This window comes from Phodopus roborovskii, unplaced genomic scaffold (genome assembly GCF_943737965.1).
Source record: "Phodopus roborovskii unplaced genomic scaffold, PHOROB, whole genome shotgun sequence".
NCBI lineage: Eukaryota > Metazoa > Chordata > Mammalia > Rodentia > Cricetidae > Phodopus > Phodopus roborovskii.
In genome coordinates, this window is record NW_026126525.1 from 15729384 (window position 1) to 15801472 (window position 72089).

Here is a 72089-nt window from a genome sequence, read left to right on the forward strand (position 1 = left end):
GATCAATATGGGTAAACCTACAGAAGACCAGTTAGTTTGTCATCCTGCTCCAACTTTGGGAATGTTCACCCACATTTTAGTCATTAGTCATTGTTTATCCATACTCACATAATTTTGTTCTCTTTTCCTCAGAATATTAACTATTCTTTGTAGTAGATGCTGTGATGCATTAATCATAGGCCCAGTGAAGGATCAGGGCCTTCTTGTCTAGCTACTGGGAATTGTCATCAGGCAGCCTCTTGGGAGTTTCTTCCCCTGATCCCCTAAGGTTGTTCTCCCTTCCCAATCCATTGAGCACCCTGAGTGAGACTCACTGATGCTCAGGATGCTCATAGTCCAGCTCTCCAAGTCCTTCACTGAACTCTGATTACACAGCATCTTCACTTCTCCAGGGTTCTGTCCTTACCTTCTTTCCCTTTCTTCACTGGAATTCAGCTCTATGGATTCTTAATAAATTCCTAACATGACAATCCACATTTCAAAATCTCCAATTCAGCTGTTCTAGAGCCTCAGCCTGAGACACTTGCCAAGGCTTTGGCCATGAAAATATTATCTATGAATGATATAAAAAATCCAACTTAAGGTTTCATGAGTTATCCACTACTCACGAGTCAGCTAGTTTTGACTTATTATAGAGAACAGGTTATTTCTAAAATTATCATCTCTGTTGTGCTAGTCTCAACCACTCAGCATTGAATCGTAGATACTATGTTTGTGCTCTAAGTCCATAACTTAGTATCCAAATGTAAACTTCTTATTGACTTGTTGTTATTAAGAATTTTAGGAATTAATATCAATATTTTCTGCCACAATAGGTACCAAATAAAAATCAAAATTCTATCCTATGACAGGAATCATATGGTTAAAGAAAATCCCAAGGCCTTTTGTGGCCTTTTAAGTACAATCCATGATTGAAGAATTTTACTGAATTTTGATTTTGCAAAGTGGCTTTTAAAACTTCCTCCTATCATGCTGTTGTAATACATTTCTTTTTTTCCCTCTTTTTTTAAATTTAATTTTATATAACAAAGTCCAATTAAATGAAAACAAACATTTATACACAATATTTGGGAATTTGGGTGCCGTTCTTTCCAAACTACTTCCTGCTGGTAAGGGGGATTCGAAGAAGATTCAGATAACCTGGCTGTAGTCTGTAGGGCTGTTTTGACTATCTGTTTTGAATGGATCACCTTGTACTATGTTTCAGGCGGTCTGGCGTGATCAAACCACATTAGTCTGGAAGGAATCCATATCTTATCATTTTCTGTGGAAACAAAAATAGAAATCCTTTTCCCCAGTAACTTGTCCTTCAACTTAAATTTTGGAGTCAAAGCATTTTTTTAAAATTTATTATTTTACATGTCGATCCCAGTTACCTCTCCCTCCCTCCCTCCCCCCAGCCCTCCCTCCATCCTTCCCTCCCTTTTACTCTCTCTGCCCTCTCACATGCACTCTAAACACTCTCCCCTCCCATCCCCCCACCCCAATTCCATATGTAGGAGAATGCCAGGCAGTTGGGGTCATGTAGATCTGACAGGTCCTGTGAAGTAGGGACTAGGGCTTCTCTCCTGTCTCTAGATTAAGGCAGTTATCCCTCCAAGGGGGATATGTTTGCAAAGTCCTTTTGTGCACCAGGGATACATCCTTGCTCCATTGTCTGAGGTCCCTTAGACTACTCAGTCCTTCTGGCTGAGACCCATATTCAGGGGGGCCTGAGTCAGTCCCATGCTGGCTTCCCAGCTATCAGTCTAGTGGCTGTTAGCTCCTCCTTGTTCAGGTAAGCTGTCTCTATGTGTTTCCATCTCCATCTGCATCTGGGTTCTAGTTCGACTCAGTGTTTACATATGGGTGTTTGATCCTGTTTTCAACAGGCATTAGTTGAGGGCTCCATGGATAAGTTAGTTGTTGATCTCACTCTCCAGGAAGGGCATTTATGATAGCCTTTCCACGGAAGCTGAGATTGTTAGTTGGGAGCAGTCTTGTAGTTCTCTAGACCTTTCTTTGTGTTCAATTTTATCTTCAAACCAATATTGGCTCCCTCTTTTATGTTTCTCTCTCTCTCTCTCTCTCTCTCTCTCTCTCTCTCTCTCTCTCTCTCTCTCTCTCTCTTTCCTATCTTCTATCCATAACCAGGCTCAATCTTCCTGGTCGCACATGTTTTCTTTTCCTCCCCCTCATTTTCTCCTACTTCTCTCTCCATTCGCTGTCCCCCCCCCACTTCACCTGAGCTCTGGGGGGACTTGTCCCTGCCCAGTTCTGTGAGGGACTTTATATGACTCTCTTAGAATATACCTTGTATCCTAGTTCCTCTGGTGGTGTGAGTTTTAGGCTGGTGATCCTTTGATCTAGGTCTAAAATCCATATATGAGTAAGTATATACTGTGTTCCTCTTTTTGTGACTGGGTTACCTCATTCAGGATAGTTTCTTCAAGTACCATCCACTTGCCTGCGAATTTCAAGATACCATTATTTTTTTTCTGCAGAGTAGTATTCCATTGTGTAGATGTGCCACATCTTCATTAACCATTCTTCAATTGAGGGGCATCTAGGTTGCTTCCAGGTTCTTGCTATTACAAATAGTGCTGCTATGAAAATTTTGATCAGATGTCTTTGTTGCATGGATGTGAATCCTTTGGGTATATGCCTTAGAGGGGGATTGCCGGGTCCTGTGGTAAACTAATTCCCATTTTCCTGAGGAACCGCCATACTGATCTCCAAAATGTCTGTATGAGTTTGCATTCCCACCAGCAGTGCAGGAGTGTTCCCCTTTCTCCACATCCTCTCCAACATAAGTCATCACTGGTGTTTCTAATTTTAGCCATTCTGGCAGGGGTAAGATGGTATCTCAAAGTTGTTTTGATTTGCATTTCCCTGATGGCTAAGGATGTGGAGCATTTTCTTAAGTGTCTTTCAGCCTTTTTGATTTCCTCTATTGAGAATTCTTTCTTCAGTTCTGTACCCCATTTTTTAATAGGGTTATTTGGTGTTTTGTTGACTAGTTTCTTGAGTTCTTTGTGTATTTTGGAGATCAGCCCTTTGTCAGATATAGGATTGGTGAAAATCTTTTCCCAGTCTATGGGCTGCCGTTTGGTCTTGTCGACTGTGTCCTTTGCCTTACAGAAGCTTCTAAGTTTGAAGAGGTCCCATTTATTAATTGTTTCTTTCAGTGTCTGTGCCCCCGGAGTTATGTTCAAGAAGCAATCTCCTATACCAATTTGTTCAAGGGTACCTCCTACTTTCTCTTCTAAGAGGTTCAATGTGGCTGTATTGATGTTGAAGTCTTTGATCCATTTGGACTTGAGTTTTGTGCATGGCGACAGACATGGGTCTATCTGCAGTCTTCTACACACCCTCATCCAATTGTGCCAGCACCATTTGTTGAAGATGCTGTCCTTGCCCCATTGTATAATTTTAGCTGTTTTGTCGAAAATCAGGTGTTCATAGGTGCGTGGATTAATATCAGGATTTTTAATTCGATTCCATTGGTCTACCTGTCTATTTTTATGACAATACCAGGCTGTTTTCAGAACTATACCTCTGTAGTAGAGCTTAAAGTCAGGAATGGTGATGCCTCCTGAAGTTCTTTTATTGTATAGGGTTGTTTTGACTATCTTGGGTCTTTTGTTTTTCCATATAAAGTTGATTATCTTTTCAAGGTTGGTGAAGAATTTTGGTGGGATTTACTGGGGATTGCATTGAATCTGTAGATTGCTTTTGATAAGGTTGCTATTTTTACTATGTTTAACCTACCTATCCAAGAGCATGGGAGCTCTTTCATTTTCTGGTATCTTCTTTAATGTCTTTCTTTAGAGTCACAAAGTTCTTATTATATACGTCTTTTACTTGTTTGGTAAGCATTACACCAAGATACTTTATGTTGCTTGTGGCTATTGTAAAGGGTGATGTTTCTCTGATTTCTTTCTCTGTCTCTTTGTCGTCTGAAAAAAGTAGGGCTATTGTTTTTTGTTTTTTTTTTTTTTTGAGTTTATCTTGTATCCTGCTAGTTTGCTGAAGGTGTTTATCAGCTGTAGGAGTTCCCTGGTAGAGTTTATTGGGTCGCTTATGTAAACTATCATATCATCTGCAAATAGAGACAGTTTAACTTCTTCCTTTCCAATTTGGATCCCCTTGATCTCTTTTTGTTGTCTTATAGTATCAGCTAGAACTTCTAGTACGATATTGAAGAGATATGGAGAGAGAGGACAGCCTGGTCTTGTTCCTTGTTTTAGAGGAATTGGCTTAAGTTTCTCTCCATTCACTTTGATGTTAGCAGTTGGTTTGCTGTATATTACTCTTAGTATGTTTAGGTATGTTCCTGTTATCCCTGACCTCTCCAAGACCTTTATCATGAAAGGGTGTTGAATTTTGTCGAAGGCTTTTTCAGCATCTAGGCAGATAATCATATGGTTTTCCTTTTTCTGTATGTTTATATGGTGGATCACGTTGATAGATTTTCGTATGTTAAACCATCCCTGCATTCCAGGTATGAAGCCTACTTGGTCATGGTGGATGATTTCTCCAATGTATTCTTGAATTCGGTTTGCCAGTATTTTATTGAGTATTTTAGCATCGATGTTCATCAGGGATATTGGTCTATAGTTTTCTTTCTTAGTTGTGTCTTTGTGAGGTTTGGGTACCAAAGTTATTGTGGCCTCATAAAAAGAGTTTGGTAATGAACCTTCTGTTTCTATCTTGTGGAACAGTTTGAGGAGTAGTGGTATTAGTTCTTCCTTGAATGTCTGGTAGAATTCTGCACTGAATCCATCTGGCCCTGGACTTTTTTTGGTTGGAAGGCTTTCGATGACTGCTTCTATTTCATTGCGGGTTATAAGTCTATTTAAGTTGTTTGTCTGTTCTTGATTTAGTTTTGGTAAGTGATAGTTATCCAGAAACTTGTCCATTTCCTTTGAATTTTCAATTTTTGTGGAATACAGATTTTCAAAGTATGACCTGAAAATTGTCTGGATTTCCTCTGTGTCTGTTGTTATGTTCCCCATTTCATTTCTGATTTTGTTAATTTGCATGTTCTTTCTCTGCTTTTTCGTTAATTTGGATAAAGGTTTGTCTATCTTGTTGATTTTCTCAAAAAACCAACTCTTTGTTGCATTGATTTTTTTGTATTGTTTTCCTGGTTTCTATTTTGTTGATTTCAGCCCTCAAGTTGATTATTTCCTGGTGTCTACTCCTGCGGGGTGAATTTGCTTCTCTCTGTTCTAAGGTTTTCAGTTGGGCTGTTAATTCTCTTATGTGATTATCCTCTGTTTTCTTCATATGGGCACTTAGTGCAATGAACTTCCCTCGTAGCACTGCTTTCAAGGTGTCCCATAAGTTCGGGTAGGTTGTATCCTCATTCTGGTTGAATATTAGAAAGTCTTTAATTTCTTTCTTTATTTCTTCTTTGACCCAGGAGTGGTGCAATTGCACATTGTTCAGTTTCCATGAGTTTGCAGGTTTTCTGCTATTTGTGCTGTTGTTGAATTCCAATTTTAAAGCATGGTGGTCCAATAAGATACAGGGGACTATTTGTATTCTCTTGTATCTGTTGAGGTTTGTTGTGTCACCTAGTATGTGGTCGATTTTAGAGAAGGTTCCATGTGGAGCAGAGAAGAAGCTATATTCTTTTGTCTTTGGATGGAATGTTCTATAGATGTCTGTTAACCCCAGGTGAGACATAACTTCTGTTAATTCTTTTGTTTCTTTGTTGAGTTTCTGATTTGTAGTCTTGTGTAGTGTTGAGAGTGGTGTATTGAAGTCTCCCACTATAAGTGTGTGATGTTTTATATGAGCTTTGAGTTTTAGTACTGTTTCTTTTACGAATGTGGGTGACTTTGTATTAGGGGCATAGATGTTCAGAATTGAGACTTTGTGTTGATGGATTTCTCCTGAGATGAATATGAAATGACCGTCTTCATCTCTTTTGACTAATTTTGGTTTGAAGTCTAACTTGTTAGATATTAGGATAGCTATGCCTGCTTGCTTCTTATTTCCATTTGATTGGAAAATCTTTTCCCAACCCTTTACCCTGAGATAATGTCTATTTTTGGAGCTAAGATGTGTTTCTTGTATGCAGCAGAAGGATGGATTCTGTCTTCATATCCATTCTGTTAGCCTGTGTCTTTTTATAGGTGAGTTAAGACCATTAATGTTGAGGGTGAGTAAGGACCATTGATTGTTGATGCTTGTTTGATTTAGGTTTGTTGTTGGCAGTGGTATTGTGAATATATTTGTTCTGCTTCACCCTTGGTTTCTGGTGTAGTTGGTCTGTTGCCTACATTTTTGTGGGCGTAGTTACCTTCCTTGGGTTGGAGTTTTCCTTCCAATACTTTCTGTAGGGCTGGATTTGTAGATACATATTGGGAAAATCTGGTTTTGTCATTAAATAACTTGTTCTCTCCATCTATATTGATTGAGAGTTTTGCTGGATATAGTAGCCTAGGCTGGCATCCGTGTTCTCTTAATACTTTTAGAACATCTATGCAGGACCTTCTGGCCTTGAGGGTTTCCTTGGAGAAGTCAGGTGTAATTTTGATAGGTCTGCCTTTGTATGTTACCTGTCCTTTTTCCTTTGCTGCTCTTAATATTCTTTCTTGATTCTGTATGCTAGGTGTTTTGATTATTATATGTCGAGGGGTCTTTTTTCTTTGGTCCAGCCTATTTGGGATTCGGTATGCTTCTTGTACTTTCATGGGCATATCCTTCTTCAGATTTGCAAAGTTTTCCTTGATGATTTTGTTGAATATGTTTTTTGGCACCTTTGAGCTGGGATTCCTCCTATCATGCTGTTGTAATACATTTCTAAAAAAAAAAAAAAAAAAAGCCAACATTTACAAATGATACAGAGAAAGTGATTTTTCCTTGGTGAAAAGAAACACCTGGCCATGTTGTAAAGTGTCCTGCACACATTTTAGCTGTGGAATATCAAATTAGGAACAATACATGCCTTCCCAAAACCTCACCATTTACTGGGGTTGTTTGTTTCAAATGTTTAACTTGTGCTTGTCTTGAAGACAGCCTGTATGTACTGGGACTTAGGAGTGTAGGCTCTGGAGTCATTCTACTTGGTGATATTTCTTTTTTGTTTGTTTATTTTTTAAGACAGGGATTCTCTGTAGATTTGGAGCCTGTCCTGAAACTAGCTCCATAGATTAGGCTGGACCCTAACTCACAGAGACCCACCTGCCTCTGCTTTCTAAGTGCTGGGGTTAAAGGCATGTACCAACACCCAGCCCCGATAATAATTCTTAACTCTTCCAGCTGCAAGCACTTGAATTGTGAGTAAGTTTTAAACATCCCCCCCCACATTGTTTTCCTTATTGTAAAATCGATTGAATCAGTTAATAGTTGAGATGGATAATGTCTTGGGGATCAGATTAAGCAGCAGGTGTTATATTAGCCTATAAGTTTCAAGTACTTTGTGCATTAATAGGGCCTTGGTGTGGACACAGAGTACCTACAGTCCACTGAGTTAGTGACAGACGCTATTGTAAGAATATGTAAGCTTTAATTTTTCATTAAAAAACTTGGCATAAATATAAAATATTAATTTTGTGGTGTTATTATGAAGATTCCACTCCATTTTAGAAGCCCTTATCCCTTCAGTTCTAACCTTTCCTTAGGGAATGGTGTGCTGGTGAGCTAAATCTCTGACCGAAATAAAATAATAAATAAATAAATAAATAAATAAATAAATAGACAAATAATCCAGATACTCAAACTCCCCAAACAGTAAACAAAACAAAACAAACAATAAAAGGTGTCTGATTCGAAGCAACTCTGAATTTTCTTAATGTTACTATTTCTACCAATTCAAATTTCAGGCTATTTTTTGACAATGGGCTATTCACTGTTGAATCTGAAGAGGTAGTAACAGCAGGCCTGTCACTTCATCACCTTCATGAGCTAGAGAACTCCTTGGGTAACCAATAACATTACTTTGTTGTTGCCACAGTACTTTATAGGGTTCACCATGAACAATGTGAGTGCCAAGTATCAGGCTCTTGGCTAGCTGGTATGAATGTGTTTTCTCATTGGATCCCCATATGCAACTGCAAAATGTGGTTATCATCATTAAATTGATAAGCAAACCCATTGTAAGAGGTTGGTTTGCTAAGCGTGTAGAATTCAGCAGTAGAATTCAAGTTTGAACTGTTTGAAAACTAAATACTTGTTTCAACATTTTAGACTTTGTATTTACTTGGGACCAAAACACTGGGTAATTTTCTCAAGCACTTTTGATCCTGTTGATTAATACTTATTTTTATTTGTACTTTGAGAGTTTTGTACACATATTCACTCATTCCCCAACTCTTCTCAGACATACCCCGTTTACACACCAAACTTTATGTCCTTTTATTTATAAATCGTTTAGACCAGTTCAGACTGACCACATATTCTTGGATGTGTATTCTTCCAGTGGAGAGTGGCTGCCTTACCAGGAGCTGTATGCTTAGAATGACTGAAATTTCCTGGGGGTTTGGTGAAAATTACCCACACAATCCCCACAAATACTTTTTTAATCAATACTTTCTAACTTATGAATTTCCTGCGACTAATCTTAGGTTGTTAGAGAATTTTTCTTAGTGATAACCGTTAAGTAGGTAATTTATTTTTGCTTCTTCAAGAGCCTTAAACAACTTATATGTGACATAAGGAAATGAATCCAGGATTATTCCAGTCATCAGTGTACTTTGTTGAGATTACTAAACACAAAGGTCATTCAGTAATAGTGCTTATTGTTCAGATTATATTTTAGTTAAGAAGCATGACATTTCTCTACGCCTTTTCCAAGGAGCTTTTCTACCTGCAATAATGATTACTGGAAACAACGAAAGCCAAGAACTAATAAGCCAGAACACAGACAACTTCCTTCTCTTAGAATGCTTTGAGAAAGGAACAAAAGCTGGGGGAAGCTCCAGGGTTCATGAACATCTGTTACATCAGTAGGCAGACTTATTTATAACTTGTATCAATTTATATTCTTATTCAATAAGAAGTTCTTAAGCTTTATGACATTATTTCTGAATATTGCTCATTTTTGTTGTCACATCTATGACTACATTGGAGACATTAAGAATTTCAAACGTGCATGTTGTTATTGTCAAGAGTATTTTGACTTTCCTTTGCATTATTCTCCCACATGTAGATGTGGATACAGACCATCGCCTGCCTTGTCTTATAGAACTTCACACTTTGAACCTTTTTCTGGATGACGGTGCTAATTAAGACATAAATAACACATCATTTATCTAACATGGGGACTGTGTCAAGCCCTATACAAATGGTTTATTTGTATAAATCAGTCCCATTGCATTACTTCTCACCACAGCCCTAAGTCATATTTAGACGTGATTTTGATGCTCTCACTTTCAAGTGAGGGACTCAAGGCTCTTTAGAGTTAAACAGTCTGACTGAGAGATGTGGATGAGGTCCAGTGTCAGAATCTGAACTGAAATCTCACTCCAGAATACTCTTTTGGACAACCACATTAAAACGTGTGTGCTGGGAATGATTGTGAGGATTCAGGCATTATTCTGGCCTGCCCTTCTTCCCTGGCAGAATGCTCTCAGGCAGTACCATGGTCAGCCCAGGTGCAAAGGACCTCTTTAAAATAAAGACCCTGACCACTTAAACTCTTTCTAGCTGTTCTCCTGGGGCTGACAGTACTTTTCCTCTCTCCCTCTTCTCTTCTGTCCTCTCTTTGTCTCTGTGTCTCTTTACCTCTTTTGTCCTCCTCCCTCCTTCCCTTTCTAATAAAACTTCTCACTAAGCTCTGTCTGCCTGGCTTGTTTGCCCCCTGCCTTGGTCACCCTGCTTGCCATGGAATCCCTGAAGGTCCACCACGAGTTTTATTCCTAACAACGATGACCCTCAGGCACAGACCTGCTGGGTGTAAGAGCACATTCCTATGAATATGTGTTTCTTCTGTTATTATACAGTACACAGATATAAGAATCAAACAGTAAAAGAGCACAGTAATTTATTAGTAAAACATCTCTCTGATTACAGAGAATATCCCAGAAAAATGTCACCCCATGATTTCATTCACAAGACAGAAACTGAAAAAGTCTTGTAGATAAACCATTAAAAGGTGTTACCAAATAGAATCTAACCAAAGGTATAAATGAACAATTTTTTAACCAGTTAAGAAAAATCAATGAAAAAAGTGTGACCATTTAAGATTTTCCAAGTGGGTTACTGGGTCTACTAAGAAGTTGCATGAATAAACACTGTGTAATGATTTATGAGCTGTCTGAAGATGGGTTGGGTTGTGACTAAATCCGAGCTTTGAATAAGTGTTAGGTTGGGCAGAAAGGCCTCTTTTAAAAACCAAGGCGACTGAAGTAACTGGTGTGAAATAATTAGGGGGGCAGTGATGTTGATGTTTGGTTACAAGCATGTCAGGAGGAGGCCAACCGCTGAGGTACTCTCACCAGCAATTGCTCATCTTCAGTTCCATGGAATACAAACTTCACTGAGTGGTGATGTTAATTAATTCCCCAGCAAAGCATGCCATTAGGTTTCCATGTTGAAATAGCAAGTTGATTTGCTTAGGGACTTCATACAAATTCTAAGGTCAGAATATCACTGAAAGTTAAATTAAAATATATATATATATATATATATATATATATATATTCTAACTAAATAAATTTAAAGGTACTTTTAACATCTGCCCATAGAAATGCTTATGTAACAGTATAGAATTGAAATATAGGAGTGCATTGACTCATTATACATTTCATGGATACTTTGGGAAAAATGACCTTTAGATCGAAAGACTAGATGAATTTTCAGATAGTTCCTCTTGGCACAGGCAGATGGATACAGGTTGAATCCAGAGAGGAAGAACTGTTAAGATCTGGTCTGGAACTAATTCTGTTCATTTAGGAGGATATGCTTAAGAAATCTCTGGCAGCTCCTCTGTGATACTGAGAAACTCTCAGTGGAGAATTTCAAAAAGCTAAATGCCTTATTCTTTCTTCTAAAGGTCAAACTAATGCTAAATAATTCAAGTGGACATTTTCCATAATGATAATTCATGTCTGATGGGTGGGATGGTTGGGGTTTCTGAGAGTAAGACACCCATGTATAACTGGACCAGGAGAGGTAAAGCTGGCAAAATGGCTCCTATTTCAGAAGTACAAAAACTGTGAGTTCCAAACCTCCATCTGTGTAAGTGCTTCACACTGATGTTTGTAACATGGAAATCCTGTCTGGATAAAAATATTGTTAGGAGACGGCTTGGATGAAATGCAGTGTGGTGGTTCATTCGGACACTAGCTCCTCCCAGTAATGTGTGATATGATACATTTTTACATAGCTAGTTGTATCTACCTAATTTATTCTCTGTAGAGGGCAACTTAGTAGTATGAGTTAACCTTATTATGGTTTAGATCTAAGTGTCATTTCATGCTCCTAATAGCTACAAAACTTTGGGCAAATTCTAGTTACCATGCCTACTTTCATCCCCATAAGATGGGGCAAACTGTAAATTTAAAGGATATCTGCAGAAAATGAGGAACATTGTTCACCATTATAATGACCTTAATGAAACCAATGTAGAAGGAACTTGCCACTCCTTGATCTTACAGGGTGAAGGCTACGTGAGGTAGAAATAGCTGAGAAAGGTCGCTAAAGTGGTTTATTTCTATATGAGCCTCCACTTGGGGGGGGGGAGACAATCACCATGTTTAATAAAGAAGAGTTACTTAGATAAAATCACAAATACTGTTGAATATGTCCCTATACTCCTCTTGTCCCAATTATTGTACTCCTTTGCTAAATTTATTTATTGAGTACTAGGAATATTCCAGATAATTTTCACTCAGAGAATAATTTACGAGCAAGTGAGTGTGATACTTTTTAATGTGATGATTAATGAAAGAGAACTATGTGTATACTCATTAGGGGTAAGGTGACATGACAAGCCCCATTCATTTATTACTATGTGCCTTTTTGTTTTAAGGTCTTAAGCAGTGTAAGTTTGCCTGTATATTTCCTGTATATTCCAAGAAAGCCTGTACACTTCCATCCTTCTGCCTCAGCCTCCTGAGTGCTGGGATTACAAGTATGTGTATCCATATTCATGTCTGATAAAACTTTATAATGTAGTTGGGACATAGAGGCAGAATAGGGTCTCATCAGGCAGAGAAAAAAGGGAAGAACTCCCTAAACAATGTGCATCCATGTGCAAATACATTAGGTGTGAGATAATTTGACAATTTGGGGATCATTACTAATTCAGGATAATTGGGGATTTAGGATACTTTTGGCAAATTGATAGGAGAGGTGGAGACAGTAGTTAGGGGTTACTTAATCAAAGACATTTTTAGACAAATAAATAGGATTGAGTTCCACCCTGCTGGCAACTGGCATGTATTAATTAAGCAATGCAATGTATGCATCACCTGTTAGTAACGTCTAGTAAGTTTTTCCATTCCTCATCCTGGTACATTTCATGATCTTGTTTGCAGTATTTACCCTTGGTGAATTGCTTTGATCAGCTAAATATAAGTGAGAAATGTATTTTACTTCTGGCCAGAAGCTTTAAGATAATACACTGTTTTCTTTCTGTGGTGGCTGCTGGCAGTGTTCCAGATAATAGCTCAGCATAAGCTTCAGTTCTTCAGTCTGGATTTCCCTAGGTCCCCTGCCCCCCCCAAAAAAGTTTAGTATAGCTTAAAGAAGATCTGCTGTGCCGGGGAAGGAAGACACAAATATAGCTTAAATTGGTGAGATTTCAGGTAGTTTGTCCTGCATGTTGCTTCTTAGTGATTAGTGATTATAGTTTGCATGATATTCTGGAAGAAGTGTCGCAGACAGACTCAAGCAAGCAAATGAAAAGCCAGTGCAATGTTGTAATTTGTCAAGAGCATAACTGTATTCTATTTTTCTATTTTGCTACTTATATGTCTTTGGTCAAAGCGTTATCTGGTATCTTGGAGGAAATTGTTTTCACAAGATTGTGATATATATTTGATTCAGCCAACTCTGGTCATATACATCTGGTGACAAAAACTGAATGGGGACAGAGAAAGAGAACACAAATACATTTAAATCATGAATCTCTATAAGTTTTCTTATTGTTTTCAGATTTCCTCATTCTTAACCCTTCATATATTCCAGTCAAATGTTATTTTTTTCCTTTATTCTTACAGAGGTTTCATCCCAGGATCTTTCCAGTGAGGGCAGTTACTACCATTGGATCATCCTCGCTCTGAAATATTTTACCTTTATTTCTGGCGAGAGCCTGCTCCCTTGAAACTTTATTTTTCCCATCTTTAATTATTACTAGTAACTATGATAGTGCCATTTGATTTGTGGAATTACTGTGAGAACTTAAAGTACACAATCCAGGAAATACTTTATATGCTATCTGAAGTACAGGGAGTCCTCTTTAAGAAGACCCATTCATAATTATTTTTAATCATGCTTACTTGCAATGCATTCTTCTCAGGTTCTCACTTCTTAGTAGCTTAAATGTTAGGGGATCAATATCTAGCTGTTTATAGTTGTTCTCTTTAGTTACTGAACAACCCCTCCCGCCCCACCAAGTCCTCTAATATTTTCTTCTCATTATCTGATTTCAATAATCAAATCTCTCATACAGAAATACTTAATTTGAAGAAAATAACATATGGAACCAGAGACTCCACAAGTATGCATTTTTATATCCTGGTGAGTCTGATCTTTGGATATTTTGTCTAAATGTGTATGCACCTAATGGAAAAGAAGTAGAATTTTATCGTACATAAGTGCCCACCATGAATGATGTGCGCAGCCACTTAGAATTGTAATGAGATGAATTTTGAGGAGCTAAGTCTGTTTTACAGGCTGAAATGGACACAGTAAGTTCCTATGATGTACAGCTGTCAGCTCAAACTCCCTGGGCGGTAGCTCAATGGGGTGCTGCCTGCCAAGCGCTCTACCACACGAGGGCGCTTTCTCCACTAGCTATGTAGTTGATATTTTGTTAACTTCCATTAATGTTCTTTCATTTCCCCCCCATAAGCAAACTTCTTATTTTCTTGAGTAATTTCTAACTTGTATATAACTTGTATATATATATATGTATATATATATAATGTGTGTGTACATATATATGTATATATATGTACACACACACACACACACACACATATATATATATATATATGTATATATATATATATGAACCTAAATACAAAATAACTGAAATTCATCCCAGTCAATTATATGCATTGAAGAAATTGGAAAAAGTTTTGATTTGTGGTCATGGAACTTGTGGATCATGGAAAATGTGAATGTATATTTTCTGTAGGGTATAAAGCATAGGGAATGTGTAAAATCAAAAAAAATAGCCTAATTATTTAGGAGAGTACTGTCTCTATTTAAATCTAATTTTGAAAGCTTACCTATCAGAGACATGCCATTTGTTTTGATTGTATTTAATGAAATATAGTATAACTCAGAGCATATGCTCTAATCTCTCAAGGACTGGGCAAACAGTGGATGTATATAGATCTTCAGAGGATTTCCACTGCAAAGGGCATGGACTAATAATGTTGTTGAAGACAACACAGAGCAGGTTCATGGAAGACAGATTCCAGGGATTAATATCTAGTACAAGGAAATTAGATATGACAAGAGAAATCAATAAAGGCACTCATAAATGAGAACAGGGCACACTGTCTACTAGTGAGAGAAAGCCAAAAGAAACAAAGCCAGAATGGAAAGTTACAAGCCAAGCCAATCCAACCCGAGCCACACTTCCTCAAGCTCCCTTGGGGGCAGCGACATTGCCAGGTGCAGCTGAGCTGAACAAGCTGGGCCATAGGCCAGACACCTGTGTACCTAGGGGCAAAACTGAACTGCATTTTTGCCAGTTATTTAGATGGCTTGCGAAAGCCAAAGGTCAGTATTTTCCCCCATCTAACTTTTCTACTTATCACCTGCTCAGTGATGCAGGAGTGTTCCTCAGAGGAACACACTATAATTTTCAGTAGATCTTTTATTACAATGCTGCAGATTTTGATAGCAAAGCTTTCAGTAGGAATAAGTGCTGTCCATCATTGAAAACTGAACCTTCAAACATTATGTAAACAAATAAATGCTAAGCATTTAGGATCTTGGGAGGTTATAGGTGATGTGTAGATAGAATGCTTTGTGAAAGGTAACTTTGACTATTAAGTTGACATCCAGAGACAAGACACAGAAGCACAGGAATATGAAGACAATGGGCACATATCAGAGGGACAGAATTATTATGAGTCTCTGGACCCCAAAATCAGCTTTGGAGAATTTGGTATTATTTGTGGTATTACTTAAGACTTCAAAAATGACAACACTGATTGGGAAGTTTTCAATAGTAATTTTGGTTGTTGGAGGTGAAGAACAATTTCCCGAGGTAGGGGAAACCTCACTGTGTAAGAAAGAACATGTTTAAATGATCATGTCTAGATTAGAAACCTGAAAGGTGTGTAATGTTTCTAGAAAATCTGAAGGTTATAATGAAGGCAATTAATTACATTAGGAACTGGTCCCCTCATGTAAAGCTACAGGAGAGAAATCTTCTAACCTGGGCAGAACTGGGTTTCAAAGTATGGTGATACTAACACTCACTGTGTTGACTGTTTCCCCTGTTCTGCCACCCTATGCCCAGTACCCAGTTGTGAAGGCTGACTCTGAGACATTTCTGGAATCCCACTGTGTGCTTTAGTTTCGTTCTCTGGGAACAATCACTGGTAATAATAATAGAGCCCCATAGTGGCTGTAGGGGTTGACATGAGACAGCTCATTATTTAGGTATACATTAGGTGTATATTCCTTTTTATTTATGGAATTTAGTAACACATTTGGAGGGTGTAGAGGATTTTCTGACATTATGTTTTTTGTTGCATTTGTCAATGAGAAACAACTTTTCCTTTATTTAAAACCTGAAGACCACACAGTCTTGTCTCCTCTTGCCTCTTTGGTCTTGGGAACTGCTCATTTCTTTGAGAAAGACACAATTCACTTTGTTGTACTTCCCTTTAAAAACATTCTGTGATCAGTTGCTCACAGGGTGACATCTTTCTGAATAATTTCGCAGCCTAATTATTTCTATTTCTAACTTGTTTCTGCTCAACTTGTTGAAAAGAGTTGTACAGTCCAGAGCTGGAATAGTATAAAGAAGTAGTCTGGGTGAAGTAAATGTAGTTGCATATGTTAATATATATAATTGAAAGAATTAGGACAAAGTGATATTTCCCCCCAAAATATTCAATTACCTTAGTTTACTTGTAGAAAATTCTTATTTTTTGGAGAAAAACTCCATTGATAATTAAAGTGACACAAGGGTAACTAAAGTCAGACTTCCAGAGGTAACACTGAAAGACTTTTAGAATGTATGATTGCTAAAAAGGCTTAAGAGAGAGAGAGAGAGAGAGAGAGAGAGAGAGAGAGAGAGAGAGAGAGAGACAGACAGACAGACAGACAGACAGTGAGACAGAGAGACACATACAGAGAGACAGAAAGAAGGGGCAGAGAGAGGGAGAGAGAGCAATATAATACCAGAGAAAGACCACTAGTTTTTGTTAATATATAGTCACCTCTCTTGTGCCTCAGACAGGCTCTAGCTAACAGGGAGACAACAGTTAAGTTGGAAAGCTATAGAGGATTGGGGATTTGGACTGCTGGAATGGGAACAAGGGCAGAGAATTCTCTGTGTAGTCTGTCTGGCATAGATACTTAAATTGATGTCTTAGTGATAGAGCCAGGCAGGAGCCTCATTTGTCTACACAGAGAAAGGGCTATTGGACCTCATTCGGCCTTTCCCCTCAAAGAGGGTCCCTGTTCAAGAAAACATTGGTTTGGCAGCCAAAATTTTTAGGTGCACCCTGTTGTAAGAATTGAATGAAAATATGGGTCTCCCAAGCAACTACAATAAAGTGACTGAATCTATGGGTGATGTAAGAAAAATTACATATTAGTACAAGGAAAAAAAATGCAGTGGTCTTACCCCAAGTATGTACATTTTAGCACAAGTGTAGTGTCCTGTTGCTATCCAGTGCAAACAGTTGAAAATATTTTCTCAAAGGGCAGAGAACTTAAATCCTTGAAGAGCCTGAATTGGGATTTGTTTAGCTGAATTCCCTGGGCTGTGGCTACACAGAATTTTCTACTTATGGAACACAGAAGAGAAAATAAACCAATTATGGAAAGAGAACACTAGGTATTTATAGCAATGTTACAAAGCCTTCCTGTGCTATTTCATATTTTGGGTAGTCAAGGAATTGAGATTTACTTGGGAAGCTATCATCAGAATAAAAAGAAGTGTATTGAGGATTAAATCAAGCCAACGAGAAATCAGTAAGAAAAGTCAAAGAAACACCAATACACTCCTCATGAAAGACTAGTGACCTTGACAACACCTGGGAGCACAGAGAAGAAAGAGACAAGGGGCTGAGATGTAAATTTACAGTGAAAAAACACTGCTAGCCAAGATTTCTCTTAGATTAAATGTGTCTATGAAAGCCAAACTAGATACATTAAAAGGAGAACAAGAATGTCAAAGACTTTGTAACTTGCATTTTAAGTTTTGTTTTTTTGAGAACCTAGAATGTTCAAAGGGTATTAATACACCAAAATCAAAATTTAGAGAGAATAATAAGCACTTTGTTCTCAAGAGTTTCCCAAAAGATGATTTTTACTAAAAAAAAAAAAAAAAGCAGAAGATTTTGTAGTGTAGAAGCTACTTGACTTTTTGTTTGGTTTCTCTGTTTTCTCTTTTTGTCTTCTGTTTCTTGAGTCAGAGTCTTTCTACGAAGCCCTCCTTCTCTAGACTGCAGCATGTAGTTCATGCTGGCCTCAAACTCACATAGCATTTCTTGCGTCAACTCTTCTAGTGTTGGGATTACACGCCATCTGTATTTTTCTTGTGTAAGTGAATTAAATTAGTTTTCTTTTTTATAATTACATATTTTTGCAGAGAAGAAATGAGGTTTGAGGGTTGGGAGAAAGTCATATAATCAAGAGAAGGGCAATCCACTCAGCTTTCCCCTTGTACTATACTGGTGCATTGACTGGAATTAAAGTATAAAAAAAGACCACGTTTGGGGGCATTTGGGCATACAATATAAAGGTGATAAAAGATAAGAAGTTGGACAGCATCATAAATGCCATGGCTGAAAATGCAATCAGAAATCCCTGCTGTTTTTAATGTCAAAGTTTCCACTGTTACCTAAGTCAGGGCATCTTGGAAAGGCCACCTCTATAGGAATAGACAAATATGAGGTTATGCAGCATGAGCTGAATGGGTAGAGAAGAGAATTAGGACAGAGGCAGCTTTCTAGGGGATTCCTTTCAAGGAGTGAACTGGCTTGACCAGCAGGGATGTTGAAGGAAGGAATGAGAAAAGGCTCATGGGACTATAGGACAGATAGGACTGAATTTTTCACCTAGTCTATTACATTCCACTATTCTCAGAGTTGTGGCTTGGGAATTTGATGGCAGTTAGGTCAGAAAGATTCTCAATCTTAGTATCCAAAGATAGGAAGCAGTGTGCTGGTTTGCATTTCTAGAGGCATACTGCCAGTTTCCATATATAAGGGGCAAAGTTAATCAACAGGAGGTCTGAATGGAGCTGATGCAGAGATATAGGCATGAGATATACTTTCATTTGACCATGATGGCCACAAGCTTTCCAGAAGAACCCTATATGTGTCCAATTTTCAAATAAATGTCTTTCCTCTGACAGACTGAGAGGAGCCAGAAAATGCACATCTACACTAAAGTACATTAAAATGCCTGTTAAGTCTTGTGGCTGTCTCTGTTGAGGCACTGTACTCTCAGAATTTGTTCTGTTCACTTCTTGTTTTAGCCTTTTCCCCTGTATAACTCTGCACTTACATGATTTGATTGAGAACAATTACTTTTCTATTGTTGACACTTTAGTTCCCACTCTATAAAATATCTCCTGTTGCAGAATAGAACTAAAGACTGCTCGTTAATGACTACATTTGCAGTAGAGCTCAGAGAACAGCAATGTGATGTCTTATTCTATTAAGCATGTTCTTTAGTCCACGCTTTGCCATTTTGGGTGTTTCATTTTTCAGAAAACAAGGGCTACTTTAAGATTAATGGTGTGATATAATGTATGATACATACACAGTAAGGCAATGAAGACATGATAATAAGACGAGTTACGCCAAAATATAACAGTCTGTAGCTTTGGCTGCTATATATAGGCTCCAGAGAAATTAAATAAAATTAAGCAAGAAGTTTAATGCTTGCATGAGACTTAAGTTATTAGTAAAAGCAAAAAGCTCTATTTTCAAGCCACTACAGTTGTTATTTGTCTACTGTTAAACCTGATGTGGTTCACAGTCACATCACAATAGGAACAAACTCATGAAAAGGATTTCTATTTTTGTTTCCACAGAAAATGAAAAGATGTGGATTCCTTCCAGTCTAATGTGGTTTGATCATGCCAGACCACCTGAAACAGAGTACAAGCTGATCCTACATTCAAAACAGCTGGACAAAACAGCCCTACAGACTACAGCTAGGATATCTGAATCTTCTTCGAATCCCCCAAGACAGCGCCCCTTATCAGCAGGAAGTAGTTTGGAAAAAACGATGTCCAAATTCCCAAATATTGTGTATAAATGTTTATTTTCATTTAATTGGACTTTGTTATATAAAATTAAATAAAAAATTATATATATAATAAAAAAAGAAAAAAGAACACTAATTAAAATTTTGTTTTGCTAGGAGGGATATAGGTGTATAAATCAGTGTTTTGGAGGAAGATGTTTCAGAGATTTGTATCAATTTTAAAAAAAATTAATGACAAAAACTATAAGTGACTAATTTGACTGATTTCATTTTCTTACCCTCCAACCCCCCTCCTCCAGGCACATTATGTTGTGTGGTGTAAAGTCTAAAGCTTTGCTTTCTCTATCATGTTTTCAAGCAGTGGAGGCTCATTATATTTTTCATTCCTGGCTATGGCAGCTAAGAGTGTAACCCTTTACTTGAAACTTTGAGGTCATATGTACTAAAGGAAACACATGAGATTGGTGCGCCGTATACAAATGTGTATGTTCTAGTGTAAGGAAGAAATAATATTCAGAAGACATTAATAGTTTTGGGATAATTTGTTTCCATAACATGGTGAGATAGTGACTGTTGATTTATTGTCTAAATGAGGTCAATCATCATAAAAACATATACAGAATTTTCTAGAACCAAGACAAATGATGACATTATTTTCAACAAACAAATCCTTATTATACAATTTTAGAATATCATAATACTTTTAGTGGACTGCATTTTATTACAAATACATTATCTCAGTTTTCACCCCACAGTTTTAACAACAGATTATTCAATCTGTCACCAAACACTGTAACCAGTGTAAGTTCTCTGTCACCAACAACTAATGTAATTAGTCATTCATAATATATACAACATTCTTATCTTAAACCTAAGACTTTGAGAGTTTCTGTAGATGCATGGCAAATAGGACTTAATAATTGCGTTTGAAAATCTATTTCTGCTGAGTAATACTAATTTGGTCTACATAAGTATTCTAAACCTGGAAATTGTTTTTCATATGTCAATGAGCTATGACAAAAATGAATATTATGCCCCCTTTAATTATATTTGTTATATTTTTCATTTTAAAGCAATATGATTCATTGGAGAAGAAATATTCTTTTTAAAATTCTTGAATCAATAACAATCACATTTATCACCTGATTATTTATTGCTTTATCTTGCATGTAACACAAACACATTCTTAAAGTATCATTTCTATTTACAAGATGTGGGAATAAAATTACAATAATAAACAATAAATATCTGTGACTATCCTGTTACTAAGTGTTGATCCTGAGATAGTGAATGATATAGTCTAACACATGAAATTACTTTGTTTGCATTACAGAGGAGATGCAAAATATAGAATTCCTTCACTACCATAGATTGGAAGACCTTGAAAATTGTCTTTTGGAGGTCCATGTTCAGAAACAATCATCATCATAAAATTTGTGGTCACTTAAATTCTAAGGATAAAACACACAAGTGAGCAATGAAGTGCTTGTGTTAATAACATATCCACATCCTGAAAGCCTCACGAGTTTTAGGTCTGGAAGGGGTTTCTGGGTATATATATTTTCAGAAACATTGCTGCCCATTATTGCTAAACTGAGGGTGTGCTAAATTTGTTCATATGATTTCTGCCTTACTCAGATGTCTTTGTATAGTCCTTGGGGCATTTGGAGGCCTCCTAAAAGCTCTCACCTTGTGCTATCTAGAAGTCATCAGGTGATGAAGGTGGAATATAATGATATGAAAATAGGTGATGAGTGAATTAATCCGGGGACATACCTCTTATCTCACTGGAGCATCGTTCAACTTCTCTGATATCATTCCTGAATAGGCCATCACATTAGATACTCATTAAGTCATAATGATATTATTGCTAAAATAATTATTGAATAGAAAATTCTTCTCCATATGAGAAAATTCATTCATTATCCCTGCAACTAAAATTCAGAAAGCCCATTCAATAGTTTCAAAATCATGTCGAGACTCTATATTATATATATTATAGTAAGTATATAGTTTTATTTGGGGGTATATGTATATTTTTGTAGAATAATATATTTTCGTTTACAGTTGTAACAAAGATGATGTACTAGTGAATATCATCTTACTGGGTCACCACAACAAGGACAGGTTCAGCAGTTTGAAAGGTAAGTGAAATGTTTTTGAATGGCATGCAACACTAGCCATTTAACAAGTTATAAAAATGGGTAGCTCAATATTTCAAACAAGTACAAACCCTCAAATAAGCAGGTAAAATTTAGCACTTGTTATTTAATTTTATATAGTCTTGTTTAGTCTTCAAGTTACCAATATTATATGTTGTATTCTGTCTAGGCATATCTCAAGATGTCATACAGCCTTGAGGGTCTCAGGAAGGGAGACTGAATCTGAGACCAGGCTGGGATATATAGTGAAATATTGTTTTAAGCAAACCAGCAAAAATATTTCTAATTTTACATAACATATTTAAATATTAATGGTACATAAAATATTAAATTAGCTAAGACTTTGTCCAGTAGTCATAATGATTACAGCAAATTTGTTTAATTGTTAAGGGAATTAAGAAATGCATTTCAAATGTGGTAGTAAAAATCAGGAGGAGTCTTATTGAAATGTTAAAATACTTAATGATTACCTCTTCACTGGATAGATCAAAGGTATTTGGGATATTTCCCCACTAAAACAACAACAAAAAGAGAGTTAGTTGTTTAATTTTTTTTAGAAAACTCTTTTAAAATGTTCCCTTTAACAATCTGAGATTATTTATATTCAAAATAATTGTGGACAGAATTCTCTAGTTGTACTGAATTTCATAACTTACCTAAATGTATATTCACTTTCATTTAGCATATTCCTTAACATATCACATGAAATAACTTTTTATAGAATCATTTCATACTTCTGGCTTGAAGATTTTTACCTATCATGTATGTACATACATATGATTGTATAAACACATTTCTATTTTATTGAGTACTATTTTAGCCTATAGTAAAAAATGTTTTTCCAGAAGAATTTGCAAATTCCTCAAATATTATCTATGAATATGTGAAATTAATTTATAAGCCCTGTATTATTATATATTAAGTTTAAATTTAAACATATATAAATTTGTAATTGCAAAACTCTACTATGTATTGACAGTACCATTTATTATATCATTTTTATACTATCTTTTTTAATTAATTTATTTATTTGTTTTTTATTTTACATGTTGATCCCAGTTCCCTCTCCCTCCTTCCCTCCCTCCCTTCTTCCCTCTAACCCTCTATACCCCCTCACATGCACCCTGACCACCTGCCCCTCCCATCCCCCCACCCCAATTCCACATGTAGAGCCAGGTGGGGTCATGTAAATCTGTCAAGTCATTTGAAGTAGGGACTAGGACTTCTCTCCTGTCTCTAGGTTAAGGCAGTGTCCCTCCATGGGGGATGTGTCCCCAAGGTCATTTTGTGCACCAGGAATACATCCTGGCTCCACGGTCTGAGGTCCCTTAGACTGCTCAGTCCTTCTGGCTGAGACCCATATTCAGGGTGGCTTGAATCAGTCCCATGCTAGATTCCCAGCTATCAGTCTGGGGGCCCGTTAGCTTCTCCTTGTTCAGGTCAGCTGTCTCTATGTGTTTCTGAAACCTGATCTTGTCCTCTCCATCTGCATCTGAATTCAATTTAGACTCAGTGTTTAGGTATGGGTGTTTGGTTCTGTTTCCAACAGGTACTAGATGAGGGCTCCATGATAGTGGATAAGATAGTTGCTGATCTCACTATCCAGGAAGGGCATTTATGGTAGCCTTTTCACAGTTGCTCACATTGTTAGTTGGCAGCAGTCTTGTAGGTCTCTGGACATGTATCTAGAGTGAGTTTTCTCTTCAAACCTATAATGGCTCCCTCTTTTATGTTCTCTCTCTCTTTCTCTCTCTCTCTCTGCCCCCCTCTTGTCCCTTCCCCCTTCTGTGAGGGCCTTTATATGAATCTCTGAGACTATAACTTGTATCCTAATTCCTCTGGTGCTGTGAACTATAGGCTGGTGATCATTTGATCTAGGTCTAAAATCCATATATGAGCAAGGGAATATCATGTTCCCCTTTTTGTGACTGGGTTACCTCATTCAGGATGGTTTCTTCAAGTGCACTTGCCTGCGAATATCAAGATTTCATTATTTTTTTTCTGCAGAGTAGTATTCCATTGTGTAGATGTGCCACATCTTCTTTATCCATTCTTCAGTTGAGGGGCATCTAGGTTGCTTCCGGTTCTTGCTATTACAAATAATGCTGCTATGAACATAGTTGAACACATGTCCTTGTTGCATGGATGTGGATCATTTGGGTATATGCCTAAGAGGGGCATTGCCGGATCCTGTGGTAAACTAATTCCCATTTTTCTGAGGAACCTCCATACTGATCTCGAAAATAACTGTACGAGTTTGCACTTCCACCAGCAGTGGAGGAGTGTTCCCCTGTCTCCACATCCTCTCCAGCATAAGTTGTCATTGGTGTTTCTAATTTTAGCCATTCTGGCAGGAGTAAGATGGTATCTCAAAGTTGTTTTGATTTGCATTTCCTTGATAGCTAAGGATGTTGAGCAGGTTCTTGAGTGTCTTTCGGCCTTTTTGATTTCTCTATTGAGAATACTTTCTTCAGTTCTGTTCCACATTTTTTTAATAGGGTTATTTGGTGTTTCGTTGACTAGTTTCTTGACTTCTTTGTGAATTTTGGAGATCAGCCCTTTGTCGGATATGGGATTGGTGAAAATCTTTTCCCAGTCTGTGGGCTGCCATTTGTTCTTGTCAACTGTATCCTTTGCCTTACAGAAGTTTATAAGTTTGAGTAGATCCCATTTATTAATTGTTGGTCTCATTGTCTGTGCTCCTGGAGTTAAGTTCAGGAAGTGGTCTCCTATACCAATTTGTTCAAGGGTACTTCCTACTTTCTATTCTAAGAGGTTCAGTGTGGCTGGATTGATGTTGACGTCTTTGATCCATTTGGACTTGAGTTTTGTGCATGGTGACAGACATGGCTCCTTCTGCAGTCTTCTACACATCATCAAACAATTGTGCCAGAACCATTTATTGAAGATCTTTTATTCCTCCCATGGTATTTTTTAGCTGTTTTGTTAAAAATCAGGTGTTCATAGGTGTGTGGGTTTATATCATGATTTTCAATTTGATACCCTTGGTCTAGCTGTCTATTTTTGGGCCACTACCAGACTGATTTCAGAAATACAGCTCTGTAGTAGAGCTTAAAGTCAGGGATGGTGATGCCTCCTGAAGTTCTTTTATTGTACAGGGTTGTTTTGGCTATCCTGGGTCTTTTGTTTTTCCATATAACATTGATTATTAACCTTTCAAGATCAGTGAAGAATTGTGGTGGGATTTTAATGGGGATTGCATTGAATCTGTAGATTGCTTTTGGCAAGATTGCAATTTTTATTATATTTATCCTACCAATCTAAGGGCATGGGAGATCTTTCCATTTTATGTTATCTTCTTTAATTTATTTCTTCAGAGCCACAAAGTTCTTATTATATAGGTCTTTCACTGTTTGGTAGGCGTTACCCAAAGATACTTTATGTTGTTTGGGACTATTATAAAGGGTGATGTTTCTCTGATTTCTTTCTCAGCCTCTTTGTTGTCTGAATAAAGTAGGGCTACTGATTTTTTTGAGTTTGTCTTGTATCCTGCTAGTTTGCTGAAGGTGTTTATCAGTTGTAGGAGTTCCATGGTAGAGTGTATTGAGTCGCTAATGTAAACTATTATTTTGTCTGCAAATAGAGAAATTTGACTTTCCTTTCCAATTTGGATCCCCTTGATCTTGTGTCTTATAGCTTTAGCTAGAACTTCAAATACAATATTAAAGAGAGATGGAGAGAGTGGACAGCCTTGTCTTGTTCCTGATTTTAGAGGAATTGCCTTAAGCTCCTCTTCATTCAGTTTGATGTTGGCAGTTGGTTTGCTATATATTGCTCTTATTATGTTTAGGTATGTTCTTCTTATCCCTGATCTTTTCAAGACCTTTATCATGAAAGGGTGTTGAATTTTTTCAAAGCCTTTTTCAACATATAGTGTGATGATCATATGGTTTTTCTTTTTCAGTTTGTTTATATGGTGGATCATGTTGAAAGATTTTCGTATCTTAACCCATCTCTGCAATCCAGGCATGAAGCCTACCTACTTGGTCATGGTGGATGATTTCTCTGATGTGTTCTTGGATTCAGTTTGCAAATATTTTATTGAATATTTTTGCATCGATTTTCATCAGGGATATTGGTCTGTAGTTTTCTTTCTTAGTTGTGTCTTTGTGAGGCTTGAGTACCAAGCCTCGTAGAAACAGTTTGGCAATGAACCTGTTTCTATTGCGTGGAAAAATTTGAGGAGTATTGGTATTATATCTTCCTTGAATTTCTGGTAGAATTCTGCACTGAAGCAATCTGGTCCTGGGCTTTTTTTTTTTTTTTTTTTTTTTTTTTTTGGTTTGAAGGCTTTCAATGACTACTTGTATTTCATTGTGGGGTATAGGTCTATTTAAGTTGTTTATCTGGTCTTGATTTAAATTTGGTAAACTGATAGTTACCAGTTTTCAAAGTATGACCTGACAATTATCTCGATTTCCTCTGTGTCCGTTGTTATGTTCCCCTTCTGATTTTATTTTATTTTTTTAAATTTACTTTATATGACAAAGTCCATTTAAATGAAAACAAACATTTATAGACAATATTTGGGAATTTGGGCATTGTTCTTTCCAAACTACTTCTGCTGGTAAGGGGCGCTGTCATGGGGGATTCGAAGAAGATTCAGAAATCCTGGCTGTAGTCTGTAAGGCTACTTTGTCCAGCTGTTTGGAATGTAGGATCACCTCATACTCTGTTGCAGGCAGTCTGGCTTGATCAAACCACATTAATCTGGAAGGAATCCACATCTTTTCGTTTTCTGTGAAAACAAAAATAGAAATCCTTTTCCCCAGTAACTTGTCCTTGAACTTAAATTTTGGAGTCAAAGCATTTTTTTTTAATTTAATTTATTATTTTACATGTCGATTCCCTTCTGATTTTATTAATTTGCATGTTCTCTCTCTGTTTCTTCATTAGTTTGGATAAAGGTTTGTTTATCTTGTTGAATTATCAAAAAACCAACTGTTTGTTGCATTGAGTTTTTGTATTGTTTTCCTGGTTTCTATTTTGTTGATTACAGCCCTCAAATTGATTACTTCCTGGCATCTCCTCCTCTGGGGTGTGATTGCTTCTATTTGTTCTCAGGTTGTGCTCTTAATTCCCTAATGTGACTATCTTCTGTTTTCTTCATATGGGCACTTATTGCAATGAACTTCCCTTGTAACACAGCTTTCAAGGTGTCCCATAAATTCAGGTATGTTGTGTCCTCAATCTCGTTGAATTTTAGAAAGTGCTTAATTTCTTTATTTCTTCTTTGACCCAGGTGTGGTGCAATTGCACATTGTTCAGTTTCTATGAGTTTGTAAGTTTTCTGTGATTTGTGTTGTTGTTGAATTCCAATTTTAAAGCATGGTGTTCTGATAAGATACAGGTGACTATTTCAATTCTCTTGTAGCTGTTGAGGTTTGTAATGCCTATTTGGTGTTCAATATGATTCTTTTACTTTCAGGTGCATGTTCTTCTTCAGATTGGGAAAGTTTTTCTCAATGATTTTGTTGAATATGTTTTTGGCACCTTTAAGCTGGGCTTCCTCACCTTCCCATATGCCTATTATTCTTAGGTTTGGCCTTTTCACGGTGTCTCACCTGGATGTTTTGTGTTAAGGATTTGTAGGATTTATGATTTTCTTTGGTGGATGAATCTATTTCCTCTAGTTTTTCTTCTGTGCCTGAGATTCTCTCTTCCATCTCTTGAATTCTGTTGGTTATGCTTGTGTCTGTAGTTTCCGATCATCTGCCCAGTTTTTCTATTTCCAGCGTTTGTGTTGTTTTTATTGTCTCTACTTCAGTTTCACCTGGTTTTTTTTTTTTTTTTTTTTTTTTTTTTGCTTTCTGTACTTTCTTTACAAAATTCATTTATTCCTTTCACTTTTTTTTGTTTGTTTTTTCTTCCATTTCTTTAAGGGATTTTCTCACATCTTCTTTGATGACCTCTATCATTTTTATGATGATAATATTTAAGTCGTTTCCTTCTGCTTCATCTGCTTTGTTGTGTTCCGGTCTAGTTGGTATAGATTCTCTAGATTCTGGTGGGGTCATGCTTGTCTTTCTGTTGTTAGGTGTTTTCTTGTATTGCCGTCTTCCTATAGCTTCTTCCAATAGGTGTTGGTGGGGTCTCTCCCTCTCTCTATGGTATTTCCCCAGTGGGCTTAAGTGGGTCAGAGGTTTGATGTCTGTAGCACTGGGTGGGCCAAGTTCTCTAGGATGTCTCTCCACAGGCAGGGGCCTGTCGATGGGGGGGGGATCAGTGATCAGGCCCCAGCTAAAGACTGGCAAAGGGGCTCAAAAATCCATAAGGCTGAGACTCAGTATATTCCTTGTGCCTGTAGGCAGATCTAGCCTGAGCCTGGCACTCTCCAGCTGAGGCCTCTTTGGCAGATGAACCCCTGTGAAGGGGGTCAATGTTCCAGCTGGTAGGAACTCAGAGTGGTCTTGTATCCTGTATGTAGAGGCAGGTCTAGTGTGCTCAGAACAGCTCCAGGTAGTTCCCAGAAGATGGCTGTATTGTTGGATCCACCCTCTGTCCCAGTGCTCCACCAGAGCAGTGGGACAGTGGGCAGGGTAGGCCACAGGGTAAGGGGAGGTGTATCAGAGCTCCAAGTGTGTTCTCCATGGGGACAGGACACAGGGCCAACCCAGGGAGTTTTCGGGGAAGGGTGTAGGGGAGAGTCCACCTGAATTGGCCCAGGCTCATCTCCAGCCAAGGCCTGGTGATGGGGCTCCTATACTATTTTTAAAATAATACTTTCCCACTAACTTCAATACAGGAAGTACTACCAAGTCTACTTGGTATCTTTGCTTATTAGTTCAGTGGTTGAAGAACATCACAATTTCGAATTCAACTACTAGAATATTTTAAATCATTACTTATTTTTCTATTTACATATTTATTTATTTAGTGTGTGTGTGTGTGTGTGTGTGTATACATGTGCACATATGTTACAGCTTGTGTGGAAAGGTCAAGAAGATGACTTACAGCTGTCACTTCTATCATGTGGGCTCTGGGAATTAAATTCAGGATGTCATGTTTTCTTATAAACAATTGCCTGTTTCTGCACAGTCATCTCACTGTCCCAAACATTGTCCATGGGGTCTGTGAAGTATTTTTGGTCTTTAAATAGTAATTCTTCATTAGGTGTGGTGGTACATCTTTCGGTCCAAGCAACCAGAAGCAGAAGCAGTGGATTTCTGTGAGTTTGAGGTCAACCTGATCTACATAGATGTTTCCAGGAAAGCTACATAATGAGACTCTGTCTTAAAAATTACCTTTGAACCAGAGTTCATTCCAACAAAAGTCTCATTCCTGGGTTATTAAGTAGAGTAATAAGAGACTCTATTAATATTTCTACCCACTTATCCCAGAAAGTATAAAAGAACACTATATGCTTGTTACTAAATAAGATGCTATAAGTGTTAAATATACACTTATAAGACAGAAGTTCATGTTTTAGGAATGTTAATATCCTGGTGAGTGTCATAATTGAGTTGTTAGTTGCTATTTATGGTGCATTTATGGTGGATTCCATGGTAAGGTCTAGAAAGCTTTTGGTCATGGAGGTCTTATTCTTCTTGTCTCTCTATAGTCTAATTCTTGGAAAAGAGGTGATATTTTTCCAAAAAGTCTTTTATAATGTTTAGCAAGACTATTGCCAAAGATAAAGTAATTTACATATAATACATAACATAAGCCAATTTCTGTTAGAATAAAATAATGATCATACAAGAATTAAAAAGTACTGAAGAGCTTTATTGATTCCTACAGGAAATTGTTCAGTATCAGGACTCAGCTTTTGTTTTTGCTGATGGCATGTAATAAGTGGCTGAACAAAGTCCGCCTATATAAGGAAAAAGTGCATGACTTAAGCCAGTTTCTGGCAGTGTTTTTTGACAGTTTTGCTACTTTGTGCCTGAGCATTTTTGTCAAGCTTGTAATGGTTAGAAATATATGATTACATTCATAAAACATACTGTGTGTACCTGACTACTGATAATATCTAAGGTAATAGAATAGTTCTTAGTAAACATATATATGTGACAATATGTTTTCTCCTCTGGTAGCAATCCAAGTAATCAATCAGTAGACACATTCAAATCCCTACAAATATTGTTACATAAAAAGAAGCATAGCAGGAGAAGACAGTATCTCATTGGCCAATAACATGAATTATTTCTTACATCTGATGGCAATGTAGAGGCATGAATATCCTTAAAAACTAATAAAAACAATTATGCGATGATAGAATATAGCACTAGGTAAGAATCAGATACTTTATAAACAACAACACTTCATAAATATCTTACAGCTAAATGGAATTCTGTATAGCAAAGGATAATACAAAATAGACATATGCACACACTAAAGATTTATACATGTATTTTAATACTGATCAAAAGAAGCAAGATTTGAAATTATACAATAGTATTTATAAAAATTGTAACAGTAGACAAAAATGAACAATATTATAAGGAATGCAACAAAAGCAGTACAATCACAGGGAAAACAAGAACTAGTGGTCTTGTTTTAGTAGATAATTTTAAAGTCTATGAATAAGAAAGAAAATAGATTGAGAGAAGGATATAATGATATTTATGAGTTTTCCAGACACTACAAATGTGTATTTAATTATTACATTATGTATTTATATAGTCTTTGAAGTAAAACATTGGCTTTATAAATGTAAGTAAACATCCTTTATAATTAATAAGAATTTTGAAATTTTAAGTGAAATAAATAACAAGGTAATTGAGGAAATTCCGAGGTTTCCAGTATTAAGATTTGGTTGAATGTTCTCTACCAACCTCAATACCAGTTTTCGCACAACTACCAGTTCTTCACAAAGGAAACAACATTAATTCAACCTGTTAATATTTACATTTCCTTTGGTCTAATTCTTGTCAATGCAATCTAAAACAGGAGACTATACAAATATTGTGTAATGACAGTTGACTTATTTGTGAATAATGAAAATGTTTTACAGAACTTTGTAATAAACCTGAAAAATGAAATCTTCTACTATCAAATGTCATGTTTAGACAAAACTTTATTATTATTTTTTTCTGGCTGAAATACTTCCTGTTACCTCCTACCTTTAGTAAAGCTTAAGAAAGAAAAGACGCCAACCCTCCTCCCTCCCCAAAGAAAGCATGCTGCTAATTTGGTGCTGTTATTACGTTTTTTTGATATTTTGATTCTTTATCTCCATCTTCTTTAAGTTGTGTTTGCCTTTTAAAATAATGGACATACCTTATTTTCTCTTTTTCCTTATTTTTCCTCTAAACTAAAGTACGATTACTCATAACAATTTTCTGTATTTTATGAGTTGCCTATATTTTTTTCCACTGACTTGTTCAAGCAACCCAGAAAGCCTAGATTTTTATATTTCTCCTTTCATTCCACCATTGGTTTATCTTAATTATCAAATATTATTTATTTTTTCTTTTAAATGTCACTCTTGGTTTCTTTTGTTGTTGTTAATGTGACTAGTCCTTTATTTATACTTACTTAGAAATGAGAGGAAAAAAAAAACCCAACAGTTACATGTATAAGTCTTCAACAATAGATGATGGATTAAGTAACAACATCAATTGAGATCACTACTTAGCCAATAAAATGATTTTGAAAATATTTTAAAACTTAGAAAAGCATTTGTAAACTGGGAATTGAAAATGTAAATTTCATAAGGCTCCATCTGTATGGGGGGGGGGGGTTGTTCCCTACATTTACAGAAGCTTAAAACTTAGGGAGTATCATGGTGTAATGTTGACAAGTACATGGGGTTAGCAACTGTTTTATGATGGTATATGAGACTTATATTGCTTAATGGATTGAGTATCAAACTGCTTTCTAAATGATACTTTATACTTATAAATAGGATAACCTCTTACTTTTATCAGAGAAGCTTCCTTTTCGTAGTGGAGAGTGGCTAATATAGACTTACAATTTTTCAAATTGTGGAGAATATGTGGCTGTGGAGCTCTCAGCCCTGAGACATTTAACACACACACACACACACACACACACACACACACACACACACACACACACACACCACACAACACAGAGAAGAAAGGGGTGGGAAGAGTGTAGGATACAGATGATAATGAAAATTGTTGCAACAGTATCCTCTGTACCTTACAGGGCTGTTACACTCATAACCTAAGGGTAGCTATGGTTGCCTGAGAAAGACCTGACTCTGCTTCTTACTGCATCCTTTCTTGAGAACTTGAGTCCATCTGGTCACTGGCTTACTTGCATGCAAGGTGTTGCTGCATATTTTGGAACCAATGAGGACATGGAAGTCAGTCTTTAAACCTAGGAGTCTCTCCAGATGCTCTTATTGAGCTTGCCCTGCACATTGGATTTCTGGATTTCCAACAGTTGATATTCTAAAGTTGAATTCTTAGAAGTTAAGTCTTCAAACTCCTTCATAAACATGTTCTTGACTTTTCCATCTCATCGATCAGTTTTTGCTTTTTTCCCTCCTCCCATCTATTAACTGACTTCTGAAATTTCTCTCTCTCTCTCTCTCTCTCTCTCTCTCTCTCTCTCTTTTTTTCAGTACTTTACAGTCTTTGGAGATACTGACCATGTGGGTGTGCTGGGTGGATTCTAGCTGAGCCATGGTGAACTGCAGCTGCTCCTTCAACATATCAATCTCCTTCTGGAGCTTGTCACTCTTTGCCTTTGTACTTCTTCCAAGACAAGAATCTGCAGGGTGACAGCGATGAATGTGGCCCTGTAGAAGAGATTGGTTATAAAGGCTTTGCCAAAAATGGCACTGGTGATGGCTGGCTTTGACCTGGCCCATCATCAGCTGCTAGGCAGACAATATCTTCTTCTGACATCTATACTCCTGCTTGAGTAGTCTGATCTCCTCAGACTGCCTAGTGAGTAGCTGTTTGTTCTGCTCACAGCCACTTCGGCTCAAGTGCAACCGTTCCTCCACCGTGTTCAGCTGTGAGATGAGGAATTCCTGAGAATGCATTAGGTACTCAATGGTGAGCTGTGCCAGGCAGATGAGATTCAAACAGCAGTGGGTCCACCCCTAACTGGCAATGTGGGCACTTCTTGTCCTGCAACTTGCAGAAGGTAATGTTCATGATGTTTTCCTGAAGCATCAGGATATCCGTGGCTCCCATCACCTTGTCCACATCAATGGCAGCCAGCCGCCTCCAGTCCATATTTTCAATATGAGGCTGGAATTGAAAAAAAGAGTAGAGGTCCAGATACAGAGTTGGTGGTTTCAAAGACCCTAGAGGATGAACCTCCCTCCGGGGCATCATACCTCTCTGGACTGTTGGACTGAGGGTAGCAGATAGGTTTCTGGACGGACCTTCTTGAAAGCCATGCCCCTGCCTACACTCCTGATGGAAGAGCAGGGTCATCTTTTCTACCTGGCCAGGCCATCCGTAGTACCATGTTACCACACCCAGTGTGAGCAGGTGAAGACTTGGGCTCCTGCTGCAGTGGTTATGGTCTAAGACCTAGACATCCAGGACGTTGTTACGGCAGCGCTCAGCCTCAACTTGGAGTTCAAGGCCTATCTGCCCACGAGCATTCTGACTGCACCCAAAGATCTTATAAATGGGAGTTCCGCAACCTGAAGAACTTAAGTCTTGCAGGTTTATGAGTAAAGTTTCTATCTTCATAGAATTGGCAGTGTTTTACTTCAAGATAGGATATTTTTCTAGAAATTAATTTGTATCTCCTCTTTGTCGTATCATTTCTCCATGCTCTCCCCACCCCTCGGGCCACCACACTTTTCTTGGTAGTCACTGGTTCCTTTGCAGCCCAAGCTGACCTCAAACACAGGCTCTTCTTGCATGCACCTTCCCTGTGCTGGGATGGTGTGGCATGTACCACTAGGCTAGCTTCATCTTTTCGCGACTCATAAAGGCCTTCTCAGCCATGAATGCACTTTAGATTATGAGAGATAAATTAGTTGCCTGTGATAAGTAGTAGAAGTTACCTTATGAAATCCCCCTCTTACACATGGTGTGATCACCAGAGGCTTGGATCTCAAAAGAACTGAGAAGCTGACTCCAAACAATGAGAAAAAAAAATGCAGTTTAACATATACATGCTGAAGGTCAAATACATGACTCTAGCCTAATAAAGTGACTTGGGGGAAAAGATATGGTGAGTTGAGTTATATTTTCTTTTCTTTCTCTCTGTTTTTTTTTTTTTTTTTTTTTTGTGAATGGAGTTATGTTTTCACTGATTATTTTCCCTCATGAAGACTTCATTGAAGCAAGCAGTGAAGTTACAGAGCAATATGTAGTGACAGGAAGTTGTAGAGAAGGGACAGTTTTGTGATTATTGGCACACAAGCCTTACCTGAAAGGACAATGATCAGCACTCTGAAGACTTTGGTTATTAAATTTGGCTGTCAAAGCCCTCCGACCAAATGCAAAAGGATCCATTGAGTAAATATGTCCTTCCATAATTAACTGCTTTAAAGAAATAGGCTTTATATTTAATTATAATTCATAATACTAATTGGTTGATTTAAATACTCTTTTCCCTTTCACCTTTTTGGAGTCTGACTGACAAAAATGTCTATTTTCAAAGTGTATAAATGTGTGTGTATGTGTGTGTGTGTGTGTGTGTATATATATGTATGTATGTATGTATGTATTTACAAATATATATATATATATATATATATATATATATATATATATATTTGTGTTTTGGGGAGTGAGTATCCTTAAAGTATACCCTCTTCATAAGTTCCTATACATAAGACAATAATACCCCACCATTTAGCTACAGTTATGTCTCCAGATCTTATCTACTAACTGCATATCAATACCCTTTAAACATTATTTATGCCAGCCCTGCTCCTGTGCTAATCATAGCTCCACTCTCTGCAAAATAAATCCTGGGGCTCTAGCCTTTCAAGTAGGAGATAGACTTTGATAGTTTAAGGATGGGAAACCCATTTGTAGTATTATTGGAGAAAAATATGGCAACAACACATTTTCAGAGGAGAAAATCATGTACATTTCTTTTTTATTTTATTTATTTATTTTATATAATCAAGTCCATTTAAATGAAAACAAACATTTATAGACAATATTTGGGAACTTGGGTGTCGTACTGATCAAGCCAGACCGCCTGAAAAAGAGTACCAGGTGATCCTACATTCATGTACATTTCTCTACCTTGGCTTTCCCATTTCTATTTGGAATGCTGCAGTGATGGTAATATTTTAATTAGGAATTTAAAAACTTTTTTTTAATTTAAATTTGAAACAAGATTGTTTTACATGTCAATCCAAGTTCCTATACCCTCCCATCCTCCCCTGTCCCCACCACCAATCTCCATCCCATTCTGTTTCTGCTCCCCAGGGAGGGTGAGGCCTTCCATGGGGAGTCTTCAAAGTCTGTCATATCATTTGGAGCAGGGCCTAGGCTCTCCCCCCAGTGTCTAGGTTGAGACACCTCTATGTGGAATGGGCTCCCAAAGTCCATTATTATACTAGGGATAGATACTGATCCACTATCAGAGGCCCTGTAGACTGCCTAGTCCTCCTAACTAACACCCACATTCAGGGGTTCTGGGTCGGTGCTATGCTCTTTCCTAGCTATCAGACTGGGGGCCATGAGCTCTCCCTTGTTCAGGTCAGTTGTTGCTGTGGCTTTCTCCAGCTTGGTCTTGACCTCTTTGCTCATCACTCCTCCCTCTCTGCAACTGGACTCCTGGAGTTTTGTTCATTGTTTACCTGTGGGTGTCTGCTTCTGCTTCCATCAGCTACTGGATGAAGGCTCTAAGATGGCATATAAGGTAGCCATCAATCCCATCAATCTCATTATTGGGGAAGGACATTTAAGGTAGCATCTCCACTATTGCTTACATTGTTAGTTGGGGTCATTCTTGTAGACCTCTGGATATTTCTCTATTGCCAGATTTCTCTTTAAACCTATAATGGCTCCCTCTATTATGGTATCTCTTTTCTTGCTCTCTTCTATTCTTTCCCTGACTCAATCTTTCTGCTTCCTCATGCCCATCTCACCCCTCCTCTTCCTCCTAACTCCCTGTCCCTTCTCCCATGCTCCCAATTTGCTTGAGAGATCTTGGGAATAGTTAAAATTAAAAACACCAAAGACGGTTTATTCTGGATAGGTTTATGCTGGAAGGAGGTACACTCCTCCACTGCTGGTGGGAGTGCAAACTTGCACAGCCACTTTGGAAAATCAGTATGGTGGTTCCTCAGGAAAATGGGAATCAATCTACCTCAAGATCCAGTAATTCCACTCTTAGGTAGAGATCTAAAAGATGCACATTCATACAACAAGGACATCTTTTTCAACTATGTTCATAGCAGCATTATTTGTAATAGCAAGAACCTGGAAGCAACCTAGATGCCCCTCAACTGAAGAATGCATAAAGAAGATGTGGCACTTTTAAACAATGGAGTACTACTCAGCAGGGGAGAAAAAAACAATGGAGTCTTGAAATTCACAGGGAAATGGATGGTACTAGAAGGAACCATCCTGAGTGAGGTAACAAAAAGACAAACATAGTATGTACTTACTCATATATGGATTTTAGACATAGAGCAAAGGATTACCAGCCTACATTTCACACTTCCAGAAAAGCTAGGAAACAAGGAGGACCCTAAGTGGGACATACACGGTCCCCCAGAGAAAGGGAAAGGAAATATTTTAGTTATCCTGCCTCAGGCTTATCATGGGTCTATCATTTAGGGTACAGGTAACTTGTCTTTTTTGTTCAATGTTCAGGAGCAGGAAAAGTCCCATTTTGATGCAGCTAAGGGTGTGGACCTTGAATGCTTTTCTGATATGGCAAGAAAGTGACCGTGTTATATTTGTGGGAGGAAGACTAAAGTTGGTAAATTTTAACTAGTAGTGTAAGACATGCTGAAACTTGCTGTTTATTCACTAACCTAGTATTTCTCAGCCTCCCTTTTATTCCACTGGATTCATGTAACTGCATATCAAAGAACCTAAGGTAAATAGGAGTCAAAAATGACAGCCTGAGGCAGATACTAGAAGAAACTTCCTTAGAGCCATCTGGGGTACATATTGCCAACACACTTAACTTAGGAAAATTAATTTCAAACTTCTGACCTTCATATCACGAGAAAATAGATTTCTTTTGTTTCACACTGTGCACTCTATGGCAATTTGTTGGAACAGTCAAAAGAAACTATTCAAATCACCATTCAGTGGCACAATAGTTTACTACCTTACCTTTCCAGTAACAAAGTCCATAACTTTTTAGTATGCTTTTTCAACGTGTTGCAAATACTTCCTAGCAATTTAAATGTTGGAAAGTTATTGTCTTTGAAATAGAACAGTATCTATTTGTATGATTACTATTAGGGTATAATGTTTTTAAGGAACGTGGAATGGCTCTTGGCACTCATAATGCACTGTAATTTAGTATTAATCTAGAAGACTGTTTCAAAGAAGGTACTTCCTATTACCACATTTTAAAATTTGTTTAAATTTCTTTAGCCATACCTATAAAGTATATATTTTATAATTTGAACCAAAAATAAGGCATTCCATCAATTTTATTTTAAGATCTAAAGAAATCTAGCAGAGCCAATCAATATGGAGAGACTGATAGTTTTAATAAAACATAGTAAACTATTTGTTGGGAAAAGAAAGAACATTTGGGTTTCTTTAATTTGTTCATCAGCATCTGCAGAAAAAATACAATAACATCAGTTTTGTATAACAATTTGTCAAATTTCTTACAAACACAGCATTCTTACAATTATATATTCTTGTAGGAAGTAAAAGAGGCATACTTATAACAGTTTAATTAGTGCAATATTACAGTTTATTTGAATGCATATACAGGTATCAAAAATCATGGGCCTGTGTAGCTATTGATTTAGATCAACATTTTCTCTTGATATTGAATAATTTAAAGAATTCTTTCTCCATTTTAATAGACTTTCCAGAAAGGCAGCATTTTTCCCTTTACTTATTTCTCATTGAGTATCTTATGTGTAATAAACTTGAAACACATGCCTGTGAAAATGTAAAATTGTTAAATTATCTAATAGTTGGTATTGTTCACTAATAGGTCTCTCCTTTTAAACATTAGTATAAGTGTCAAACAATTTAGCAGTGATCAAGGTTTAAGTAAAAACTGAAAATGTTTAATATCCTTGGAAATGACTATAGTTAGGGTGCATCACTAATGTTACTATTTGTCATCACATTTGATTTTCAATATACTTTAGGGACTCATACCACCTCAGTTTTTAGAATTTTGATATGACTGACAATCAAAATAATATCTCACCATTTCTTTGTCCAGTAAACATTTATAACCAAAACCTTGTAGTAGTTTGGGAATATGAAAAATGAACTTGTGCTTGGAAATATTTTAATCATTTTATTTATTTTGTGTATTTTTTTATTAACTAGGAAGGGGGGATGTGCAACTGAGCAATTTGGTCAGGGCCTTTATTCTTAGGAAGTGATTGAGGTGAGATAGAGAGGTTGAAACTGGGTAAGAATGGAAGCTGGAAGACAGCATACAAAATGGCCCACTGGTCCTTAATGGCCAGCACTGCTTTATAATTTAGTCTCCTTCCCATTTATCGAAGCTTGTTCCTAAATTGATGATTATTATACAGGATATACAGGATAGTCAGGTCATAATCAATTTGGATCAGTTTAGAGAACTTCCTATTCCAAAAATAGCCTGAAAATCTTACCCAGGCCATAAATTCATCATGTCTTAACTTCTAGGAAACATAACCACCAACCACACCCCACTTTCCCACTTTCATCTTTCATATATATCCAGATATAGTTTCAGCAGAGGAGATATAGTATAATCGACAGTATCCACATCTCATTATATTGCATGACTTACAGAAACAAATGAATAACTCTCTGTTCTCCAGAAAAATCTTACTTCTCTACCTAAAATGAAAAAGGATATTCATTTATGATTAAAATGTATTTCTTTTGGTAGCACCAGGTCTTTCTTACCTAAATAATAGAGCTATACTGAGATGCTCTCTAAAAGGCCTAGAGAAATCTGCTTCCAGACAAGATGAGTATCAGAAAATGTATTTCATCTCTTGTCTGAAACAAAATATGTGTTTAGAATTATGAAAAGGGTACTGGGTGTGATGGTGCACACCTATAGTTCTAGCATTAAGGAGGCAGAGGCATGAAGATCCCTCTGAGTTCTAAGCTAGTCTCAGTTACATAATGAGACCCTGCTTGAAAACCAAAATAATTATGAGGAAGAGGTTTTTATTTTTTTCAATGATTTCAACTTCATGCTGTAAAGTTTTCCTTCACAGGAAAGAGAAAAAGTAAACCAGTAACTGTTTTATGATATTGCTTTCAAAGAGTTCCAGGGATACACATTGTAGGTTAATGTTGATTGTTTGTGCTCGCCTGTGTGCATGAATGACAAGGTAAATTTGTTCAGCAAATCAGCTTAAAATTTCATTATGTTTGCCTGTATTGTATATATGCATAACACACACAGAGAGAGAGAGAGAGAGAGAGAGAGAGAGAGAGAGAGAGAGAGAGAGAGAGAGAGAGAGAGAGCGCACATGTGTGCCTGGGGCATGTGGAGGCCACAAGAGGGTGCTGGATTCCCTGGAATTAGAGTTATGGATGGATTTCAGCCTGCTTGTGACTGCTGGGAATTGAACCTGGGACCTCTGCAAGAATAAGTGCTGTCAACCACTGAGCTATCTCTCTAGCCCCGACTCATTCTTTTTATCTAACAGGAAGTTTATCAAAGATGTGAGATATGAGATGATGTGAGAGGGAACACAAGACATTGGGGTTCTAGTAGATCTATTCAAATACTCAAATCCTGAAAATAGTTTGATGGGTATATAGAAATTCTCTATACACTTTCAATGCCTGCCATTTATTTTTCGACTGTCTGCTAAAACAACAGCTCTTAATCCTGAAGCGGTTGTTTTTCTTGTACAAAAGTTGTGTGTCTTCCCTTCTATAAGTCCCAAGCACTCAGTAGTAAAGTAGGTAACTTACCTGGTAAAAAGGAAAAGGTTGTGGTTCTTGGTTACCAGGTTTGGCCTCAACAGGCTCAGCAACCTCAGGTTTTGCTTCAGTAGGCTCAGCTGTGATAATAAGTTTTCCCACAAGAGGCTGGTTTGCCAAAGGTTCAGCTGGAGGAGGTTGGACTACAGCAGGCTCAGCTGCAGGAGGCTTGATTTCAGCAGCCTGGCCTGAAACAGGCTCAATTGCCATAGACTGGGGTAGAGCAGGCTCACCTGAAGCAGGTTTGTTTTCACCAGGCTGGCCTGCAGGGGATTCAGCTGGTATAGCCGGGGCTACAGCCATACCTTGAGGTGCAGCTGGTTCAGGTACCATGGGGTGGGCTGCAGCAGGCTCAGCTACCCCAGACTGGGCAGGAATAGGTTCAGGCACACCAAACTGGGCTGGAGCAGATTCAGGTGAACCAAACTGTCCTAGAGCAGGCTCAGCTGGGGGAGATTTGGGTTCAGCCGGTGGTGGTGGTCCAACTTTGACTGCAGTAGGCAGGCCTGAAATAGCTTTGTCTAAAGGGAACTCAGGTACCAGACCCTCTCCTACAGCAGGTGCTGGTGGGCCTGGGGCAGGCTCAGCTGCAACGGGTGAAACAGAAATCTTCGGAGGTATGACAAAGGGATATGGCCTGGGAGGAGGCGGTGGGGGAGGAGGAAGAGACACAGTGGCTGCGGGACCACTCATTGAAACATCCGAGGGAAAATTGGGGTTTTGGTACACATAGTGAACTTTAGAAGGAGTAAGAATCCAAGGGTATGGAGATAGCCCTCTGTCAAGCTCCGGATTTCCAGGGAATTTAGTGATGGTATTTCCTTGGTGAGCGTCAAGAGGAGGCAAAAGAAAAGGTGGCAAATTATCATTCCATAAACCGTATGGGATATTGAGAGACGGATTAAGTGGGTAGCGATGTCCATAGTAATCCTAGACAGAAAGAAAGGAGTTCATTGTAGCTGATTGTTTCTACTCCTATTTCTGTTATGACTCTTTGTGGTAATATATTAGTAATATTTTTAAGAGAACACCCATTTAGTCCTTCTTAATAACTAATATGCATCCATAATAATAGAAATGAAAATAGTTTGTGAAAATTAAGTAAATCCAAACTGTAGGAGAATTACTTTGCATATAGGCAAATGAGTGTTGCGTTCTTCAGAATACACTGTCTAGGCTAGGATGGATGTAGAAGAGGTATGCATGAGTGCATTTTAGAAGGCTGACATAGGATAAGAGAACTGGTTCTTCCAGGCTTCTATACACCATGTTCTTTCTCCATGCCTGCTGCACTTGGCATCCTCCTTGTCTCTAAATTTCCCCACATGAGGCCCTCATTCCCATGTTCCTCTTCCAGGTTTAAGACTGTTTGTGATCTGTGTCCTGGATTTATCCTGTTTTATCGAAACTTCAGTTCCTCCAAGAATTTGTTATCAGATAAGTGGGCAGAAAAATATGGAAGAGGAACTTGACTTTTTATATATAATTTCCGAGTACTATTTCTGTTCTAAACGAGCATTTTAGTAACATTGATTATGAATTTTTATACAGTTTTCAAATTCTTTCTTGTGGTAAGACCTCCACATATTCCTCTGACTATTCTAGACTTGTCTGTCCCATTCTAGAAGATTGTCAGAAAGCTCAGGTCACAGAACTATATGAGAATTCACAGAAAATAGGAATGTTCTTTACTCATGCATACATAATATCTTATACCATATCATAAATATTTTCATAAGCAGACCACCCCTGGTTTATAAATAAGGATCTCAGAATTTTGGTATGTTTTATGGATATAGCTTGATTATAATTCAAAGCATTTTGACAAACTGCACATAGCTATTTCATGCCCAGAGTTGTTTTATTTAGATTCTGTCCAAGTCGAGTCCTAAAAAATAGATTCAGTTCTCACATTTTTCAAAAGTCCTGCCTTCCTTCTCAACTATACTTTCTATAATGTCAACCTTTATAATATTATTGTTCATTTGAACCCACTGAACCTAACAAGCAAGCATGATAATAAACAGGGTACCAGTGTGGATGAAGTTTTATGATAGATAAGCATGAGTATGAATACATATGCATAAATAAGTGGGCCATGAGAGGAAAGGTGAACATTTTCCTAAATGAACCTCCTAGTCCTTCAAGGAAAAACATAATAAAACGAATTATTTAACATTATTTGATTGAAAATGATATCAAAGAAAAATAGTATAAGCTACATAATAGTATATTTAATTATAGATAGATGTGAATAAAATTTACCTCTTCACTGGGTGAGGGTGATTTCTGAAACAAAGAAGAGATTTGTTTTAAACATGATGCCATTGAAAGAGTAACACACTTCAAAACCCTGCTTACAATTGGAGGGGTTGTGAGTAGTGAAGTTTTTGGAATTTTCTTTTTTAAGAACTATGGATGGTTGTTCTATTTTTAATTTTCCTATAACTATGTATATTATCATTATTATTATTATTATTATTATTATTATTATTATTATTATTTTGAGACAGTATCTTGGTCTTGGGCCTGGTAATTGGCATATACCCATGCTGATCTCAAAGTATGACAGTCCTCCTAGTTTGTTCTCTTGTGTTCTGAAATCATAGCCATGTATCACAATGCCTGACTTTCAGTAAACATTCTTTACATGTGTTGTAATGCATGACAGATTTAGTGAGCTAAAAACATGAGAATCAATGAGGCAATGAGTTTTAGGTGGGTTGGGGTGGGATGAGGATCCACTACTACTATTCTGCTAAATGGACATAGTGATAAAATGACTTTTAATGACATACTGCTATACCCATAGATCAGCACATTGCTCAGTCATCACCCAAGAAGCTTCTTTTGGCAGTAGATGGCAATTAACACGGAGCCCCACAACTGAACAACTTACAGACAGTGAGAAACCTCAGAGCACTTAGCCTTAAAATAAATGTCTTTATCAGACTCCTCGATTAAAGGCACAGGGATCGTTAAAGGTGAGGAGGCAGAAAGATGGTAAGAGCAAGAGGTGGTGAATGGCTCCAAGGAAACAGCATCTTTGAGATACAAGATTGATCCACATATGAACTCACAGAGACTGTGACATCGTGCAGAAAACCTCCACAAATTCAAACCAGACATTCCCAACGCAGAGAAGAAGAAGTGGGTATGGAGTCCCACTTGTAACCAAGAAGCTATTTGCAATTGATACCTGCTGCTAGCAGGAAAAATTGGCTTTCTCTGATGAGGTGACACTCCAGGGCAGGCCTCATGCTCAGGAGTAGTGTATCAACACCAAACAGACATGTTTTTTTGTGTGTTCTTTTCTTTTGTTATTGCTTGGTGTTTTTTGTCTTCATGTTCTTTTCTTGTTTTGTTTTCCTGTCTTTTTGGTTTTTGAGGGGGATTTGAGAGAGAGAAAGAATATGAAGTTGGGTGGGTAGAGAGGTGGGGAGAATCTGGGAGGACTTGGGAGAGGAGAAAGAGTGTGATCAATAGATAATATTGTATGAAAACTTCAAAAGTAACAAAAAAATGTTATATCAATAAATAAAACTTCAAGAATGATATGACATTCAGGGCTGGGGAGATGTCTCAGTCTGCAAATTGCCTTTTATCTCTAACACAAAAAAGCCACACAGAGTTGGGGCAAAGGGGAGTAAATATGACTAAAACATTCCATGAAACTTGAAATTGTAAAAGAACTAATACAAAATAAAAAATTACATATGTGGAATTATTTTTTATAAAATCCAGACACAGAGGTCTGCACCTCTAACCTCAGTTTGGGGTGTGGGCAGAGTGGGACATGAAGGTAGGAGGATATCCATAGTTGTTGGCCAATCAGCCTTGCCTAATCACTGAATGAGTAAGAGAAGAACATTGACTTGAAATAGAAGGTAGAGAGCAACTGAGTAAGACACCAACTTCAACTTGTGTATACACATACCATCATACACATGCACAGCCCTCTATGAACACATGAGAAAATCATGGATGTTCAATACTCTACCTACCCAGTTTCCAGTGTTTCTATTCTGCCACTTAAATTTCATATTCACAATCAAGTACCATAGCCAAAACTTTTTATTCATTTTTATATCTAGTTCCTTGTTTACAACAGATGGCCACATTATATCCTCATTTGTGCTTACTACAAATCCTTAGCTATGAAATGAGGCTTTCAGTATAGCTTCTCAGTAAATGTACATTTTTTTCAGGGACTTTGAAGTATTCTAAGATTTTGCCTGAGTAATATTATTCCTTTATATGTATGCACACATATATGCACACATATACACACATACATACACACACACACACACACACACACACACACACACACACACACACAGAGTGCTTGCTTTGTGGTACAATGGTTGTAGGCATTGGGTTCCTAGCTATTAGAAAATGCAGCCAGATTTCTTTTTCAGATGCCTGGATTATTATACCTGCAGTCATCCAAACTTTCCATTTAAAATTTAATATTGCTTCTAGTGTTACTAATCTTAAAGTCTTTCAGTAGATCATTTTTTTCATATTCCCTAAGGTATGAGATATGCAAAGAAAAAACATCATTTAACAGGCACTGAGGCAAAAGTCAATGCACTACAGAATCTGATGATTGTTAACTTAAAAATAACATATAATACTCTTTCAGTTTTGAACTGATTTTCTGTAAGTTTAATTGTTATTCAAAAACATTTACATTATTTTGGTTTTACTTTACTAGGATAGGAAAGTGTATTCCTATCCATATGTAACACACTTATGGGTAAGAACACTTGTAACTTTATGATCACACATTTGCCATCAGAATTCAAGGCAAATATTACAAAGAACTGATGAAAATGAAATATTGGTAATATATTTGTCTCCTACATGGAATAATTCATGGCTATTTACTGTACAGAAATCACACAAGTCTTTGGGTTATGTTCACATACTACTTTTAGCTTCCAAGATCTAGATGAAATTCATTCAGGCATGATGGTAGCTATCTATAATCCCAACACATGGGAGGTAAAAGCAGAAGAATCAAAATTAAACATAATGGAGAGATTGAGGCCATCCTGGGCTACATGAGACCTTCTCTCAACCTCCCTTCTTTCAAAGAAAAAACAGCCTGTATGCAAACAAAATGCATAATTGAGTATGTAGTTGCTCAGCACCTCATGTTTTCTGTTCAAATACCTTATGTCAACATTATCTCATCAGTTACATTACTTGAGTACAAATTAAATATTAGAGAGTTATGAAGTTAAAACAGGATATAATAAAACTTGTACTATACCGTAAGAGGAGTGCACTTTATGCTTCTGATCATTGGAAAGGAAGGGTTGCTGGTAAATATGTCTATCACAAGTATACTTATATACTATAAACTTTTGTTGCCTAACATGAAGGAATTAATAAAACAAATATTTTCATAGCAATCAAAGTCAATTGTGTTGCCAAGAAAAATAGTCTTTAAATGCAAATACATCTTATGGCTAAAACAGATATATTTTTATAGAAATTAAAGTTTTTACCTTATGAATGAAGGGATAACGCCGCTAAAACAAAGAAAAGTATTTTAATGTGATAATTTAATTAAGAACATCTGCATTCAAACTTTCCTTTACTGGAGAATTTGCATACTCTTAAAACAATTTTTCTTAATATGAGTCACTGGTCTGAATTGAGTAGCTTTGCCATCATAATCATTATGATATTTGGGACAGCCAAGTGTTATTTTGGATTAATAGAATTTAGCTTGCAACATTGTGTATTCAGGGAAATATTTGCCATATGAAAGGTCATTTGGTATCTATATGTGTTGTTTTTATTTGTCTCTTTAAGCATCCAGGTGTTGCTGTGCATTGTGTGTGTGTGTGTGGGGGGGGTGAGTGGGCAGGTATATTGCCACATTTTGTAGATCTATACATTGTTTTCTTAATGAAACTTCATTGTCTTATGAATTCACCACAGAATAAAAACTAATTTAGGAAACTCAACATGTTATTTTAAGAATTAGGAATTAACTTAGATACATGTAAAGGACATAATAATATTGTGGAATTTTAACACACTCATTTACTAGTATTAAAATTGCTTTCAGGCCACGTATTGAGAACGCACACCCTTAGTCCCAGCATCAACAAGGCAAAGACAGGAAAATCCCTCAGTTTGAGGCTAGCTTGGTCTCCATAGGGAGTTGCAGTCAACCCAGGACTGCATAGTGGAATCTGTGTGAAAAAAAAATATATTAACTAAAGCCTCATTGACTCACACTGAACTCATGTTTATTTACTTCTGTCTCACTGAGTATCCCTTGATTCACTATTTCATATCTTGTAGCTATCTCAACAGTGGGATTTCACTGATGGAGAAACCCTGCTGAGGTTATCTATTTAGGATCCCAAGTCTCTATGAAACTTCTTCTCCCTGCTTCCTGTTTCTGAGCTAACCTCTTCTACAAGCTGCTGATCTGTTTCATGGTTGAGAACAATATTGTTTTGATTTCAGAGATTTCCTTGCAAAATTTTGACAAAGCCAAATTTATGCCCACAGCGTGTTTCTCTGCTGACTTGTACAAATGGGGTACTTACTTCACTCGTGTGACTTCTCGCCAACCCCTAGCTGATATTTAGAACCAATGCTACAGATCCTGAAAGTTCGGTTACTTACCCTCTTTGCAAAAGCGACACACATGACGCAGGCCCAAAGAAGTAACTTCATTTTGATAGACCCTGTGAATGTGAATAGTAGAATTTGTTTTATAGAAAGTACACCGTATCTTTTAAATTAATTCGGAGAGAAACAGGTGTCATGTGGGTTTACTAGTGTGACAAGAAAGTCACTCAACAGAAAGCTTGCTCTGCTATTAACTACTGGTAGCATGGCTTAATCGGGATGGCACTAGAGCTCATTCACTTGTTTTTCTCTTTTCCAGCAATTAGTCAATTTCTAACTACATTCTCTTTATATGGAAGTAAATTCACTCTAACTCAAGGACATCTTTTGCAATTAATCTCTTTTGGAGGACCTATCAGGAAATGAAATTGTTTTAAGTAGTCACATTGTGGATGCCTTATTAAGATTCAATGGGAGACTTCTATCATATACCTGAAAAATTTCCCACTTCCATTTTTTTTTTGCCACTGGCATATTAGACCTCTAATTACCTAAAATTTTATGTCACCTAAGAATGAAGGAGTACATATATATATATGTGTATGTATGTATGTATATACATACATATATATGTCTTGGCTTTGTTTTATGAGCACAACAACACATCGCTAGTTGCTTTATTGTTAAAATTTATAGCTTTTCCCTTCAAAAACATAAAGCATCTCCATTCTTACAAAATATATCCATACAGAGATAATATTGCAACATTATCCTGAGTTCTCAAATGTGAAAAATAAAAGTGTCCAACCTGATGTGTTTTATCAAGAACACAATATTAAATACTTGAACTATTTGAAATGAATATTTAAATGACCACTATATCTGAGGTATGTTAAAAACTGTTTATAGTTATATATTAACTTTTTATAATTATTTCCATAATTTTATTTATTTTCTATAATCTATAATTTTGTGATATATATGTATATATATGCACTAATTTTATGCTATGTACAATCTAATAATATGAGAAAATTCCAAGTTTGTTAGATAAGACCATGTATGGTTGCTGCTAAATCTTTAAAAAAGAATAATTTGTAATACTATGTTTACAGAAAAAGGTGTGGGAGAAATACACAGTATCCACACCTTGCTTTTTCTAACTCTTGCTCAGCTGCTTAACTGTTCAGGTCATTTTGGGCCACATGTTGCACAACTTCTCTTGTGATCTTTGGGTGGTATACCAGGTTTTTATTTTGACATAAAAATAATAAATATAATGCTCTCTAAAAATTGTAATGTATGGTAAGCAATTGTGTTATTCTGTTTACATAGAAGTAGTATTAGAGAATTCTGAGAGAATCCCCAGAGGCATTTCTTGAGTTAGTGGTTCCATTATTTTAATGTCTTAGAAAAAAAATATATATATATATATATTGCTCTAGATTTTCACTGGCAATTTCAGAATTCACTGTGCCCCTATTCAGAGTTCTATAGGGTAGGTGGGACCTCATTTTGAGATGATGCCCTACATTTCTCAATTTATCTTATTTTCTCCCACCCTATTTTCATCCCTTCCCAGAATAATCATGCCTACCTTTGTTAACCACTAAAACCCCCTGTGATACTGTAACCAAACAGAAAAAGTAGTGTTAGGTAATTTAAGGGGATCTTCCTAAAATTATAAAATTATGTCAAAATTTCCTCAAGGTGCATCTTAACATGTTCATATTTTATCTTGCAGTTGTAGTATAAAATCATATTAATTAGAATGACTTAATGATTGGCTGTATAAATTTAGGTTACATGGTGATCACTCTAAAATCACTGCCTTTATCTCTAACTGAATTTCTGATCTAAGATTGTATTGGCAGTTGCCACATTTTCACAAGCCTATTTTATGGCTGAGGCTCTTTTGGAAACCTATCATCCTGAGTCTATACAGTGTCTCCAAGCTAAAAGTATAGCCAGTGCAATGTCTCAATAAGGAAACATTTAATGGAACTCAAATGAATGATAAATTCTTAATAATGACCTAGTGAGCACTTGTTCTTCATTAAAGATAGACTGAAATATTTATTCCTGTCAGAATAACTAATTAATAATAGATAATTAACAATATAGAATTAAAATGATGGGATCCACTGACAATTGAAGTAATTTAAGGTTTATTAAATTAAAAAAACACCTTTCTGGCAGTGTTTTGTCTCATGACCTTTCAATATCCATACTTAGGACTTGTGTTTTAGTTCTTTAGAATATCCCCTAAACAAGATAAATCTATCTTGTTCAAATAATATAGATTTGGAGCTATTTTCCTGTTTATTTTCTAAGTGATTGTTAAACATAGATTTTGCTTAATCCTGTTGTTCAGTTAGTCACAAGACTATGAAAATTCCAAACAGATTAAAAACTATCTTCTGGAGTTTATGCCAATGTCTAAGTACAGCTTGGACCCAGAGTGTCCAGAACATGGAAAGAATGTGAAAATATGAAGTGTTAATAGTTTGGAACTCTCAAATCCAGCACTTAACATAAATTTAATGGCTTGAAGATTTTGATGGAAATGGAAGAAAAAATGAAAGATTACAGAGGAAATTTTGGCAAAGAGATAAAAGCTATTTGAAAGGACAAAATGTAAATGCCAGGAATCAAAGATTACTAATGGAGAAATGGAATGTTTTTAAATAGTTGATGCAAAACATCCCAGGACAACATCAGAAAACCTAATTAATTACCAACATGAAACTCAACCTAAACAATGAAATGTCTTAACACGTTAGTAGTTGTAATCACAGGAAAATCAAAGAGAAAACAAGACAGAATAGTTAAAAAAAATTAACAATGGTCATGAGTCTTCCAAAACTAAACGACAGACACTGAAAGTAGTAATGCACAGTACAGAGAACTGCAAACACACACACACACACACACACACACACACACACACACACACACACACAGAGAGAGAGAGAGAGAGAGAGAGAGAGAGAGAGAGAGAGAGAGAGAGAGAGAGAGAGGACAGAAAACAAAGATTTAATCACAGGCAGCTGGTTAGAATTCATGTAAACAAGAAGAAAAGAGAAATGAAAGAATTCAGGGCAAGGACCAAAGAAGAAAATTTCTTAAATATAATTATAATTCTAAGAGTCAGGTATTAAAGCTGAAACCTGGAACTTTTAGGTGAAATCCACAGCTTATGAGGTCCACTACTCCCTTGCTATTCTCTCTGGGAGTTAGAAGCTGTCCCTGCTGTGACTTGACAGCTCCCAGTCTAGGTACCTTCCTCCTCCATGCTTCTTGTCATGTATGCTATGCCAAATTTAATCAAGATGGGAGGCTTCAGGTTCCTTTGTCCTACTGATTGCTTTGAGATTCCCCAGGGGAATTTTCTGGGTTGCTGGGTTAGTTGCTGTGAAGGCTGAAGGCTGAAGAGACCCCTCTATGTTCTCAGTCCCTGTATGGAGGTTATTTATTTATTTACTTATTTATTTATGGTCTCCCTCCCTCCCTTAGTCTGACCCTTTTTTATTAAGTATTTTAAATTACATTTTACATTCCAAAGTTCTCCCTCCCACACACCCCTCCTCCTGCCTCCCCCCACCCAGTCCATCGACCATTGACTCCCCCCTTCCTCCTGGACCCTGAGTTAAGGCTGAGCATGACATTCCACCATAGGGAAGGGGCTTGGACAAGCTAGCTCATGCACTAAGGATAAATCCTGGGCCTAGTACTGGGCCCCATTCAGATAGCCCAAGCTCTACAACTCTCTCTGATATACAGAGAGCCTAGTTTGGTCCCAGGGAGGCTTCACAGCTGTTGGTCCAGAGTCCTTAGTCAAACTCTTCTTTTTTATTTTATGTTTTTTTTTTGGGGGGGGAGGGGCATATGCAATTGTGTCTGCTTTTTAATATTCTTTTTCTTTTACAGTATTGAGAATTGATCATGAGGCTTCATATATACCATGGAGCTACATTCTCATCCCAGAAGTCTGTATTTGATTTTTATATTTATTATTTTTTCTTATTTTACATATTAGTCTAACTCTTAATGAAGCTCCCCTCTGGACCATAAAGGGAAGCTTCTCCCTTGCTCAGATCTTATTTCTCAGTTTTTATTTTCTAGCTCTTACATTCTTTCTGCCCCCTCTTCTGCAATGTCCCTTGAGCTTCACTGCTGGTGGTTGTTTATGGTTGAATAGTCATGTGTCACACATTCTCTGCACCTTGTTCAGTCATGAATTATTGTGGACACCTTTGTTCTTGGAGAAAAGGGGATTTCTTTGATTAAGACCTACACTAGCAATTGTTTATGACTATATATATATATATATATATATATATATATATATATATATATATTTAGAAGGTAGTTACACACTATGTCAATTTAAATAAACAAGAGAATAAAGCCCTACACTCATGCCTGATGAACTTATGTTCTCCCTCTTTGAGGGGTGGGTCTCCCCATATCAGTAGTGGCACCATAGATAAAGAGGGCACACAAGATACACAGGCCATCAATGGCCTTTCTCCCCAGCTGTCTGAACAGAATTTTCTGGGACCATGGAAACTGCCCTGGAGGGAAGAAGCTTCCTCCAAAATTTTCCAGCTCACTCCCTCTGTCTTGTGCTTCTGAGGTGTGTGGTATCAACAAAAAGTTCTTATTACTAGTTCTAGGGTAACCTACAGTGTTTTAGCAGTCTCCCTGACCACCATCGTGTTTTAAATAATTTTCAGTTCAAAAACGCTGACTGATCGTAAATACGTTTTTATTGTTTTGTTTTGGGGGGGGTCTTTTTTTTTTGTCTTAATGCTAAAGATAACCTTTAGTTAGTAATTCTCCTCCTCATTTCAGGGAGGCCATACTATGCATCTTTTATTATGTTAGATTTATTTTTATCTTAGATTTCACTTTTTCTATTTGCAATCAGTAATAATCACTGTTAATGGTTAAATACTCTGTTTTGACTATTACTTATAGGCCCACTACTATATATAAAAATTCCATCACCCTAAAACATCCCTTGAGTGGGTCCTTGATAATCAGCTTCTTTCCTTTCCCATAATATTTAGCAACCACTCAATCATTTTTAAATATCATAATTTTGGTCCTTTCCCTTTCATATTTTGTCATATTCTTTTTGTTTTCTTCCTCCAACTTTCCTTTTCATCCTCTCCTCTCTTCTCTCCCTCTACCTTTTCCTTTCTTTATCCATTTAATGATTATCCAGCACTACTATAAGTCCTGGAGATTTATATGAGTAATATAATAATGTATATAACAGGAATCTAGGGAAAAAAGTCATGTGAGGGTACTTGACATTCAGTGCTCCAAAGCATCACTTATCAATAAAGATGTTGGAAAGCTATATTTAAACTTAGTTTCTATTATTTCAAAATAGAATGTTAAAAATTGTGTTATACCCAGCCTGTTGTCATGAGATTCAACGATGTAAAAGAATGTGTAAGCATAGGTACTCAGTCCTTTCATTAGGCATGATCTCATCTTCCACAAACACTGGATTTTAGAAGATTGATGGACCAGAAAATATCCTATTATTTTGTAGTCATAGAAATGTCATTCCTTGTAATGCACAATGCTAAATTTTGAAAGTGTCAGAAGGTCTAATTTACAAGGGAAATGAAAAGGTATCCCATTTTATGAAGAGAAGCACATGGCTGAGCTTTTGTAATGTGCTTATTGTTTCAGTGTTTCCTAAATCTCCAGTGGTGTCCCCAAATGAAGGAAAAACAAGTAGGGAACAATCATTTCAACCTAACTATGTCATGGAGGTCATATCTAATCTGAACTCTGAAAATCCTCAAAGCTTACTTAAAATGGCAAAAGGAGACATGATTGGTTGCTTTGTTACAGTTTGGCCTGTTATAGCAAAATATTGGTTCCAAAATATATGAAATAAGCTCAATACTACATAATGTCTTAAGTAATGGAGACTTCAGAGGATTCATGCTTATTCCTTAATTTTTACATTACAATCATATAATTTTCTGTGAAAGCAGAGAATGCAGGAAGATATTCAGGAAATAATTGACTGTATTTAAGAGAACTGGCAGCACATTTGACACGCATTTATAGAATGGAAACTGCTTTTTAATTAGTAAATCATCAGTGTAAGTTTAAATGATTAAATGAATCAGACTATATATAAAACATGAAAAGTTAGAAAATATATACCTGAAATGAAAGCACTACAAAATACTAATCTTGTATAGATGATAAAAATCTACAGAAAATACCTCAGAGAAATAGTCAAAGGAAAATGTAAGAGAATGAGGATGCTCTCTCAGCCTAGACACATGGGGAAGGGCCTAGGCTCTGCTCCAAATGATATGACAGACTTTGAAGATCCCTCCTGGACGGCTTCACCCTCCCTGGGGAACAGAAAGGGAATGGGATGGGCGTTAGAAGGGGGACAGGGGAGGAGGGGAAGTTGAGGGTAGTAGGATTGACATGTATAACAAGCTTGTTGCAAATTTAAATAAAAAATATAATAAAAAAGGATTATTAAAAAGTATGTCATGACAAAAACTAGGAGGTATAGTGGTGCTCCTGCAAGAAATGTTTCACTTCTGATCTAAATTTATCATCATTCAGCTACAATACCAGTAGTTATATTACTAACAAAATAGTAATTTTAATATATAAGATACCTTAAAAAGTAAGGCCTGGCCAACTCTAGGTAATAAAATCATTGTTACTTCTGACACAATACTCTTTCAAGAGGATGGAAGCTGGGGGAATAAGAAAATGAAGAGTTACTACATTTTAAGTAGAGGATGATCATATGCCCTTAGAAACTTGAAGGGAGAGTCAAAGTTACTTTCTGATTTAAATCAAGTTACCAGCATATTACACCAAGTTTAAAATAACTTTATCAATGTGAATTGTGTTTTTATACCATGGATTCAGTGTTGCCAAATAGAAAGTGAAGTAGTTTTGAAAGTTAAGTTTGTTCTAGGAAGACTGCTAACTTTAATTCTGACAAGAAAAGAATCTGATGAGACATCCTAAACGACCATCAAAGTTTAGAACATGAACTTACTTTGAGACTCAGCTGCTTAGAAGGAACAGAAGTAAACATTCATTTCAGAGTCTTAAGTGGCCAGATATTGTCCAGGAGGAGTTGCTCCAGTCTAGAAAGGCAGAAGAATTGTATCAACTATGAGGGTAATATTTTCAGCTATCAAGGATGAAGTCTGGGAGACGTGAGGCCACCAGAGAATTTAGCAGTCAGAATGTAACATCATCAGATTGCTAAGGAATGGAAGGTTCTAAGAGGACAAAGAAGAGTTCTCGTAGCTTCTAGCTGCTCTACCTTTTCAAAATACAAGTCAAAGCCACCCTTTTCAGAAAAACTGTTGAACCTTTAGACTGTATAGGAAAAGAGTTTAGGCTAAGAGGATGATAGATTGAACTATGCTATGGGAGTAAAGGACAGGCAGTTCATGGTGTCAAAGATACAGACTTCAACCCTTGTCTTTCATCAAAGACATCCTGCAGTTTTACCTATGAAACACATTTAAATCCCCTTATAACTGTACATGTAAAACAGATTTCCAAACTGAAGTAAACCCCACCCTTCTTTTCTGTTCCTTTATCTACTTCTCAATCCTTTTCCTATCCCTCAGTCTTCCCTGGAAGTACTGATCCACCTGGTTGCCCCCTGCAGCTCGCACAGGTACTGACTGTATACATCTGCCATTCTGTCATTTGAGAACACCACAAATTCAGGGATTATGTTCTAGCTGACATGACCAAGGTAAAACAAGATTGTCCTGACTCTGTTTTGTGATTGCTTACACAGTTCTCAGCCCTCTGTACCCTCAGAAGTCACATCTGCCTTGGCAACACACTTGAGATTTTCAAGACCCTGACCGTGGTCCAGATGTATTAAACAAAACAATTAAGTTTAAGAAATTGCAAGTAAAATATGATTATCATGTTATGTCTGAAATAACTACTTTGTCCTGCCAAGAATATTGTTGGAAGGTTACTCTACTCTGACCTTCATTTAATATTTATGTAATTGTGTTTTGTCCTTTAAAAATGCTATGTTCCTGAGCTTTGGTTCCAAGAGATCCTGAAGTATTAGCCCACTCTTTATCACTAGCCAAAGGTAAAAGATTTATAAACTCTTAACTAGTTTAATCCACATTAATGGTATGTATCTTTCTCCTATAGATTATTTCACTATCGGGATTATGTTCTCAGTGTCTAATTTCTTTGCTGTGACTGTGGAATTGGAGGGAACATGAAGAGCTTTGGTGAGGCTTTGGGATTAATGCTATGTCAAACTGTAAGCAGAAAGAGGCAGAGATGTGGTAAAATAATGGTTTCATATGGGAACAGTACTGAAAACATATTTAATCATAATTAACCCTGCTGAGATGAAACCCAAATGTAGACCCAACATATTCAACATGTTCAGACTAACAAGAATAGAAACCATTCAGGAACTGCTTCACAGGAGCTCAGTATTTCTGTCTCATCTATATATCTGTTCCAATACACTGGTACTGAGAAGTAATCATAATAGAAAAGAAAGTGGAGATGTGCGTTTTCCACTCAAACCTGCTTTAAAAAAAAGAAAAAGAAGAAAGTGGTGGATTTATCTTCCACAAGATATTTATTTATATATAGGATACAGATTAAAATCATCCATCTTAGTTTTGCGTGATTTTATTATTGATAATTAACACTTGTATTTGCCTGCATCTCAGATGATGCCTAATGCAGTAAGATTTTAAGAATTATTTACATTTATGCTTGATGGAACGTACAGAGAGACTTTTTTAATAACTTAAAGCAAATTAATGATTGAGAGCTAATATTTATCTTCTTCACGCTACCATGCCTTTTGAGCAAATTCTGAAGCAGCATTTTAACTATTTCATACTGTCTTAGGCATTTAAAATAATACTAATAGTATTTTATCAACTAAGTTTTTCATTGAAGTTGAATATGCATTACTTAAAATATTAAGCATATATATTACAGAAAAATCTGACTCAAATTACTATTTAAGTTTAGTCATACTTATCAAAATAAAATTCAAGAATCTTAAAAATATCTTTTTAAAATATAAAGCTACATTATTGCTATATTTATGAAAAGAAATTAACAAAATATATTTACATCCCCATGGAAATATTTGCAATAGTCTAGTTTTTGTTTTGTTTTACATCTCCTATACAAATGTCAGGTATAAAACTTTTATCTAAGTAAACTATCTTTTTAAACTCCATATGTACCATGTAAAGACTGGTATAAAACAGCTGAGGTCAGCTGTTTACATCCAATCTTTAGATAGAAATGCCATGCATGATGTTAATATTAAATTGCCAGTTTTCTGGCTTCAGAAACCTGTTATCCCTGTTAGAAACTGTGTTTTCTTTGTGGAGGTTTTGTTTTGTTTTGTTTGTTTGTTTTTCTTATCAAGTGGAAGATAATTGTCAACCAGAGTTTATTTAACCTACTTATAGGATTTTAGATGATTCTTTAAAATGGGAAAACCTGTTTTCTATTTTGACCCCAGAAGAATTACTGCAGGAATCGATTCAAGTGCTGCAGGTAATCATTTAAGTTAAAGACTTCTGTACATGTAATTTTCAACAAAGTAAATTGGCTTTATTATACGAGTTATAGTTTATTCTTCTGTTTTAGTGAAATGTCATTTCTTTTCAATTTCTTTATTTGAAATAATGGTGAAATTTTCTTTCTTTACCTCATTTTCTATAATTGTAAGTAAGCTTCATATTGAAAATAAGTGTAGCACACTCACCAGGCTGGGGGTGTGTGGGTAACAGCTCCATAGGTTCATAGTTTTCTTCTTTTTTTTTTCCCAAGGAAATGGTATATTTTATTTTACAGTCTGTCATTGAGGGAAGCCAAGGCAAGAGGGTAAGGTACTTGAACTGGAAAACAATGGAGGAATGCTATTGACCAGCTTGCTACCATTCTTTTTTTTTTTTTTTTTTTTTTTTTTTTTTTTTGTGATATAATTCTGTTGGCCTGTTTCTATTGATGAACCAGCTTTACAAACTGAGATCAGGTGATCTCACTGCATTGTTTCACTTTGCTCTAAGAAACACACATGTGGTTATCCCAATATCTGACTCATCAGAAACGACTTGGACACAATCGAAGGAATATAAACCTCATATGGCTATCTTCTTAACAGTACCGTGTGGATCTAGAAGGAGGGCTGTTTATTTAAACAAAAGTAGCTCAGAGGGCACATTCACTGATGAACTGGGGAGTTTAGAGAGCCTATGATCAATTCAGACCCAAGGGCCAAGATGCTGAAGAGAAGAAAACAAGCAAGCAAACAAAAAAGGGAAAGTGAAACAGACACAAGAGCAGTAAGATATTGTTAATTTATTGAGATAAGAGACTTAGCGCAATGTGTTCCCACATGTGGTAGCAAACCCCTCATTCAAGCTACTTTGCTTCTGGCTGTTAGCTGTCTGGCAAGGGTAAATGAGTTAACATAGAAAAAACATGCTGCACAGGGCATTCATACAATACACGAAAAAGAGATTCTCCTCATGTTTTGTTTGGAATCATCTCTGTGGATCCAGCCATGGTTTATTGTAGGGAATACAGCTCTCATTAAACCCAGTGGTATTTTCCTCTAGGATGAGTTCCAGTTAACAAAATGCACTCATCTGTTTATTTGTTTGTTTGTTTTTGTGTTTGTGTGTCCTATATGTGCTGTTGAAGTCAGAAGACAGCTCGTGGGAATTACCTTTCCTTTCTATCATTAGCTTTCTAGGGGTTGAACTGTAAGGCTAGGTGATGAGAATCTTTACCTGCTGAACATCTTTTTTTAGCCCTTCAATTGTTATAAAGTGAGACATCAATGTGAAGCTGATAATTGCCACAGAATGCTTGCAGCTGGGTATTGTTTGGAACAGATTCCATATCTGGAGCAAGATCTGCAGCAGCATTTTACAAGATATGAAGACAACTTTCAGAGTCATCATGTTCACTCTCACCTGAGTGTGGGAAGTGGAGCTGGAGTGGTCAGGGAGAACTGGAACAGGAAGATTGACTACAGTTTCACTCAGGCTTGGGGTAGTAAGTTCCAAGACAGCTTTTTCTCTTTCTCAAAAATAAAACAAAATACCCCTTACTTCACTATCAACAAAAATCTGTTTTCCTGAAGTTTCTTTTGGTCAATAGGATTTCAGCAGGGTATAGGAGTAAAAGTGTGTTAAAATGAATGTAGGGAAAGTTTACCACAAAGTCTTGGATGTTCTTTTCTTCCTCAGTCATCACAGTTTTCTGTTAAGAATAAAAATAGTTTGACAGATTTTGATGATCCTTCCTGGAAGTCCTCACCTTCCCTGAGGAGTGTAAGGGGAATGGGCACAACATTAATAACTTTAAAATAGAGTGATTTCAGGAAAAATGTTGAACAAATCTTAGCTTAAATTGAAAATAGGTAAGAAAACAGCATCAATAACTTTACAGATTTAAAAGAAAGAAATTTAATCCAGGGTATCATCTGCTCAGAGAAGACCTGGATCAAATCACCTTATCAATAACTGTACTTAAACTCATAGACTCTCACCCTCTTCAGAGAAGCTTATTTTTGCGATGGAATCACAATTTGTCAAAGTGCAGAAAGCAAGTGATTGTAGGGTATTCAGCCCTAAATAAAACATCTATATTACCCTCACTCCCAAACAGCTCAAGGAATATTGCAGAAGAGGGAGCAGAAGTTTTGTAAGAGCCACAGGCTAAGGAAAATTTGTATAAAACAGTGTCTTCTAGACATGACAGGGACTTTAAAGATACAAATCAACAGCAGCTGTGGCTGCACAAGAGCAAACCAGTCAATATTTGAGCAGGAAGGGAGGAGCAGATCAGGAGACCACACCCCTACCTGAGCTTCTGAGATGGCTGTTAGACAGGGAGGAGTCATTTTTCTTCAGTGGTATAGTCAGTGATGGTTACCATATTCCAGCAGATGGATGGCTCCACACCTGTGTACACAAGGGATGCCCTAACCAAACTCAGTGGATATAACATACAAATAAAACACAAGGACATGAAACTGGTTGACATTAAGGGTGCAATGGCCTGAGGGTGGGAGGGAGAGGACTGAGAAAAAGATATTATCAATGTACATTGTATACATATATGAAATTCTTAAAGAATACAAAGATTTTAAAATAAGAAAAGCAACATTCATATAATTCTACCTGTAATAGAAAATATGGGAGACATAGTCTCAACAAGAGACTAAATAAATGTAACTTCATGCTGTGAATATAATTTAAAAAGTAAATAATTCATAAAAATAATAAAGCATTAAGTGATCAGACATCTGTTCTTAATGGGTACTCACAAATTAAATTTCACTCACTATTCCAACCTGGATTAATTATTTCCTTGATTATTCATCAAAGTACAGAAAAAGTAATTTTCTTTATTAGTCAGTATCTCCATTCTAAAATTTTTGGTAGTCATTAGCACCATAAGAAGTTATTGAATCCAAAATGAAATATTCAGCTTGAATGTCACTTGACGGAAGAAGATTTGTCATATGCAAGACCCTTGTTGTGATGCCCTGGTATCATAAAATGAAACGTTCTAGTAATAAAAATTTAACTATATAAACTGTGTGTGAAATAAGTGAATACATCCACATTCACATCACCCTTCTATCCAGTTTCTACTGATAAAAGTGAGAAACATTTTAAATTGTTCTGATAATGAGGATACATGTCACAGAAGTCATTTTTAACTCTTCTGTGTTCAAAGATCCATGATATACTCAGGTAAATCAAAAATACTGGAAAAAACTCAGAATTTTATATAAAGATTATAGATGATGAAAATTCTCAGAGTGGAAATATGTGCATATTCACAAAATCAAGAACCCATGTACTATCCCTGAAGAAACTTGCACTGTGAAGAAAGGGTCAATGCAGCATAGAAGCAGTTAAGAAAATTCAAAAAACTAATAAGATGTAAGTCTTCATCAAATGATCACTTTCACAATAATGCATTGGGTATGATTAAAGTTTCCCCTACTGCTTGCTTGTTAATGACTGTGACTGAGTCAATGTGTGCTAACAATACTGCACATAATAGTTGCTTAGTAAGTTTAGGATTCATACTCTGTTTCTTTTTTCTTTTATGTTTTTTTTTTTTTTTGAAAGTCAGTTGTTTTATTACTTGTGATTTTTTCCCATTTTTTTATTTTTTTATTTCAATTTACATTTCAGCCCCAAGTTCTTCCTCCCTTCCCTCCTTCTACCCTCGTGCCTCCTCTCACTTCCCCTCATTTCCTCCCAACCCACTCCCAGTCCATTCCTCCTCAATGGTAAGGGCTCCCATGAGGAGTCAACATTGTCACAATAGGTTGTATCAGGGCGCAGCCTCTCTCCTATCCATTAAGTCTGAGCATGGCATCCTACCCTAGGGAATGGGCTCCAACATGCTAGCTCATGCACCTACTCTGTTTATCACTGTCCTTCCTATTAAGAGGACTAGCTTTAGTGTGGAGTAAAATGAGTGAAAGAGAACCTGGATGCAATTTATTAACACAATAGGTGAGTGTTAGTCTGTACACTTAGCCTAAGCTATGGAGAAGTGTGCTATGACTTAGGCTGGGTGGTTTTAGTAGTCTCTCTGAAAGATATTGTTTTCTGAGATGGAGTCAATGAGAGTTTAATGGAATTGCAAGAAGAGTGAGGTTATTAACTATTTTAGAAAAGAGTGAGGTGGAAGCTACTATTAGCCCCAGTAAGAAAATATTTACTAAACAGTTTTGATTGCTCAGGAAAATTTCAGAAACTCAAATGAGTTGTGCAATAGCTGTGCTGTTAGATGTTTTCTTTTTCTTTTGAATTTAGGGTCTAGGTTAGATAGTGATAGAAGTCTATTTTATGGGGTTATGGAGCCAGGAGTTTTTCAATTGATCAATGGTAGAAAGGCAATGTACACTATTAAATAAGACATTAAAATTAATCTGTGGTAAAGTCTAGGTGAGGCAAAGGGAAGTAGAAACAAGTGAATGTGATATGAGAATCCTTAACTAATTGGACAATAGCCTCCTGCTTCCTACCTTTCCAAAATGTATATTATATAGCAAGGTTCATCTGCAAATGATGATCTACCACATCAAATCAACTGATTAATGCAAGTGTCAAGACCTCACTATTGCGTTTTATAAAATTCTTTCCATTCTTTGAAGTTCTCACAATGTGTTCGGCATTTTTCATGTATTGCATTCACATAGTTGTTATATGAATTTTCTTTCATTGTTTTTCTGATGTAGTTCTATTCCTCTGCTTTTTTAGACATAATTCTCACTTCATTGTCCAAAGTTCTTCCAGCTTCTATCAGTATTTTACTTGCCTACTCTAGTCTTCTTTGGTGAAATCACCATCATGTAACACATCACCTCTAGGTTTTTTTCCTTGTCATTTTACTTCAACGATTAAAATGAGAGCATGGTGAAATAGGTTCTACATCTACAAATTTGCTCATCATATCATAGGCACTCACCATTTTTAAAAGAAGTCTAAACTGATAGAAGTTCTTTAAATGTTTCAGGTCTTAGAGACTGACTTGATTTCTACAGGTTAGAGACTGTTCAAATACCAAGTATGGCTACAGTGAGAACTCTGCTAGAATTTTGGGGCTGATGTGGTGTGTATATAGATATAGAAGGAGGGAAAAGCAAACAAATGGTGCTTGCTGGTGAAAATAGAAATGGTTAAAACCAATAAATCTGAAAGCATTCAAAGGTATGAGAGAACCACTTGGAATTAATGTTCTCAAATTTACAAACTTATTTCTGTGTCCTTCATGGTTGCTTAACTTTTATTTTCATAGAACTGGTTGTTCCAGTAAGAGTAGCCTGGTCTCAACATATTATGAATCTGAGTGAAAAGATCACACAGTAAAGTGCATTTAAAATTTTAATGTTTTGACAAGAGATATTTTGGTTCTTATCTCATAATTAGTACTGAAAAGACCTCAGTTAAACAATATAGTAAATATGGTTCTGTAATCCAACACTGGCACATTCAATGCATTTCACAAAGAAGATTATAAACAACACAGAAAATATTCCACTCTCTCTTTGTCTTGACTCAATATTGTCTTTTCAAGAAACATCTTAGGGAATGTTGATGGTAAGAGATCATATGATGGGGAAACTTTGCAGAAATCAGTTTTCTACTTAAACCTATGAACAAAAAGGAAATAATATGTTATCAAAAACACATATTATCAAAATATATACAATATACATATATATGTTTATCTATATGTGTATGCAAACATATGTGTGTCCAGATATAATTAACACTAATTAACATTATATTAATGGCATACTAGTGCTGAAAAAGTAGCTATTAATAATTATTGATTGCCTAGTTGATATTTAGGGGATAAATTCTCCAATACATTTTATAAAAGGTATTCTATGTAATGTTTCCAATAATTGAGAAATATTTATACTCCCAGATTCACCAATTATTCTAAGAAGGAAATGCTATTATATATGGCTTGAAATTGTAAAGAAAGAAAATGCATAGAATAAACCTTCATATCTACCCACCAATCTCTCTGTACAAAAAGCTAGACAGATATATCTTCTGCAAGGAAGACATTTGTGTATACCAATACAGCTACTTATGCTATTGACAATTTTGTTTGATATTATTACTTCCAGTTGAATCAGTTCTATTTCACAAAGGAATTTTTGTATTATTTATTTTTAAGTACTCATAATTGGTATATACATCCAAGTTACACAAATGGCTGAATGGCAAATAAAGACTTCAGAGCAAAACTTAAAATATTTCAATGGGCAATCTACGGGGCCTCTGGTAGTGGATCAGTATTTATCCCTAGTATACTAGTGGACTTTAGGAGCCCATTCCACCTAGAGGGTTACTCTCTCAGCCTCGACACATGGGGGAGAGCCTAGGCCCTGCTCTAAATGATAACACAGACTTTGAAGATCCCCCATGGAAGGCCTTACCCTCCCCTAGGGAGCAGAAAGGGAATGGGATGGGGGTTTGGAGGGGAAGTGGGGAGGAGGGTGAGGGGACTGGGATCCTCATGTAAAACAAGCTTGTTGCAAATTTAAATAAAAAATAAATAAAATTTCAATGAAGTTTTGATAAATAGTTGTAGTATGACTTTTTTCTTTTACTGTAGCATGAAAATGTTGTTCAATGGCCAGGCCAAATGTATTTATGTCTAGGATATAGCAGTTAATAAAGGTTATCTCTGAAAGAAGGAAATACAGTGCATTTTAACTCTCTAAGGATGTTTGCGTTTCACCAAAAGTATGTTCTCTGAGCACCTAACATTGAACCTAAAGTATGAGTTTTGCTTCCTATACTGAAGCTTGTCTAATGATTGCTTCATGCCTAGAAACAAAATCAAAAGAGTGATTTTCAGTGTCATGTTCCACTGTTTTTTTCTGCATGTTAGTGGAGGAAAACATCCTGAGCCAAAGACTTTTGCTAAGTGGATGAAGGTAGAACCACTGACTACACCTTACATCCACTCTTCTTTAACTTTTGATTTCTTTTATAAAATTAATAATATTTAGTGTTTCTACCTCAGTAAATAATTATAGCATTCAAGATGATATTAATTTTCAAAAGCTGAAACAATAGAGATGGCTCAGTAATCAAGAGTTCAAATTTTTCTTCCCAAGAACCCCAGGAGCCATCCTATCCAGCTCATAACAGACCATAGTTCCTGTTCTAGGCAGAACCAGGAACTCTACATGCACGTGCCCTTACAGACACTCAAACATTCATATAATTAAAAATAAAACAAATAAAATGGATGCATTTTGTCCAATGCTTAATCTTCAATTTTCCTGGAAAACACTCTATGTAGGAAATTAAATAAAATATCAATTCAAGTCTTTGTCATTGGTGACAATGACAAATCAACAGTTGCTATTCTTGATAAAATTCTAAGAACTTTGATTAAATAACATGATTTTTAAATGTCCTTGACATTTTAAATTTAAACTATTTTATTTCTATGTGAAAATATTTTATTTCATCTTATTACATAACTTTTCTTGTGAAGTCAACAATTATACTTTATATTATATATAATTATATTATTTACATTCTAATATTATATTTGAACATATTTTCCCAATTCACATACCACATAGGGAGCATATGGGTAGAGGGAATGCTTATTCCAGTAGACCACAGGTGTCTGCTGTTGGTGAACAGCCTGGGGAAATTGGGGGATGTTTAACTGATTAAACTGGTTGTTCTTGACCTAAAAGAAATAAAAAAAAAATCAAAAAACTATTATTACTCTCCTCTAAGCTTCAAAACAGTGAGGAACAGAAGCTAGTGAGTTTAACTTCAGCTATTTAGGCACTTTCTAAGTTATTTCAAAAACCCTCTAGACTAAAATGTTTCTAGTATCAAAATGAGCATAACCATTTTTGTGTTACATAATATGCTATTGAACTGAGGAAATCTTGTTAATTCATAAGTAGACACAAATGTTTGTAAAATAAAAAGGGAAATTTGTATGTCAGAAGAAAGTAAAGAAAATTTAATGAGCCTGATAATTGTCTCCAGATATGACTTATGTTTTCATGTATGACCTTTACAGTATGGGAGGCTCAGAATGATGTGTCATGACTTGTACTCTGGAGTCTATGCCTCTGATCCTGTTTCTTAATCTCTCATAGCATCACAGAGCTTTCTGAATAGCCCATGGCATACATTTTATGTATAGTTCCACTCAAGATCTTTAAAACGTTCTAGGTTGAATTTACCATGGATGAATCCAGAGAATAAATACAGCTTCCTGCATGGGAAGCCTAGTTCTAAAGAATGGAAAGTTTTATCTTGATTTCTAGTGAAGTGTGCATGGTGCATCTATGGTTGTAGACTTAATGAAATTATTTTTGTGTCTCCAACATTCTAAGATACAGTTTATAAATATTACAAAAATCATTAGAGTATCCAAGAACGAAGTAATTAAAAATCTTATATGGTAAAGAGTAGGATAACAGGAATGGTGAGTCACCTGACTATGCAGCCTGTGTTGGTTCACTGATACACAGATGGTTTTAGACTCAGTAAATGGTTACATGAACTGCTGTGGTTTGATACTAATGACTGAGACACCTTTGTTTTGAGAAATTGGGTCCTGTCAAACTATTAGAGAGAGGCCTGGATGCAGTTTTACCATGTGGATATTTAAACTAAATCACTTAAAATAAAAACATGCTCTATGCTGATATTTCTAACTACTCTACAATCATCAGATAATTTCTCAAGTAATTCTTTTAAAAAATTAGACCCATATTGATTTTCATATCATGCATATCAAAAATCAAATAAAAATTTAATTACTTGTCTTGAATTTAGTTTTAAATTATTGGGGGATTGAGTAACGTATTAATTGGAATAAAAGATTTATGCTTATAGACAGGAATTTTCATTATCAGTAATATTATATCATATATTTTGACATAATTAGTAAGATGGGAAATTACCAACTTATTAGGAATTGTAACTCAGAAAAAAGTGATCTTTTTTTTTAAATCAATTGTTTATTTCTTTGATTTATGAGACAATGCAATCTACTTTATTACATGAATTACTTGAAATGTCCTTAAGAGATGAGAATGTTTATAAAAGTCTGAAGGTTATAACATAAGTAAGTTTGTAATGACTCAAAATTATAAACTGTTACTTGACAGGAAAGTTCATATGCCAACACAGTCATTACTATGACAGGTTAAATAAAGCCATCAACAAAGAATTTTAAAAAAATCAATGTAAAATTCAGAAAAAAATCCAAATGTATACAAGTGCAAATAATTTAAAAATTTTAATTGACAGAATCACAGACAATTATGGGGAAGATTTTGAATAATAACTCACTAAAAATTTACTTTCAGACATCTAAAAGAATCTGTTTTTCTTAAAAAGTGACATTTCCAATCATGCTCACTCTTCATATTTTAAACATCTATATTACATAGGGCTGCATACAACTCAAAAAACTTACCATATCAATAATCCTCTTCAGGATTTCCTGAGAAAGCAAACAAAAATGTAACATATATGCTGAATTGAGTACTCTTTTTACTCTGCTCAATTTATTAGTAGAAACAACAAAGACTAGTCTGTCTGCCAGAAACACAAGCATGATGATTGTTCACTGTTTGAATTATGTCTGAATTCCTCCAATAAAAAACATGCATTTACTGCTTTGAGTATGCACTCTAAATTGAGTTTGCCCATTTTACTCATTTTCTTGTTTCTATTATCTAGATTCTTTTAGGTGAGATATTTGCATGTTGACTATATGCTTCCTAAATAAAATGGATGAATTCATGTGTTTAATTTTGTTAGCATAGTAAAATATTTTGAATAATGCTTGTTGCAATTATGCTCAATAAATATTTGCATAAGAAATGCCCACATCTGTGTCTTGAGTGATCTTTATATACCATTTGTATGAGAGATAATTTCAGAAAAAGTTGGTAAATATTTGCTTAGTTAAGAAACTCTAATAAAAGCTCAATAACATTTAGAACTGTTAGGGTTTTGTAACTATTGGAACCAGTAATTAATACTATCTTCATTTTTTGTGGGATATAATGTAGTTCATCAACTTAGTTCCATGGACTTTCATTCTGAGTAGCACTTGTATAACCACTAACTATAAAATTAAAAGCAAAATTTCAAAAGTTTATGCAATTTTTGTAGTCATGACTCACCTCCACAATGATGCTGATGGATTCCTGAGAAAAGAAATAAAAATAAGACACTAAATTATTTATATAGTATGATGTTACTTACTATAATGCTCTTTTAATTTAATCATAAGTAAGGTGCAATGGAATAAAACTAGGTAAATCATAGATGCCATTCCAGGTGCCTTTAGGCCACATAACATCAGTAGGGAGAAATCTTTGAAATCAGCACTGGTGTGAGAACTTGATTCCATTTTGAGAATCACATCTTATAAAGCTGTGGATGGGCACCACAACTTGGTTCAGTGACTGCCAACTATCTGAGCTCTGGGAATCCAGTCAAAGAGATAGGAAGGAGGGGAATGTATGGGCAAGGGAGGTCAAGATCATGAAGGAGAAATCTACAGAGACAGCTGAAGCAAGCTCTTGGAAATGCAAGAACTCTAGGTCAACAGCTGTGGAGACTCCAGGAGCAAAACTAGGCCCTCCATATGTGGGGGATAGTTGGGAAGCTTGAAACTGCCCCTGGCAGTAGGACCACAATACAAACCTGTTATATGAGCTACCTTGTTAGAACCAATTCCTTAGAGTGGGATGCCATGCTCAGCCTTAATGCATGGGAGAGGGGCTTAGCTCTGCCCCACCCTATTGTGCCAGACTTTGTTGACATTTCATGGGAGCCCTTACCCTCAAGGAAGAGTGAACTGGGGGTGGGCGGGGAGTATGAGGGGACGGTGCAAGGAGGGGTAGGATGAAGAACTGTGGTTGGAATATAAAATGAAATGCAAACCCTGTCTCAGAAAAAAAATTTAACAGAATAAAAAAAATAGCAAAGAGATAATATTGGCTATTTTCTAATCCAATACTGTGTAAATAGCTCTTGCTAAACTCTACCTTAGCTTCTCTATAAAATTGACTTTGGTGCCAGGGAGACACCAAAACACCATAGTATATGCCAAAGGAACAGTCTTAAGGGATGTAGCAAAGACAGAGCATCAGAGATCAATGGTTGCTACAGTACTTTATTTGATGAGGTTATTGATTTGGCTGCTTGATTGCTGGCTGGAGGTTTAGATCTACGAACTGACCTAAATAGTTTCCAACTGGTGAGTGTTGCTTTCACTTCTCATCAAAATAACTTGTTTCAGTAGGAAATGGAAATAATTAGAAAAATACATAACTGGTCAAAATATAGAGGACAACAGAGTGTGGGGTGCCTTTGCCAACTGAAATAACTATTGCACAACCCCCTACATATAAAGCCCAGGAAACATGGTGGGAGAGGAAGTAAAAATATTGTCAGAGCCAGAGGAGGAAGTCATCTGCTGTGAGATAGTATCTTCTAGATTTGACAGGGAAGCTACACCTAGGAAATCTTATTGATAAGGTTGCCTAAAGGCAATACCTAAAAAATGGCAACATCAATTGCCATGCCAACATGGATCAGGGATTCTCGTGGGTCTTTCCCTCTAGATGAGAGCTACAGGCAATTAATGGTTTCTGAGAGAGGGATAAACAGCCTTCTCCAGGGAAAACTTTCTGATCCTGTAACCAATTCCAGGAGGTTACAAATATACATAAACATATGCCTATGCTTTGCATGTAATAGCCAATTAAAGAATTAAAAAAAACATTAATTTGAGGAGTGGGAGGAAGAAGGTGGAAGGTGGAATGGAAAATGTAAATATATTACTCATATATGAATTCCTCAAAAATAAAAACATGAAATATCACTACTTCAAGAAGGACTTGGGAATTAAATAACTTCTTGTTCTGGGGGGTGGGGGTGGAGGGGTGGGGGGGTGCCTGTTGTTTTTTCCACTGTTTAACAGCTGAGATCTAAGCTACAGTCTTTGCTTCCCAATGCTGCCACCTCCTGGGCATAACAAAGCATCAACACTTCTTTTATTTCATTTGCACACAGATTTTAACATTTAACGTTTCATAATCATCTAGTGTTCAAAACAATATATGAAAGCTTATTTAGTCTGATGATAGTGATGGTTTTTTAGCTTCTAGAGAACATTTAGGAAAATAATTCACAAGAAAGACAGAGAAGAGCTAAGATGTCCCCAAGGTCATATGCCACATGGCTTGCTTTTGTTAGATCAGCAGCTGGCTCCTGTACACCTGACTTCACACCTTAAGCTGTAGATAAGACCCTACCTCCTGCACTGTTTCCTATGGTTCCACTTGTTTCTCCTGTTTCAAAGACAAAAAGCCTTGTTGAAGTGGACTCAGCAAATAGAATATTAACAATTGGATTGACTTCTTTAGATTTCAGATTGCTTTTGAAAATAAAGCTAGTATTCTTGTCTTCCCAAATATGTTTTCATAATCACATTAAATCATACATAAATTCATATTTATAAGAGTTATATGCAATTTGCCTTTTCCTTGAATTATTTATAAGACTTTTCAAATAGTAATTTGTCTGTATGATTTGTTTCAATTTGTATTCCAGAAAATGTCATTAAAAGCTTGTTTTCTACTTTCTATATCCAATTTTCTTGGAGCTTTTCCCTTCAGTTAACGAGTTTTCAAATGAAGCCAAGAGTAAAAACAACACAAATCAAAAATGCAGCACTCACCTGATTGGGGATGTTATGGATGGCCTTGCCCTGGCCCCATGGGTTGCTAACAGTCTGCTGTTGAGGAGCAGATATGCAAGACTGGAGGCAGGAAAAGTCCCGGGAAAACTGCTTGACTTTTTTCTAGAAGGGAATCAATGAACTGGTATTTATGGAGTGACTATTTTCTATGGGTGAGAGTGTATCTGGATGCATTAAAATCTACATAAGTATCAAAACTATGTTTTTGTTTACTGAGTAAAAGATTTTCTATTATGTAATACAATGCAAAAGTGAATAAAGTGAATTTTAGAACTGAAGACATTATTAGGTTAGGATTCCAGAAGAAGTGTTTAAAATGTAGAAGTTGAGAGTTGTCTGGGAAATATCTGACATTGCTATTTCTGTTTTGTTTGTTTGTTTGTTTTTAACGTTTCTGTCAAGAAGTTTGATGCCTGCATTCTCAATTATTGATACTGATATTGATATTTACTTTGTTGTAGGATAACTTTTTTTTTATTTGAACACATAGGGAATTTATTTGACTTAATTTCCTTTGTTTTAAGCCACAAGTTGCAAAGATTGTAATTACTAAGATTTAGGACAATGAGATTTCTATTTCTGATTCAATATTCTTACTAATGGTCTGCTTGTTTTTTTTTTTTTTTTTTTTTTTTTTTTTTTGAAAATAGGAGGAAACACCCATACATAAACACTGAGTCGAACTAGAACCCAGAAGCAGATGGAGAGGACAAGACCATGCAGCAGAAGCACATAGAGACAGCTTACCTGAACAAGGAGGAGCTAAGGGCCACTAGACTGATAGCTGGGAAGCCAGCATGGGACTGACTCGGGCCCCCCTGAATATGGGTCTCAGCCAGAAGGACTGAGCAGTCTAAGAGACTTCAGACAGAGGAGCCAGGATGTATCCCTGGTGCACAAAAGGACTTTGCAAACATATCCCCTATGGAGGGATAACTGCCTTAATCTAGAGACAGGAGAGAAGCCCTAGTCCCTACTTCACAGGACCTGTCAGATCTACATGACCCCAACTGGATGGCATTCCCCTACATATGGAATTGGGGTGGGCGATGGGAGGGGAGGGTGTTTAGAATGCATGTGAGAGGGCAGAGAGGGTAAAAGGGAGGGAAGGAGGGAGGGAGGTCTGGGGGGGAGGGAGGGAGGGAGAGGGAACTGGGATCGACATGTAAAATAATAAATTTAAAAAATGCTTTGACTCCAAAATTTAAGTTGAAGGACAAGTTACTGGGGAAAAGGATTTCTATTTTTGCTTCCACAGAAAATGAAAAGATGTGGATTCCTTCCAGACTAATGTGGTTTGATCACGCCAGACTGCCTGAAACAGAGTACAAGCTGATCCTACATTCAAAACAGCTGGACAAAACAGCCCTACAAACTACAGCTAGGATATCTGAATCTTCTTCGAATCCCCCATGACAGCGCCCCTTACCAGCAGGAAGTAGTTTGGAAAGAACGACGCACAAATTCCCAAATATTGTGTATAAATGTTTGTTTTCATTTAATTGGACTTTGTTATATAAAATTAAATAATTAAAAAATGATAACTTCTTAATATCTTACTGCATTACCATTTGAGAAACCACTTGAACTCATGGATGCAGTGGCTTGTATAGTATCTATCTTATATACCCATCTTGAAATGATTCAACTTTGATTTGGCTGTAGCTAGCTTGCTTACAAGTAATTGTGTTAAAGTAGAAAGTACATAAAAAGCACATTTATTTGCAGAGAATTTCAATTTCACACAGACAGTAATAGAGTAGATGTGTAGAACATCTATGTATCTTTGGTTGGGTGTCAGTTAAGATGAGCACATAAGTGAGAATGGTGTAAGGGTCCAGTGCCAATTGCCAATAGGATATAGACATGCTGTGATAAATAAGTATTAGATGGCTATTTCTTTAAAAATAGATTATTTTACCTTGTTTTTAGTGGCACAACATGAATCTCATTATGCTAGTCTTAGAATAGATTTTTTTGTACATGTGTAAAGTCAATGATTGCTATCCTTTTGTTTATTCATTTTTGCAAACTTCTATTATGTAGATTGCAATTGCCTCTAATATCCTTTTAAAACTTGCAGCCATGGGTTAAGGAAGATGTAGCTTGGAGGGGTTAGGTAACTGCTCAAAGAGTTCAAGTTTGGAAGGGATTCGCCAATATTCAATCCTCTCATTCTTTCTTGCATTGCACATCTCTGTTGTCTCCTGTGTTGGGCTTCAGAATGACAACATTCAGTAACGTTTTACCTAAATCATCTGTCTTTTATCTTCATTCAAAGAGAAGCATTTTGACTAATTATATGACTGAGATGTTATGCAGGTATCACTAGGAAATCAGATCAAATATTTTTCTGAGTTTGCAAATTATTTTGAATTTAGTTAGATTGCCTAGCTTTTGTTAAAATTCTTTATTTATTTTAAGTATATTATTCACATATATGGCAATAGTTTTGTCAAGATTTGATATTGAGTACTTTCTTGGGAAGAAATGATATGGTGATGACAAACTTACCTGCTGGTTCAGGTTGATCTTTTGTTCTTCAGTCTGTATAATTTTCTGCTAAAATATTGCATGTATCAGAAAGATGCAAACAGAAATGCTGTAAATGAAAGTAACTTAGTTAAAGTATAATTACTTACCTCATTGGCTTCCTCAGCAGATTCCTAAAGGAAAACATGGGGAAAAAAGTAGCTTTACTTCAATAGATAAATATTGCAATAGATAAATATAAGTGATTTTAGTAGACTGTCAGGGGCAATTATCTAAATATTCAGAATCCAACCACTCAGGACTAAGATATTAAGCTATTTGGGAATTAAATAGGCGAAATCTTTATCAGAACTCTTTAAATTTCCTTTTTCCTTTATAAAAGTAATAGCATAAATAGATTATATTTTAATTCAACACTTTAATACTAATTTATTCAGATTTTTTCTTTTTTACTTTTAAACATGGAATGTAAGCAAGTGATCAAAATAAATGAATAAGACCAGCCATAACATTAACTATACTTATAATCCCAGCATACTCAGTAAACTGAGGCAATAGGATTAGTGTAGGTTCAAGGCAACACAGTTACAGAATTAGACCCTGAATTCTTCCTGAAAAATGTAGGAGAGAGGAAGGAGCTTGGGGATGGGGCATGTTTAATGGGAAGTGAGGTGAATTAAGCCTCATGAGTCTTCTCTCAATGACAGATACTGTTGGAAGCTCCCAGTCTGAGACTGAGATGTACATTTATAATGGCTGAGACCTGTTTTCTGAGACATTGGCTGTGAAGATCTCAGGCATCATCCAAGGTCATGAGGATCCAGATTATGACCAAATGCACTGCTATTAGCCCTTATAAGGCATA

General features: G+C 36.4%; 2 protein-coding genes and 1 pseudogene across 2 annotated transcripts in view; all 3 read right to left on the reverse strand.

Moving 5' to 3' along the window:
- Positions 1-32286: 32286 nt before the first annotated feature.
- Positions 32287-34159, reverse strand: LOC127232460 (cilium assembly protein DZIP1-like; annotated as a pseudogene).
- Positions 34160-38603: 4444 nt separating this feature from the next.
- Positions 38604-53628, reverse strand: Prr27 (proline rich 27). The gene is made up of 6 exons (XM_051198275.1): positions 53430-53628; positions 46418-46479; positions 45280-45303; positions 42026-42049; positions 39752-40690; positions 38604-38653 (listed from the first exon to the last, which is right to left on the reverse strand). Exons 2-6 carry the CDS (start codon positions 46466-46468, stop codon positions 38642-38644), a joined length of 1050 nt encoding a protein of 349 aa, XP_051054232.1. The 5' UTR covers positions 46469-46479; positions 53430-53628; the 3' UTR covers positions 38604-38641.
- Positions 53629-61589: 7961 nt separating this feature from the next.
- Positions 61590-72089, reverse strand: part of LOC127232461 (alpha-S2-casein-like A) — a 15063-nt gene continuing 4563 nt past the window's right edge. Inside the window, exons 3-8 of the mRNA XM_051198595.1 lie at positions 71374-71397; positions 68711-68833; positions 66144-66167; positions 65429-65455; positions 63554-63673; positions 61590-61595 (exon numbers count right to left, since the gene is read on the reverse strand). Coding sequence (XP_051054552.1) covers positions 61590-61595; positions 63554-63673; positions 65429-65455; positions 66144-66167; positions 68711-68833; positions 71374-71397 — 324 coding nt within the window. The remainder of the gene's footprint in view (positions 61596-63553; positions 63674-65428; positions 65456-66143; positions 66168-68710; positions 68834-71373; positions 71398-72089) is intronic.

Excerpts from the sequence above, each read along its gene's own strand:
- Prr27 (XM_051198275.1), bottom strand. The coding sequence starts at position 46,468 with ATGAAGTTACTTCTTTGGGCCTGCGTCATGTGTGTCGCTTTTGCAAAG. Across the intron at positions 42,050-45,279 it reads GTTATCCCTTCATTCATAAG|AAATCACCCTCACCCAGTGA; the intron begins GTAAAAACTTTA and ends TCTTTGTTTCAG. Across the intron at positions 40,691-42,025 it reads CACCCTCACCCAGTGAAGAG|GATTACTATGGACATCGCTA; the intron begins GTAAATTTTATT and ends CTTTCTGTCTAG.